This window comes from Lytechinus pictus, chromosome 5 (assembly GCF_037042905.1).
Source record: "Lytechinus pictus isolate F3 Inbred chromosome 5, Lp3.0, whole genome shotgun sequence".
NCBI classification, from domain to species: Eukaryota; Metazoa; Echinodermata; class Echinoidea; order Temnopleuroida; family Toxopneustidae; genus Lytechinus; species Lytechinus pictus.
The window spans coordinates 45,000,513-45,060,136 of NC_087249.1; the positions used below are offsets into that span (position 1 = coordinate 45,000,513).

The following is a 59,624-nucleotide window of genomic DNA, read 5'->3' on the forward strand; positions in this document are numbered from 1 at the left end:
CTTCTGATATGCAGAAATAAATGAGAAATAAAGAAATGATAATAAAATAATAATCAGGGTTGGTACGTTTTAAACGGTGTGTTTAAACATGTTTTAAAACGCGTTTTAAAACACTCGTTTTTTTTTTTTAAGTGTTTTAAAACTCCTCATAGACTTGTGTGTTATAAATATGCATGGTCATGGATGTGATTTTAGATGAATATTTTTTTTAATTCTTTTATTTCTTAAGTGGTATATTATTTTCTTCTAACTAAATCTCTTTTTCAACACCACTATTTCCTTCTTAATCCCCCTTTCTCCATCACTTTGTCATGTTCCTTGAAATCCTCTTGTTCAATTGTGCACATCTATAGAATATTCTCATTATAACAAACATCTGAGTGTTGTGCTCACTTTTTAGACAGGGAAAGAAACACTATTTAAAATAAGCTCAAATGTGTAATAGTAGTACTTGAATGAATGGAGGAGTTGCACAAGCATAAAATACTTTACAAATAGACTGAAAAATTGGCATTGTATTCTTGAGGTACACACAAAAGCAGGTGAAACTTTGCGCTTCGTAAAGATGAAGAAAGATGAAGCAGGGAACGATGAAGATGAAGCAGGGAACCCATACTAACAAGCTTTGCTTTCCAGTGGGTTCCCTTTTTTCATTTCTGTATATTATATTTTTGTGTTTTGCTATACATTGTAACTTTTGTTAAATTTTGGAATGAACAAGAATAAATGCAATCAATCAATCAATCAGAAAAGTAGTTTAATTCAGTATTAGATTGTCAGCTAGCAAACCTTAAAGGACAAGTCCACCCCAAGAAAAATACATGTATATGCTGAAAATTTCTTCAAAATCGGATGTAAAATAATAAAGTTATGACATTTTAAAGTTTTGCTTAATTATGCAAAACAATTAGATATCTTGGTCGGTATGCAAATGAGGGGACTAATGACATCACTCACTCACTATTTATTTTGTATTTCGTTATTTTCTCATTGTCATGTGAAATAAAGTTTTATTCCTCCCTGAACATGTGGAACTACCATTGTTTTAACATTTTTTGGGGCAGTCAAGTAGGTCATTATTATCAAATCTGTAAAAATTGAAATTGTATTGTTCAAACAATAAAAAACAAGATAAATAGTGAGGGACATCATCGACTCTTTCATTTGCATATCACTGAGATGGTTGGTATTACTGTTTTGTGGAAAATAAGCGAAACTTTAAAGTGTCATACATGTAACTTATTTCATATTTGATTTCGATGAAATTTTCAGCATTATGCTTGTTTGAATTTTCTCTACTGATTGAAATCAACATTTTTCTGGGGTGGACTTGACCTTTTACCCTAACAATCCCAGGGGACCGTAATAGCCCCCTAAAAATTTTCTATGATGAATCCATGAGCACGACAGGGCCACGCCATATTGTTCAAGACTATTTTTGGGATGCATGCATGGGTATGCGATTATGATATTGCACACGTGCATGTCAGACCCCGAATTGCTCAATAACGTGATTTCATGTATAAAGCCAATGTGAATTTTTTGCCAACATTCGTACCTGTACCAATATTTGTACATGATTGGAAAATTATCGCCAATAATTTCCATTAAAAAACAAGTGGAATGCCTCTGGCCGTCTCACCTGCATCACGCGATTCAATATAGCAGCAGTGCTGATTTTGAAAACTACTATAACTCGCACAAGATGTTCAGTGATACTTGGTTACTCTTATTTCCACGTTTTATGAACTAGACCAATACACTTATAGAGATATGATGGCAATTCAACAAATACCCCCAATGTGGCCAAAGTTCTTTGACCTTACATGACCTTTGACCTTGATCATGTGACCTGAAACTCGCACAGGATGTTCAGTGATACTTGATTACTATTATGTCCAAGTTTTATGAACTAGACCAACACACTTTCAAATTTATGGCTGTAATTCAACAAATACCCCAATTTGGCCAAAGTTCATTGACCCTAAATGACCTTTGACCTTGATCATGTGACCTGAAACTTGCACAGGATGTTCAGTAATACTTGATTACTATTATGTCCAAGTTTCATGAATCAGATCCATAAACTTTCAAAGTTATGATGGTAATTCAACAGATACCCCCAATTCGGCCAAAGTTCATTGACCCTAAATGACCTTTGACCTTGGTCATGTGACGTGAAACTCATGCAGGATGTTCAGTGATACTTGATTAACCTTATGTATAAGTTTCATGAACTAGGTCCATATATTTTCTAAGTTATGATGACATTTCAAAAACTTAACCTTAGGTTAAGATTTTGATGTTGATTCCCCCAACATGGTCTAAGTTCATTGACCCTAAATGACCTTTGACCTTGGTCATGTGACATGAAACTCAGGCAGGATGTTCAGTAATACTTGATTAATCTTATGGCCAAGTTTCATGAACTAGGTCCATATATTTTCTAAGTTATGCTGTCATTTCAAAAACTTAACCTTAGGTTAAGATTTGGTGTTGACGCCGCCGTCGCCGTCGCCGCCGCCGTCGCCGCCGCCGCCACCGCCACCGCCGCCGTCGCCGTCGGAAAAGCGGCGCCTATAGTCTCACTCTGCTATGCAGGTGAGACAAAAAACCTAACCAAAAAAACTGTACATAAGAAATATATAAAAAAAAGTTTAAACAAACACTAAAAAATATTTTGATTAGAAATCTTCAATTAAAGAAATAAGTGCTTTATTTATAGATTTAAACTCAAACTTGTATTTCATGCACTAAAATTGGTTTAATTGATTGAAATGAAATAAAGCATATTGATTAAATGAAATCAAGCTTTGAAAGCCCATAGTCTTTAGATTATGTCATTTCCTTACATTGTGCAAATTCTTCTCACCCCCTAGATTGACAATACTCAAATGTATGTACATGTATGAGGAATAAACTTATAAAATGTCAACGTACTTTTTTGCATTCAATTTCAATGATTTAGTAATTTTTGGGAAAATATGAACTTTTCTTTTGGAAATTCAGTGAAAAAAATTGTAGTTATCTCTTACTTACTCCAAAAATGTATTTAAAACACCAAGAGCTTAAATAATACAGTATTAAATGTATAGTTTAATTGATTTACAGAAAATTTCATCGTTCGTTGGGGGAAAAAAACGTTTTAAAACGATTTAAAACGTTTTAAAACAATAAAAAACGTTTTATTTGTTTTTTTTTTTATAAAAAACGTTTTTTATTACAACCTATAATGCTAATAACAACAATAGTGTTATAATTGTTATTAATAATGATTCTCATCATATGCAAAGAGATCAGAATATCTAATAGGCATCTTTCCATGAACAATGTATAAGTAATTAAAGCATTTACAGTGTACATGTACTGCCATCACACATACCATTCAGCCACTATTACAATAAATAAACTTTTGAATGAAATTCTGCCCTGTCTGACTGTCTTAGCATAACATTTGGCTTGAAACTTGCTAACAAAGCACAATCAAGCTTCATCTGCCAGGGTACTCCTTTCAATTCCTGTATATAAATATAAGAAAATTGCTACTTTTTGAAAATTCCCAACATTTCTTGAAAATTGCCGAAAATTCCCAATAAGTTCCCGTTTATTCCCATGGAAAGTTTCCACCGCGAAAATTCTCGAGAATTTTGCAACCCTATGTCCATCACTCACTTTCTCTTTTGTATGTAATTGTTTGGATTATACAATATTTCTTCTTTTTTTACAGATTTGACAGTAGGGGCAAACTTGACTTTAACCGTACACATGTTCAGGGAGGAATTAATCTTTGTTTCACTTGACAATGAGGAGAAAATTAGAATTTTTCATAAAATAATATACAAAAGAAATAGTGAGTGGATGTCGTTATCAGTCTGCTCATTTGCATACCGACCAGGATGTGCATATAACTGTTTTGTCATAACTTTCTTATTTTACATCCGATTCTGATGAAATTTTCAGTGTTATGCTCGTTGGATTTTTCTCTTTTTATCAATTTGATTTTTTCACTGGGGTGGACTTGTCCTTTTAAGAAATGCGATTGAATGCAGAAATGGGATTAAAACTGCAGTATGTCGGCACCCGAGATCTATATCTATGGTTGACATACGTTGGATTAATTAACGTACGGGTGTAACGGCTTCATTACATCATGGAGCTATAATAGCTCTATGATTACATAATGTATTTTGTACTATTCACGTCTCTGCTTCAAAAAAAACTTCTTATCAATAACATCGGTATATTTAGTTTTATTATTTGCTTTGGTGGAAAGGTAAAATTTGATTTGTGTCAAAGTAAAGCATGACTGCAATGAATGAACCCCAGATGCCATTTAATAGTAATAACAATAGCTGGATTTATGAAGCGCTTTTTGCCTGAGGATACAAAGCGCTGCTATTTTTACCCTGGCTTTAGCTCGAGCTATCATCACCGGCGCTCAGTGCATTCAAGGAAATGATCCTGCCGCGTACACATTCACCTCACCTGGGTCGAGTGCATCACAGTGTGGATTAATTTCTTGCTGAAGGAAAACACGCCATGGCTAGGATTCGAACCCACGATCTTTGTTTGAAAGGCGAGAGTCAGAACTACTAGACCACGACGCGCCCACACTTAAATCATAAGTTGTAGTGAACTGAACTACAAAATGCCTTTTTAATGAAACTAAACTGGGTTCCAAAAGAAACTTTTTTAGAAGAGTACTGCGCAAATTCCACTCGGTCAAAATGAACGATATTTTTACACAGGCTCGTTTCAGTAATATGTAGTAATCACATGTCAATAATTAAAAGATTGGTTCAATCAATAACCCCTCGTGTCAATTGGTTTTTTAATCCAAAGTCACAAAATGGCAAAAGAAAACCAATGAAAATGAGATGGGATTAAACAAGCTTCCAAGTTTTATTACACATGTCCTTCACGGACATGTTTAAGAGATTTGCTCAATCACAAAAAAGAAGCTACACGAAGTAAACATCAAAATTTTAAATGACTGGAACAATCATACGGCCATACGCAGATCCCCCAGGGAATGTACACTGTACATGTAAGCGGGGGATGATCTGAACAGTGCGCATCTGTGTGTATTTCACACACATTTCTGTGCGATCTTGCATGTTTGTATTAAATTTGATCAGATCGGTGGCGTCTTCTAAGTCATTACTAGGGGAGTTCATGCCCCCTCAACGCACGACTGAGTCAAGAACATAGAAAATGAAATTGTCAAATGCCCGGCCTTCATGACAAAGAGTAACCGAGAAGTCTTTGTTGAAAATTGGTGAATCAAAACAGAAGTCTCGCCCCGGACTGACGACATGATTGCAATTTTTCATCAGCTCCGAAACTTAGGACGAAACTGCTGTTCCGATTCACAAATTTTCGACAAAGGCCTCCCAACTGTTCATTGTCATGAAATTTTAATGGGTATTTTCAATACTTACTGTGTTCTTGAATTCGTCTTGCGTCGTGGAAGCGAAATCTTCTTAGTGAGTTTTGATCGGTACGGAACTTAGATGTCAGATTGAATGAACAAGTCTTGTTGCTCGACGTTGAACTTCCTCTAATTTTACAATGTCCTGATACTACACAGGTGAACAATATGCTAATGATGGTCTGACTATTCTTCACAACCTCCAAAGATTATCGTTGCGCAGAACTGGTTTTATATATCAGCTAAAACGTGTAATTGCTCTTTTCAGTCAAAAAATGACCGCATATATACCTAAAGTCATCATAGTTTGTTAGTTTCAGATGACATCCCTGACTCGCTTCTTGAATATTCGGAATGTCTTCTTGTGGCCTCTGATTTGAGTATCAAGCATTACCAACTGTTCACAAGGAATGTCAGTCAGATTTTTTATTGGTGGAAATTTGTGAGAAATTCATGGTCGTCAAAGATGACCCATCACGGTACTTCGGACGAAATGCTTAAAGGACAAGTCCACCCCAACAAAAGTTGATTTGAAAAAAGGAGTAAAATCCAACAAGCAAAACACTGAAAATTTCATCAAAATCGGTTGTAAAATAAGAAAGTTATGACATTTAAAGTTTCACTTAATTTCACAAAACAGTTATATATGCACATCCTGGTCGGTATGCAAATTGGCAGACTGATGACGTCACCCACTCACTATTTCTTTTGTTTTTTATTATATGAAATATTCTAATTTTCTCCTCCTCGTCAAGTGAAACAAAGTTTTATTTCTCCCTGAACATGTGGAATTACCATTGTTTTAGCAGTTTATGGTTAAGTTAAGTTGGTCCTTATTGTCAAATCTGTAAAATTGAAATATTGTGTTATTCAAACAATAAAAAACAAAAGAAATAGTGAGTGATGGATATCATCGACTCTCTCATTTGCATATCACTGAGTTGTGCATTGAACTGTTCTGTGAAAAATAAGCGAAACTTAAAAATGTCATAACTTTTCTTATTTTACATCCGATTTCGATGAAATTTACAGCGTTATGTTTGTTTGATTTTTCTCGATCGATTCATATGGACTTGACCTTTAACAATCTTATTACAGCATGATGGTCAAATATATTGGGCAGTAGTAGGATGGTAGGCTCTAGTCTTCTTTCTTACAGCTTCAGTGTCGCCAATACTTTCTGCTAGTTTTTTCTTTCCCTTTTTGGTTGTGGTCATGCTCTACATATTGTATCCTTTACTTGAAAACCACACTATTCGTGTACGAGGATGCCGTCGGGCGAGGGGGTGTCAATCTCTACCTGACATGCAACGCATCCGCGTCCAGAAAAAGCGCCGCGGAGGCTCCCGGCTACAGGTATGCACCTAGGTTCCTGGCCTGCCACTAGTCACTTCTTAAGTTCTAGAGAGTCTGATGATAAATAAATCTCTCATTAATCATATCTCTTTGTTGGTGCTATTTGCCAATCGCTTCCTGGTGACTAGGAGTATGATGATGATGCCGACAGTAATCGCTTGTAAGACACCGAGAATATAAAAGACTATCTCATTCGATTGAGTTATATCGTACAGCAAACCTGTAAAGTAGAACCAAATTCGAAAACTATACCATTAACAATGATAAATAGAATGACAGATCGTTAACAGCGTTTAAAGGACAAGTCCACCTCCACCAAAAGTTGATTTGAATAACAAGAGAAAAATCCAACAAGCATAACGTTGAAAGTTTTATCAAAATCGGCGGTAAAATAAGAAAGTTATGACATTTTAAAGTTTCACTTAATTTCACAAAATAGTTAAATGCACAGCCTGGTAGGTATGCAAATGAGCAGACTGATGGCATCATCCACTATTTCTTTTGTATTTTATTATATGAAATATGAAATATTCTAATTTTCTCTTTCTCGAAGTACCGTGATGGGCCATCTTGACGTCCATGAATTTGTAACAGCCCATCCAAACTGGGATGACCCACAAGTGAAACAACGATTAATTCCTCCCTGAACATGTGAAACTAGTATAGTTTAATACTATATGGTTCAGTAAAGTTGGTCCTTATTGTCAAATAAAAAACAAAAGAAATAGTGATGGACATCATCGACTGACTCATTTGCATATCACTGTTTTGTGAAAAATAAGCGAAATTTTAAAATTCCATAACTTTCTTATTTTACATCCGATTTTGATGAAATTTTTAGCGTTATGCTAGTTTAATTTTTCTCCATTTATTAAAATCAACACTTTTCTGGGGTGGACTTGACCTTTAATATTGATTCATAAGACAGCTTTATTTGATCCAAAAGTCTTATTCTAGACGCGTCAGTCTCTTCCAACGGCAAATCAATGTCATTTTCTAACGCATTACACTCAATGATAGATTTTCAATAATCTTAGTGACTGGCCGATGGATATATTTTAAAATTTCAAATGATTCAAATTGAAATCCACAAAGTTTAGATTCTTGAAAAATATCTTAGTCTATCTTTCTATCTCATGTGTTCTGGCCCACAAATCAGAGAAGTGGCAGCAAACCCCCTTCTCAACATTCAGATGTAGTTAGTTTAAGCTCGCCTGATACTTAAGTATTATCCAGTATGACCACCTCACCCCGTTCCCATTGTATCTCTTCCCGACCCAGGACAGTTTTAATTGGTATACCACACATGGAACACTCACTATATTATCATCGAATGGTAATCCATTCCATGAGATGACGTACCTGAACTATAAGCAGCCAGGACAGAACCGACGCCTTTGAAAAGATACGAGATAGAAATCGTTGTGGGAAAGACTTCTGGCTTGACGACGATGGACACCAGTGCTTCAATGAGGCAAACGCCACCATAAAGACCAAAGCCCAAGAAGAAGGAACAGACAAGGAGGTAGGTGTACGACGCCCTCAAGGGTTGAAGAAACAGCATCAGCGATGTCAGAGAGCTGAGTGCTACGTATTGACCTAACACCATGGGCGGAAATCCCAGGGGGGACGTGTCCCCCCTACCAAAAATAGTAGGGGGACACAATATCAAATGTCCCCCTACTATTTTTGGTCTTTTATGATGGAGAAAAATGAATCATTCACATTCGAAATAATACATGTATTTTGGACTAAATGACCTTACATTTTGGGTGAAAACCTTTGTTTATTTTGCTTGTCAAATTTTCAAGAGTGAATAAAATAAGATGAGGGTAAAACTTGGAAAGAATCTTTGATGTAAAATTTTCGCTCGCGCTTCGCGCTCGCATTGCCTGTTAGGTGATTTGTCAATATGTAGCTCAAATATCATGTTTGGAAGTCAATATACATTATACATTTTACCTCGGAAATCGAACTTTCATTATTTTGTGTGATTTACAAACGGATTTTTAAAAAAGTGATCTATAAAAGTTACAGCTTTATGGTCTGAATATTGACATTTTCTACTCGCACTGAGCGCTCGCAAAATTCGATTTATTCAGTACCTATTATTTTGTGTATTCCATTTAGATTGAAAATATCCCTTTTCAAGTCTGATTGTCAAAACGTAGCAGATAGTGCTACTTGTATTTTGATTGACGATTTATGTATGTCTCAATATTGATTTTCATGACAGTTTATCAAAGATTTTGGCTCGCGATTTGCGCTCGCATTGATGGTTAAAAATATTTTAACTGATGCATTCTATTCCTAATTACAAAAGTGCTTGAAATGTCCAGTTTTCAGGCCATAATATCATCAGATTTCTCGCCCGCAAAATGCGTTAATAAATAAGATATCAATTTAATGATTAAATTGTCCCTTTTGTTTCATCTCGCGCTTAGTAAGAGGAATAGGAAGATAGTCATCATTTTCATATGACTTGTCCTAAGGATGTCCCGGTCCTAAGTCAAAACTCAAATAATAATGAAATATTAAGTGTGATCCATATCCACCTCACAATTTTCCTACAAAGTGCATGAAATATATAGCTGAAATTGACTCTTTTTTTCAGATCAGAATATCAAAAAGTTTAAGCTCGCGCTTCGCGCTCGCTGGTAGATGTGTAAAATGCCGAGATTCTAGGTCTAAATCTGAAACACGCTTATGTTTATTCAGATATTCAATTTGTTCTCTATTTAAATCATTATCCAGTTTCAGATTACAATATCAAAAATTTTGTGCTCGCATTATTAATGTAGATAGATCCCCTATTACTCATCCTTTTCATGATTTACAAAACATGAGTGTCCCGTTTTTAGGTCTAAATCTCGAATTTTTCTGCTCACGCTTCGCTTACAACAATTGTTTAGTTATAAAGCTACCCTGTTCACGATTACAAAAATTGATTAAAATTTTCGATTCTTTTTGAAAAAATGTCCAAAATTTTCAGCTCGCGATTCGCGCTGACATTGATTGTTGAAATATGTAACGTCTTCATGGCTAGGTGCAAGCAGTCCGTAAAGGTCAAGTCCACCTCAGAAAAATGTTGATTTGAATCAATAGAGAAAAATCAGACAAGCACATTGCTGAAAATTTCATCAAAATCGGATGTAAAATAAGAAAGTTATGACATTCATATTATATATATACTTTTCAAAGTTTCGCTTATTTTTAACAAAATAGTTATATGAACGAGCCAGTTACATCCAAATGAGAGAGTCGATGATGTCACTCACTCACTATTTCTTTTGTTTTTTATTGTTTGAATTATACAATATTTTAATTTTTGCGAATTTCACGATTAGGACCTCCTTGCCTGAAGCACAAAATGTTAAAATAATGGAATTTCACATGACAATGATGAGAAAATCAAAATATTTCATATTTCATATAATAAAATACAAAAGAAATAGTGAGTGAGTGATGTCATCAGTTCCCTCATTTGCATACCGACCAGGATGTGCATATAACTATTTTGTGAAATTAAGCGAAATTTTAAAATGTCATAACTTTCTTATTTTACATCCGATTTTGATGAAATTTTCAGTGTTATACTTGTTGGATTTTTCTCTTTTTATTCCAATCAACTTTTTGTTGGAGTGGACTTGTCCTTTAACAAGTACCTTTTCGATCAATTCAAATTAAACGTATATGAACATTTTCTGGCTGCATTTTGCACTCGCTTTATTTATGTAAGGACCGGGTGTAAGAAAGACCCCCAATTACTCATCCTTTTCATGATTTACAAAACATGAATAGAGTGTCTCGTTCTTAGGTCTAAATCTCAAAACTTTCCGCTCGCGCTTTGCGTTCGCATCAATAATTTAGTTATATACCTATTATATGTTTAAGTTACACAAAGTGCTTAGAATTTCCAGTCTTTAGGTAAAAAATTCAAAAAATTTCAGCTCGCGCTTTGCGCTCGCATTATTTGATTGTTGAAATATGTAACGTCTTCATGGCTAATTGCAAGCAGTCTTTAACAGGTACCTTTCCATCAGTTAACCTCTGCTCGCACTTCGCGGTCGTGGTAAATATTTAGTTTCATATACATCTTTTTCAGGATAACAAACATTGCCCAAAATGTTCAAATTTTAGGGGGAAAAATACATAAATTTTCCCAAAAATTTTTGCTCGCGCTTCGCGCTGGCATTATATAAATAAGGACAATGATATCATATATTTATGTTGATTTATAAGAATAAAGCTAAAACGTGACCATGAGGACTACTCCTTCAATGAAACAGACAAAAATTAACAATTACCTTCGAGCGGCCGATCGGGGATTAACATATGGCTGAAAATGTTTTTGCCCCCCCCCCCAAGGCTGGATCAGCCCGTTGTCCCCCCTACCTTTCGGGACAGATTTCCGCCCATGCCTAACACCCAGGTTGGATGAAAGTGTAAGATAACAGTGCCTGACACCCTGGCAAACAGGCCTCCGACACCTCCCATAGTTCCAACAAAGACCGCATTGGTTTCAGGGATTCCGACAGAGATGGCAAAATGTACAATGAATATGCTGAAGCTGGTTAAAGTGAAGGTACCAAAGATGTCACATGGCAAGGGGAGAGTTGTCCAGTTTTGGACACTGAAAATATACCCCAAAACATCTCTTTTTGCTCATTCTAATCATATGACAAACGATTCATCAATGATATAATGTTGTGAAACCTCTGTACTTGTCCTCTCATAAAGAGAACACCTCACCTTGTGATAGACTCTATAAAAGTGAGAATATAAGGGAAATAAGTACTAAAGTAATGAGGGAGTTGTACGTGTGTGACATCACAGATCTTGGTCGCATTGCCAATGGGAGGATCTACATGGCATTAGTGATCTCAATATTCAAATTGTCATAACTTTCTTATTATTCATTCAATCTTCCTCAAACTTTCAACAATATGTTTCTTTGATTTTTCTCTTTTATATGGATTCAGCTGGTTTCAAGGGTTTCATTCTCCTTTAATGAACGTCTTCAAATCGGACAGAATTTCAATGAGTCGTTTTCGTGTGACAGTGAGATAGATACCCATGGGCTTCAGTATTTGGATCTGTGTGTCTCTTTTTCGAGGTGGGGAAATATTCAGTGTTTTCAGGTATTTTCCTTCTATCGCATCTTTCAGTATCCGCAACCTCCAAGAGATGCTCACAAGCCGGCGCAGGTCGTCTCTTTTGAATTTCCTCTGGCAATTTGAAGACCAGACCAAATGGTAACATGTTAAGGCAAAGACCGCCTAAAACGAGAAGGGCGTTGTGTGGTCCGTAGGCTTCGAGCAGGACATTCGTTATGATTGGCAAGATGAAAACCCCCATTAGGGAACCCACGAAGGCAAAGGAGCTGGCGAATGCGAAACCTGTTTTGTAGTGACGATGTAGACAGATGATTGCTGGAACTATTATCATACTATCACCAAGTCCTGCAGGAATTGAAAGGAAAGAGAAACGAAAATAATACATGTTTATTGTTCATTTCAGCACATCACTTAAACAAGTTGTCAATTTTTTTTTTCTTAAAACGTGGCTGTATTTAGTACAAGTCACGTAATCACCCTTGCTCAAACAGTGATGTAATCAGGCACATAAAAATAAGGGCTGGCAAGTTATTGTTGGGGGAGATGGATCATAATGCCATATGACGTGGCAGTCAGACCAAGCGATGCATGGTGACCAAATTATTAGTTCTTTGGAATCTAGATTGGAGTCGATGGAGGTCCGATGATTCTAAAGACGAATTGCAATCATTAATACAACGATGATGCAAGATTAACATGTGAAAAGGCCCTTCGCTATTTATAAACATGCCATTTTGGACATGGGTATGATTTTAATACTAATTTTAGAATCATTATTGTGATAACGCAATATTCCTGTAGTCGGGTAGATATGATCAAAATTATTGCATGACCGTCAAGTTGGGTATGACTGCGATTTTATTGCTGGAAGTTGTAGTATGGGGTGTCTACTTCAAGAATCCGATGGATGCCACCTGGGCAGCCTTGGGCATTTTTTTTTTATTGACGTCATAGGCCACGCCCACTTTTTCACATACCTCTTAAATATGAATTTCAAATTTCAAGAAATAAACATGTCATGTTTGGTATCAATGGACATTTAAATCACGCATAGGTCAGTTGAAGGTCATTTAAGGTCATTAAGCCTTACAAATATAAGTAATACATATAATGCGGAACATATCATGTTTTAAATACAAACAAGTTGGTTATATGTAAATTTATTGGCAAATGTTAAGATGAGGGCGTGCATATTAAGAATCCGACCGGTGCGACTTTGGCATCTCGGGGAATTTTATTTTTGTGACGTCATAAACCGCACCAGCTTTCTAAATTCCTCAATATTTAGCGGAATAAACATTATCATGTTTGATATCAAAGTATATCAAATTCAAAATGAAAAATCCACATATATGAATCACTATAGGCATTTAAAACTTTTCCAGGGCAATTAAAGGTAATTTTAAGGTTATAAAAGTTCAAACTAAGCCACAAATGTAATTAATGCAACATATAATGTGGAATATCTCATGTTTGGTTGAGGGTGTGTATATTATGGATGTGACGGGTTCTACCTCCACACCCTTCGGCAATTTCCATTTTCTGACGTCACGAACCGCGCTCACTTTACACATAAGCCAGCCTACAAGTAATTATGACAGAATGTGACACCTTAAAAATGACTTCTACAACACAAATTCATACTTTTAGACAAGTATCCAATTAGACAAATTCGACATTTTACATCACCTTTACTTCGCTACATTTTGTTCTCTCATTCTCTCATTCATCTTCCAGACTGATTTCCCCTCTTTCATGTCTTTAGTCTCAACTGCATGTTCAGTTTTCCTTGTATTTAGAATTACACAATGTTATTTACATACGATACACGATAAGTGGCAAATGCTTAGCCTAGAGCATGGTACGTGGCCCCGATTTAAATCCACATGGAACCAGTTCTGATAGTTCCTTGGGAGTACAGAGAGCCCTCCTAACTTATACTTCCCATTCATACATCATGTACATGAGAGGCAAGTTGCAGGGGAGTCATTCTGATCAGTTGTTTCTCCTGATAAAGCTCCTGAGGAAGAGCACCTTTGATAATTATGCTCTTTTGCTGACTTGTCAGTTGGGGGTAGGCTCATGATCTTTTAAGCATCTCGATCTCTTCTTGCTAAATAATGTGAAGTAGTGCTAAGTAATTTTAGAAAGACCATATTTTGTTATATTAGTTAAGATTAAAAGCATAAATATTACACCTTTAATTGATTCAGTCCACTTCTTCTGCGTCGGACTCTATAGATTAAAATCTTTTTCGAGCAGCAAGTTTAGAGTGGAAAACTCTCCCTTGCCAAATTGACACAATGTGGTATCACAACCTGATAGGGAATTATCTGTGCAAAGCTAACTTTTTTTTCTACAAACTTCAATGCCATACCTTTAATGTCAATTACTTTTCCATCAGTATGCAAAAGACTTGTAAACCCAAAATGAGAACACTGGTAGAACAGAAATGTCAGTGTCGTCAGAGAAAAATTATATATGCTTCTACTGCCATTATATCTTCAGAAGATAGCTGATAGTTCACGGAACAGGACATTGCATGGGCCTACCCGTACTTGTTCATGACACAGTGGTCAGGTGGTTGTTCCAAAGGAATTAAAAGAACTTCCTTGTCGATACAAGTCAGCGTCACCCTGTTCTATAATGCAGTTGCTGGTCGGCCGTCGAATCATATATTTCATACTGCAAGTGTGAATCGAAGTAACACAGCTCTGGCAGAGGTATGTAGTTGAGATTGTGGGTGAAGGGGAATCCCATGAGCATCTGGTCGAAGATGTATGGTACAGAGGGTAGTTGTGGGAGGAATATAATAGGGAACAGAACATGGTGTAAAATATTAAATTGGTGTAGTTTATTTGGAATCACATGAAGTGATTTGATACCAAATGATAGATTAAACGTTTTGTTTAAAGTCCTGTTAAATTCGTGCGATCATCAACCTTTCATGCGTGCATGTAAATGACCTAAAGGTCACCTTTACATGTGCTTCATTTTTTTCTAACCTTTAAATGTATATTCCATTTTCCATAAGCTTTAATTTGATATTAAACATGATTTGTTTATTTTGTACACTAAATAAGTCATAATTAAGAGGTTTACCTATGTGAAAACTGAAAAGGGTGGTGTGGTTATAACGTCAAAAAATGATGTTGCCCAAGGCTGCCAAAGTAGCCTTCGTCAGATTCTTAATCTGCACATCCTCAACATAACTTTCAGCAAAACAAAAAACTCTACATAAATAGTGCCCTACTTGTTTGTATTCCAAACACAATATATTCTACATTGTTGCATTACATACATTTGTGACCCAATTTGACCTTTTATGACCTTAAATGACCTTTAATAGCCATGTACACGTTTTAAATGCGTAGCGATTCATATTAGGATCCTATGTGGACTTTATTTTGCATCTTATTTATTGTGATTTCAAACATGTTTATTCCGCTAAATGGAAAAGTCATATTTACGAGGAATGTAACTGAAAGTTGGTGTGGTTTATGACGTCAGAAAAATACAATTCCTCAAGATGCCAAGGTAGCATCCATCGGATTCTTAATGTACACACTCTTAAACTTACCCTTTCAAAAAAAATGCATATAATACCTAACGTGTTTGTATTTAAAGCATGGTATGTTCCGCATTATATGTCTTGCTTATTTTGTTAGCCAATTTGACCTTTTATGACTTCAATGACATTTAATTGACATATGCCTGATTTAAATGCCCAGTAATCCATTTATTTGCATTTGATTTTCATTAGCTTTATTGATACCAAACATGACGTGTTAATTCCATAAAATATGAAAATCATATTTAAGAGGTATGTGAAAAAGTGGGCGTGGCATATGACGTCAATAAAAAAAAATGCCCAAGGGTGCCAGGGTGGCACCCGTCGGATTCTTGGAGTAGACACCCTATACTGCAACTTCCAGCAAAAAATTGCAGTCATACCCAGCTTGACGGTTATGTTGGGGTTCTACTTGACTACTGAGTGACGCTATGATTCCGAGCGTAGATCGGAAACATCTGAATAGACGTCATATCAATAAAAGCATACCTAGGCTATTGACAAATGTTTATTTGTCAAACGATAACAGTGCTCAACCATGCAAATATAATGCAGGTGAAATGGATTTCAATAACATATGAAAAAAATAAATCATATTGGTCATGCCCCAGGGAAGTACAAATATGAATTTGAATCACTGTACTGACACGCTGTAGTCCTTTTTTCATAGGTAGGCCGATTAATGGAGGCAACTTCAGATACGATTCGGGTGCATGTTGAGGCAGGACTAACAATATTTATTTTTATTTATATATTATTTATTTATTTCACATCTTTATACAGGGTAACCAATTCAGCTATACACGATAAAACATTAACAAAGATAAAAAGCTGGTTTGCAATCGGGCCCTGTTAATCAAAATACATACAAATTATAATGGTAAATATATACAGTACATAATATGCAAAAATAGACAAGAAATAAAATCCCAACCCTCTGTGCCGTCATCAGATTCATCAGAAACACATAAACACATGGAAGCACCCAAACCCACACACACACTCCCTCACATACTATGGCACATTCTACAGACTCGTTACTTACTTGTAACATATAATAATTAATTTAACATTATGATTACATATTGACATGGGCGAAAACAAATTATGCAATTATATGATATGCAAATATCTTTAGGAATTCAGAAGTCGTTTGAATATAGGATGACTCGGGATTGAAGATATGGCAGTGTACATAGTTCAAGAAACTTTGTCTACAATTTCAACAACATTTTTCACAAGAGTGTCATATAGGAGAATCTGTTATTGTTATTCCCCATTTTGTGGATAATCATCTTCTGAAATATATTGATCAACCAGAATCAATTTAATTTGAATAAACTTGGTTAAGGAGACGTTAGTAAGGATTCAAATAGGCCAAATGCATAGAGATGATTGAGAGTAAAATATGTCACATTATTTATTTAGAATTTTTTTTTCTCCAATACCTCTTTAATGAAAATTGAATATTGCAGGACTCTGGGAACGATTTCTGAATAGAATAGGATAGAACATTATATAAATTATTTCACCGTGGTTTTGATAGTAGAAAATAATTGCAACTGGACAATGCGAGTGATAGCTTAAAAACATTTAGAGTTTATGCCAGAATTTGCATGATTTCGCTTAAAATATCGCAAATTAACAGTTTTTTCTTAGTATGATAGCTTTAATGATTTTTCAACGGTAGCATTCGACTTGAAATATGTTAATAACGACAATAATACATCGATACTGCGGAAAAATAAACGACAGAAGCAGGTAAACATTTTTACAGACAGGGCCCAAGAGAGGGGTTTAATGATAGGGAAGATGTTAATATCATGTATCAAAGATGCCAAATTGTTGTCTTTTTTATATTTATATAATATTTATATTTATATAATAACCTAAGGAAACATGGTATAGGACTATGATCTTGCTGCTACCGCCGCTGATTTTAGAATTAACCCTTGTCACGGCAATTAAAAAGTTCCCTCTTCATGTTTTCAATGAGTATTGTATTTACCAAATAAAAAGAAGAAAATTCCTAGAGCCGAGGTTGTACGAGCGAAAGATGACGTTGTTAAGGAAACACCAGCAATCAATCCCCCAACAGTTGATATCTTGTGTAGATCAATGTGGCTGGTCAGAGGCTTCACAATAACCGCTGTAAAGGAAAAAAAATGTACATAATTTTTTCAGAATCAATGCCATTTAGAGTGTGTACACAGCAACACCTTTGGTGTTAACCGGTGTACATACAGGACCACGACAGTCATTTTACTTCGGTGTTAAATTTACAGTGTTAGTTCATTACTCTAGGGTGTTATTACAACACCTTGTTACTGTTACACTCTGTGGGACTCTTTGGTGTTATGTCGAACCTCTACACCTTTGATTTATGGCCCTATTAGAAGCGGGGGTGCTATACACCATAGCTGGATATCAGATTGGAAGACGCTAAAAATTAAAAATTTTACCAACACGACCCTCATATTTTTTTTTTTGGGGGGGGAGGGCTTGATTTTTGTTCCCAAAACCAACTCCAACACTCCTATTGAAAATTCGTTCCCAGAGCCCTGCTTTGATTGTTACTTTTTCCAATAATCCATGAAATTAAGAAAACCAACTTTCATAATGTAGCTCTTTTGTCTTTATAAAAAGTGAATGTCTGGAGATCTCGACCTAAGAACAGAACATTTTTTTTAATCTTGGTAAGGATGAGTATCTTACTAAGTTCAGAAGCACACTACTTTGTTTATTAAAGAAGTTCGAACTGAAATTTTTCATAATATTAACCAGAACATATGATATTTAACCACTATGAAGAGGATACAGCACATCTCACTGTCAAATGGTGTGAACACGGAGCGCGAGCTGGAAATGTTTCTGACCTGAAAACGAGACATTTTATGCATTCTTTGAAACCATGAAAAGAATGCATATCTTAGGCCTACAGCACGAATAATGTAAGCTTCTTTTATAACCGAAAAGGAAATTCAACGTTTGGCGTGAACAAAATTAATAATGAGCGGATAGTGCGGCATTCTGAGTAGTTTTTTTTGTATTATGAACAGGATACGTATAAACAAGAAGTATAAATTAGGGAAGACCGAAGCAGATCGAAATGGGGACCTCTTCCCCTCCACTTCACTTCTCTTACTCATCTTAATTATTAATTCTTATCTTATTTCCTTCCGTTTTTCTCTTGATTTATGCTTAGAGATCGACGTATCCCGTTTAGTAAATACATAGCCTACAAAGTGGTTCTGAATCTCGCCTTTCAATATCAGCAGTAGATTCATCATGTTTTCGAATTCCAACGCGGCCTAGCATCCTTTGGCAAGGCGTCAATCCACATTTTGTCACTCTCCACCAGTGGCGTACCTAGGATTTTCCACAGGGGGAGCAAAACCGTCCGCCAAAAAATTTGACAAGCAAAAAAAAAAAAAAAAAAAAAAAAAAAAAAAGGTCTTCGATCACAAATAAGGGATTTCGTACCAGAAAAAAATTGACAAGCAAAAAAAAAAAAAAAAAAAAAAAAAAAAAAAAAAAAGGTCTTCAAGCTCGTCAGGGGGGCATTGAAGGTCTTAAAGCTCGTCAGGGGGGGCAAAAAAGGTTTTTCGAGCCCGTCAGGGGGGGCAAAGATACGTTTTTTAGCTCTTCGAGAAGCAGATCAGGGAAAAATGTAGATAATTTATTCACCCCCCTCCCATCACCAGCCCCTAACCAGTGCTTGGTTCTCGGAGAGTGACCCAGATTTATACAATATTGAGTAAAATAATTATGTAACTTAACCGCATATATATTCCACAGTCCATGGTAAAGAAGATATCACACCGACGGTTGCAAAGTTGCTGTCAAGCTGGAAAACCATGGGTGAGAGAAGAACTCCAAATGATTTGATAACACCAGCTTCGAGAAATAGGAAGAAAAATGTTGCCAGCAAAACTAGATAACGCTGGGGATCTGATGGAGTGTCACCGGGCATCTCGTCACCATCAGCCCGTCCTTGACCGACATGATTGGGGCCCGTTCTTGACACCATTTTTGTCTCACCTGCATAGCAGAGTGAGACTATAGGCGCCGCTTTTCCGACGGCGACGGCGACGGCGGCGGCGGCGGCGGCGACGGCGACGGCGGCGTCAACACCAAATCTTAACCTGAGGTTAAGTTTTTGAAATGACAGCATAACTTAGAAAGTATATGGACCTAGTTCATGAAACTTGGCCATAAGGTTAATCAAGTATTACTGAACATCCTGCCTGAGTTTCATGTCACATGACCAAGGTCAAAGGTCATTTAGGGTCAATGAACTTAGACCATGTTGGGGGAATCAACATCAAAATCTTAACCTAAGGTTAAGTTTTTGAAATGTCATCATAACTTAGAAAATATATGGACCTAGTTCGTGAAACTTATACATAAGGTTAATCAAGTATCACTGAACATCCTGCATGAGTTTCACATCACATGACCAAGGTCAAAGGTCATTTAGGGTCAATGAACTTTGGCCGAATTGGGGGTATCTGTTGAATTACCATCATAACTTTGAAAGTTTATGGATCTGATTCATGAAACTTTGACATAATAGTAATCAAGTATTACTGAACATCCTGTGCAAGTTTCAGGTCACATGATCAAGGTCAAAGGTCATTTAGGGTCAATGAACTTTGGCCAAATTGGGGTATTTGTTGAATTACAGCCATAAATTTGAAAGTGTGTTGGTCTAGTTCATAAAACTTGGACATAATAGTAATCAAGTATCACTGAACATCCTGTGCGAGTTTCAGGTCACATGATCAAGGTCAAGGGTCATGTAAGGTCAAAGAACTTTGGCCACGTTGGGGGTATTTGTTGAATTGCCATCATATCTCTATAAGTGTATTGGTCTAGTTCATAAAACGTGGAAATAAGAGTAACCAAGTATCACTGAACATCTTGTGCGAGTTATAGTAGTTTTCAAAATCAGCACTGCTGCTATATTGAATCGCGTGATGCAGGTGAGACGGCCAGAGGCATTCCACTTGTCAGTTATTGAAATCCGCCCATGATTGTTTTCCACCTTCAAAATTGAAAAAAGGTTTGCTAGTTAACCAGCCAAATCTTTGTGTGTACACCGTATACCAGGAAGGGCATGAAGGGCCTAATTATGTGTGCTTACAATAAGAATGGACTAATCGTTTCAGCACACAGTTCGGGATTGCAGTATGAAACTGACACTCCATGCAGTGACCTCTAATTGAAATGCCATAGTATTTGCACAAATTGATCTTTGTTTGTATACATCAAAAAGAAATTTCGTATGCTTTCGATAACAATAAACATCATATCGATTGCGCAAAGCAAGTTTGAGTTGATTTCGCTACATTCGGCCAGGCCCGGTGATACAGGGGAGGGCCGTGGGACGACCTCCCTCCTGTGATTTTTCGAATATTGAAAAATGAGCGGGAAAGGGGATAAGGAGAAAGAAGACTACCGTGTCAAATAGAGCAGTCTATGTAATAGACTACACTGTAAAAAAAAATTAGTAGAAATTACTTAATAAAATTGTGGCAAAAAATTGCCTTAATTTTTTCAAGTATTTATGACTTTGGCAGTTTTAAGTAAAATTTACTTATTTTCTTTGCTTCCATTTTACTCAAGAAAATTAAGTTACAATAACTTAATTCAATTAAGTAAAACAATCAACAAAATATTTGAAAATATCAAATGGGGGAGTGGACTTTCGTGATTCGAAAGTCCGCTCCCCCATCGTCCCACTTTTGGTGGCATCATTTTCATTTTAGACATGTTTTATCCAAATATTAGACTTTGTGAATTGTCACTTACCTGTACATGTATAGGTACTGACATTTATATTTATACGCGATCGTTTCATTCTTACAAATAAAACAGTGAGAATAATTTTCTGCTAAATGACTATTTAATATTGCCTTTTCATTGATTCAACAAAAGAATACAATAGTTAGCACACCCTTATCCAAAACAATTTCAAACACAAATAGATATGACAGTTATTTAAAAAAAAAAAACATTTACTTGCTCTAATGAATATTCATGCATTATTTAAATATGGCGTTAATTGAAAAATATAAGTACATTCAACATGATTTTATAAGTAACAATCATCTTTGCCTAATTGAGTTAGATTTACTCAATCAAAGCAAGCTATCAATACGTGAATTTTCTTAAATGTATATTGAACCCAAATAAATCAAGTAAATCAAGTAAATTAAAAGACAAGTTGAAACTACTTAAAAACAACGAAAAATAATTACAAATTGTAAATTCTACTTAAATACATTAAGTGTTAACTACTGATTCAAAGATTTTTTTTTTACAGTGTAGTAATATGCATTCTATGTCGTATAACTGCCATAAAATAGGGAGTTTTCACAACGCGACGGAGACAGATTCTAAAACAAACAAAATAAAAATCTATTGTAAAAAGACCTAAATCATGACCAGGGGGCGCGGAACCGGGGGGGCTTTTTTCCAAAACCGTGTACAAAAACGTAAAAATTACCATATGATTGTGATTTTTAGCATGGTCAGCCCCCCCCCACTTTTGGCTCAGCCCCCCCACTTTGAAAACCGTTCCGCGGCCCCTGATGACAAGCAGTCTTTGTCGAAAAGCTGTGAATCAAAACAGCAGTTTTCGTCCTGGACTCTGAACAAAATTATTTGCAATTTTTGGTCAGCTCAGAATCTTACGGCTGTCAGCTGTCCCGGTTCACCAGTTTTCGACAAAGACCTCTCAGCTGTTCATCGTGATTCGTTGTAGAATCCGCCCCCGTCGCGATTGTGAGAACTCGCTATAATATCCCGATTATTATGATTAGGGTACTTTATTTTAGCAATCACTTCGCAGACGGTTTCTATAACGCTGATAATCTTTATAACTGCAATTCATAAGAAAGCAGCCTTTGTCGAAAATCGCGTAATCAAAACAGCAGTTTCGTCCTGGACTCTGGACAAACGACATATTTTGCTTTCATAAATAATTCTGTTATCAGTTACATTTACATCCAATTTACCTTGTCTTTCATTTAAATAATTACTTTTAATCTGTTATTTTTTCTTTTACATTTTAAATACTTTGATCAAATTATCTTATTGACCCTATAGGCCTATTTAAGATCAGTAAACTCGTCCCTGGCATACGATACAAGGTCATTTGAAAAGCATTTACAAAAACTGTCTTAGAAAACACTATAGAATCTATCAGTATTAACAAATGTTCAATAAACCTAATTTTGACAGTATTTCATCAAAGAATATGATACACAGTTACTGCAAGCATATGGTAAGCTTTCAGGTTGTCAAGGGAAACCTGTGTTACAAAACAATAATATTAGTAATAATATGCAACATTTATGTAGCGCTTAATACAAATGTTTCTAAGCGCTGCATACTATTACCCCGGCTTTAGCACGGCTACTCTTATCAGGCGCTCGAGCATTCAAGGAATTTCTTCCCACAGGGAACCCATTTACAACACATGGGTGGAGAGTGGCAAATGCAGATAAACGCCCTGCCAAAGGACGTCAGTGCTGCGGTGAGATTCGAAACCTGGATCTTGTTATAATATTTAAAGTCCAGAGACTTATATACTGTGTTGTTAGATGTCGCTGTGGATGTGTACATCTATATGCATATCAGCATGTGATGGTGAGTGTGGTGCGATGGCCGATGTGTGCGACTGGTGCGTGTTTGATTTTTGATTTTTGATTTGAATTTATTTTTCTTCTACATAACAATATAATATAACATAGATGTAACAAACATATATTGACAATAAATCAGGTATAAATCATTTAGCATAAAATTAATAGTAGAAGATGGATTGCCATTGTAAGCAAAAAAATGCTTGAAAAATATGACAAACCGAAACATATTTTAACCATATAATCATATTATGAGCAGAATGGACAATAACAAATTATTAAAGTATCAATTAAGTATAATATAAAAAAGAGAAGAACAAAATCTAACAAGCCAAAACTTGCTATAATATATATAATCAAGTAAAAAAAAAAAAAAAAAAAAAAATGTTTCGTGGGTATGTGCGTGTGTCTATTAAGTGTGGGAATATGAGTCGATGTGGATATATGCATAATGTGTGTGGGTGTGTGTGTGCGTGTGTATTTTTGGGGTGTTTTGGGATGGGTGTTGTATGGGGGTGTGCGGTTGGTATGTGTCTGTGTTAGGTATATAGGTGCATTTTGTCCTATCGAAAGGTTGTGTGGATTGTGTGTGAAGGTGTTTGTGAGAGTGTGCGGGATCATGATTATCCAGGGTTTATTATATACACTCCGTATTTCCCTGGATTAAAAACACATGAAATACATTCAATTGATTTATCAATCCTGTGTTTATATTTGAAGAAAAAAAATCAGTAAAGGATGGCTTATCAACATTATCGTCTCTATCTTGAGTTCCAAAAAAATGTAGGCAAGCGATTCCGGCACATATGGCCTGTAGACTTATACCCAAATTTATCGATTTATAAACTTTAATGTTATGATTTCTGATAGGTATACATTGTGCACTCATTCAATGAACAAGGTTATGATATAACCTTGATCGCTGTTACTATTCACTATGAGGGGAAAATGTTGGCAGTGCTTGGCTTATTCTCGCTTGTTCTTCGGACAAATGCTTGATTTTTTTTACACTGTCAGTTTCCATTTCAACTATTCATCATATAACTTGGCTCTTAAGTCAATTGAATTTTTCTAATTATTTTTTTTCTAAATTAAAAATAGAGATTGTTGAATAACAATTTTCTTGCAATTTTACTTTCCACCAGTAGAGGAACTACACAAAAATATACTTCATATAATCCATGTTTTTGAGCGCTATGGTGAATACATAAATGATCCCCAAGTTAGTAATGAAAAATAAATTGTAACTGTATGTAAATGAGTAGTTTTGGTTACAGAAGGGATATTTGGATGATTTTAGAATGTGTGTTGTATACTGCATATATCTAGATATACATTTCCCACAAGCAGTGTGGTTGCAGTGAACAAGTGAGATCGTATCAAAGCCATGAGACACCTTTGCATGTTCGACATCAGAATAAGGGTTAGCTGTTCATCTAATGGTAATGTTAACGACTTAAGAGTTATTCAAGGGAAGTAGTCAATAGCCTGTTAATGTATCATGAAAAAGTCATATATCCTAAGAGTATCATTACGTATAGGAAGGAATGCATGCGATAACATGTTAATGCCTCATGTGATAATGTAAAATGAGGTTCATTAATACCACTGACATACTGTGATTGCTTGGGGACAGTGTATCCTTACCCAAGAAAGTGAATGGTTCATTTTATTTGCCGATTATACCACTCTGTAGTGATAGAGTACTCCCTAAAAACCTTGTGCTCACTTTATCTCTCTTTAAAACGAACTAGGAGGCGCGGTGGGGGGGGGGGGGGGCTGACAATATCCCATGTTCTATTCCTGGACATTGGCTAATGTTGTTTCTTTAACCCCTTAAAATGATTTTATGAAAACTGCTCCAAATCCAATATCATCAGCAAGTACGTACATGTACTGTATAGCCTTCACCATATATGCTAGTATTGGGAAGCATTCAGGAAATTCGTGTTTTTTTTCTTTTAATGAAAATCGTATTATTTATCTAAGATTAATCATGGGGTTACCCTTTGCCAGTGTGGTAAAAAGTGATGATTCTTTTTTTAATTCGCTTTGCTAGATTTGGGGAAGAAAAAGGTTATGACTTTTAAAGGACAAGTCCACCCCATCAAAAAAGGTGATTTCATCAAAAATAGACAAATCCAACAAGCATAACACTGAAAATTTCATCAAAATCGAATGTAAAATAAGAAAGTTATGGCATTCTTAAGTTTCGCTTAATTTCGCAAAACTGTTGTATGCACATCCTGGTCGGTATGCAAATGAGGAGAGTGATGATGATATCCACTCCCTATTTCTTTTTTGTTTTATTATATGAAATATGAATTATTATAATTTTCCCCTCATTGTCAAGTGAAACAACGATTATTTTCTTTCTGAACATGTGGAATGAGCATTGTTTAATTCTATATGGTTCAATCAAATTGGTCCTTATTGTCAAATCTGTAAGAAATGAAATATTGTATCATTCAAACAATAAAACACAAAAGAAATAGTGAGTGAGGGACATCATCGACTGTCTCGTTGCATATGTCACCGAGTTGTGCATCACTGTTTTGTGAAAAATTAGCGAAAATTTAAATGTCATAACTTTTTTTAATTTTACTACCGATTTTGATGAAATTTTTAACGTTATGCTAGTTTGATTTTTCTTTATTTATTCAAATCAACATTTTTCTGTGGTGGACTTGATCTTTAGAATTTAATTAAGTGATTTATCCTATCGGTTCAAATTTCCTCCGATTAAATTTCTTTCATTATTATTTTTTCTTTGCTCAAATTAGAAAGTGAGGGGGAACGGGGAAAGAAAAGGAACATAATGGATATGGAGAGAGGGGGAAATAAAGGGAAAGAGAGAGAGAGAGAGACATAGAGAGAGAGAGGGGGAAGAAAAACAAGGGGAAGAAAAGAAGAAGGAAAATGGAGGGAGTAAAGAAGGGAAGGGAGTGAAAGAAAAAAAGGAAGAGAAGGGGAGATGGCCAAAAAAGGAAGGGGAAAGAGAAAAAAGAGAGGCGGAGTAGCAAAATAAGGGAAACAGAGAGAGGGAAGAAATGCAAATGAGGAAAGGGAATGCTATAGTATAAAAAAGATCGGCTTCTTGTAGGTTGATATACAAACAGAAGGATCGTTGAGCTTTTAATGTTTAAAGTTGTTTATTTTATGGTCCACGCTGAGGAAAAAGTTTTTACCAGCTTTTGGCATTTCTTGGCGACTTTACTAACGTTAGGCATCTCTTTCTTTTTCTGATCGTGATAGTCCCATCATTCCGAAAAAGTACAGTGCGTGCACCATTGAATTTTATTTATTTTCCATTCGTAAAACCATGCAAAATACAAATAAAATACATCAGATATAATTGCAAAATAAATATAAAATGAATACATATGAATGGCTGGATTGCCCACTCAGAGTGGTAATTATTACCACTCTGTTCTGCCTAGGGGTCCAGAACGTAATGAAATAGATCAACTGTATTGTACACATCATTAACAAGCATAAAAGAAGGACATTAAACGAAATATAAAGAAATGAAAACTAGACAATAGACATAAAACAAAATTCAAATTTCAAGCGCCATGGCGGCGCTTGCACTAGTACTAGTGCGTATTAACATTGTCGATGGTATCTTCAAATCTTCAGTAGACAGCTATGCAATACACATGTCACACACACGCCACATTGCACAAACCACAACACGTATTTCAGATGGACTCGGCTCACTGTGGACGTAGGGGGTGGGGAGGGGCGGGCGTCTTGGAAACCGCTGAATTTTGTGTCCACCAGGCTAAAATGAATGACTTGCCTCCTTTTTTTCGTATCCATATATTAATTTTATTTGTTATCTTATATATTTATTTTTGCCGTTAGCGAGTGGCGGGGTTTCACGGACCCCCCCCCCCCCCCCCCCGGTTAAAGGGATGATCCGGGCTGAAGATTATCTATATCTCAATAAATAGAGTAAAAGCCACAGAGCAAAATGCTGAAAATTTGATTAAAATCGGATAACAAATAACAAATAATATCTGGCGCAGATAATCTACCAGATTGAAGAGCGCCAACTAAACTCCAACACCAACCAACCGAAGTCATTTAATTTAAATATTTGCATTATTCCGGTGAAACAGTTCTAGGCATGTGTCTTCATGAATATTTATTAGGTGGGGTGATGATATCATATCCCTACTTGTTCTTTTGTATTTTTATTATATGAAGTTAGGTTTATTCAAAATTTCTCTACCATGAACTAAAGCAATTGGATTAAGTGAATTACTTATTTCTTGTTGCAACTTATTTCATAATATTGGAGACACATCATTTACACATTTATGAAAAAATGAAACAATCAGGATTTCATGCAATAACATAAGAAAACGGAAAGTGGGACAGTGATATCATCAACCCACCAAATGAATATTCATAAAGATGTGCCTAGAACTGTTTCATCGGAATAATGCAAATCTTTGAAATTCAATAACTTTGTTATTTGTTATCCGATTTTGATGAAATTTTCAGCATTTTTTTCTCCTTGAATTTTACTTTATTTATTTAAATATAAATATTTTCAGCTTGGAGCATCCATTTAAAGGAGAATGAAACTCTTGGAGCAAGTTAGCTTTTGTGAAAGCAGAAAAATAAAAGAATAAGATCAACAAAAGTTTGAGTAAAATAGGACTAGCAATAGAAGAGTTATGAGCACTTGAATGTCGGGATCACTAATGCTATGGAGATCCTCAAATTGGCAATGCGACCAAGATCTATTATGTCACAGATGAACAACTCTCCCCTTTTGGACACTGAAAATATACCCCAAAACATCTCTTTTTGCTCATTCTAATCATATGACAAACGATTCGTCAATGATATAATGTTGTGAAACCTCTGTACTTGTCCTCTCATAAAGAGAACACCTCACCTTGGGATAGACTCTATAAAAGTGATAATATAAGTGAAATAAGTACCTGCCATCGCATAGGGAGAAAATCAGAAGGGAAGGTGAGGCAGATTCTGGTTCGCCTTGTGTCAAGGAGCAAGAGAGATGCCATCCATGCTGGCCGTTTCAAACTGAAAGGGGATAGCAGCATGGATGGTGTATACATCAATGAGGATATTACCCCCATGAGATTTGCTGTCCTAAAGACAGCAGTCACAGCAAAAGCAAGTCCTCTTGTGAAGAGAGTGAGTACGCATAACGGGAACATTGTATGTAAGCTCACGGATGACAGTTACAAGACGATCGCTTCTCCGGACGATCTCTTCGATGTTGGCTTGGACACTATCAACTACCAAAACTTCAAGCTACATTATATGGAGTAATAACTTGACTAGCCTGCATATGTCTGATAAATATGCCTGATAAATATGAATAATGGATGATACAAATATTTCTTACGAGTTATTACCATGTAATATTGACAAAGTCCTAAATTTTGAGACATCCCTATCTTTGAAATTAACCCACATAAATATACGCTCTTTAGTGAAAAATATTGATAACCTTAGACTGTTGTATGAAGATAGTATGAATACTAAATTTGATATAATTGGCTTATCAGAAGTCTGGAATGCGTCTAATACCTCTGTTTTAAATTTACAAGGGTATACTCTTGACATGCTTGAAGTAGATGGTCGCAAGGATGATTTGAGAGGAGGAGGAGTCGGAGCCTATATTAAATCAAATTTGAAATATACTCGCTTAAGTTATGACATTGCCCATGCAGAATCTCTGTGGTTACAAGTTAATATTACTGATGAGCTAAAGATAATCATAGCCGTGATATATAGAAAACCAAATACAAATGTAAAATAATTCCAAGATAGTCTGTTAGATATACTACAAACAATTAAGGTAGATAAACGTAAGTGTGTACTGTTAGGTGATTTTAATGTGAATATTTTAAGTATAGAAGACATAGCTGATGACTTCACTTCTTCTCTACAATGTGTGAGTTTAGAACAATTAATAAAATCACCGACAAGAGTAACCAAGGACTCTTCAACTTTAATAGATCACATTTATTCAAATGTTGATACTGTTGAAACTCATTCAGGGGTCATACATACTGATATCTCTGACCATTTTCCAGTGTTTGTAGTATTCAAGAACATGGCCAAGTTATGTTCAAATCAAAAGAAAATTACCTATCGATGCTACAGAAAATTCAATATTGAACACTTTAAAGAAGACCTTTCTGTCTTCAACTGGGAAGAGGTATTAAACTGCCATGATGTAAATATTGCATACTCTACGTTTTGCAAGTCTTTCTCATATATATGTAACAAACATGCACCTATGAAAACTAAACAAATTGGAAAAAAGAAAGATATTAAAAAGAAGGTCTGGATAACTACAGGAATAATTAAATCAATACGTGTTAAACAGAAGTTATATGCAAAAGTCCTAAAGACAAACTACAATGAAGATATTGTGAAGAAATATAAAAAATATAGAAACTTGCTCACTACGATTTTAAAGAATGCAAAACGTACTTATTACACCAATTTACTATATGAAAACCGATGTAACACGAGTAAGACATGGGAAATCATTAATGAATTATTGGTTGGAAAGAAAAAAAATTCAAGGGTTGTTGAAGTAGACAGGCTTATCAAAAAGGTCAATGGAGACAATAACCTCATTACATCTATAAATGATATTGTCAATGAATTCAATAACTACTTTGTAAATATTGGTCCGAATCTAGCAGATACTTTGCCAAATGAAAATGTGTCACATAGACGTTACTTAGGGGCAAGAGTAAACAATTCTTTATTTTGGAAACTTGTGACTGAGGATGAGGTTTTTAATCATCTTGTAACTCTAGATGAAAAGAAAGCTTGTGGTCATGATAATTTACCAGCACGATTGTTAAGAGATAGTGCTGTTTACATTTCAGGTGTCCTGGCATATATCTTTAATTTATCTTTAGAATGTGGGAGGGTACCAGATGAAATGAAAATAGCAAAAGTTACGCCTATCCACAAAAAGGGACCAAAAGATGAACCTGGAAACTATAGACCAATATCTGTTTTGCCAGTGCTCGGAAAGGTTTTCGAAAAAGTAGCAAACGGGCGATTAGTACAGTTTTTAGAAACAAACAATGCTTTTTACCACCACCAGTATGGTTTTCGTAAGAAGTACAGTACTAAGTTGTCATTAATAAATTTGTCCAACACTCTCTTAAAAGCAATTGATGAGAGTAAAGCTACACTTGGGATATTCATTGACTTCAAAAAAGCATTTGATACGATCAATCATAATGTCTTAATCAACAAACTCTCTCACTATGGAATACGCGGTCTCCCGCTTAAATGGTTCGAAGACTATCTTAGAGGAAGATATCAGTTTGTTCAATATGAAGAGACTGTCTCTAAGAAAATGGAAATCACATGCGGTGTTCCTCAAGGTTCGGTTCTAGGACCTACATTATTTTTACTGTATATAAATGATCTACCATCTGTTTCTAATTATTTCAATTTCAGATTATTTGCAGACGATTCTAATCTATTTCATACCTTCCCAGCTGGACAAGATGAAATTGATGTAAATGAAGTCAATATTAACATAAATAAAATACAAGAATGGTGTGTTGCAAACAAGCTTACTATCAACTCTATGAAAACGAAATTCATGTTGATTGGTAGCAGAAGGAAAAATATTAGACTAGCTGGTAAATTGGAAATAGCCGGAGAGGAGATTGAAGAGGTTAATGAAGCAACTTTTGTAGGTATAACAATAGATAAACATCTAACTTGGAAGAACCATATTAGAATAGTTAATTCATGTATACGTAAAAGAGTAGGAATTATATTTCGGTTGCGACATTTTGTACCAAAATATACATTAGTATTATTATACAAGGCATTCATAGAGCCACACATAACTTATGGAATCGAGGTGTGGGGGAGTACTTACAAGAGTAGCTTAAATTGTATATTTTACACCCAAAAAATGGCAGTACGTGCCATCACATTCAGTGAGTGGCGAGCTCATACACGTGTATTATTTCAGAATTTAAAGATCCTAAATGTATTTGAAATGCACAATTTATCTATATGTACCTTCATGTATGACCTGGGTAATAATAACTTACCTCACTCTTTAGTAGATTATTGCGATGTAATAGAGCATAGATACCCAACAAGACAAAAAGAAGGTCGACAAGTACATTTACCAAAATTACGGACTACTCAAGGACAATTCTCTCTATCTTTCTTAGGAAGTGATTACTGGAATAATGTACCATTAGCCATCAAACTAAAAGTATCCAGAAACGATTTCAGGAATTCATTACAAAATCATTTATTAAATCAATAACTTATCATATTGCTCTGTATATAACATAAAATGTTACACTCATAATTTTATTTTGTTTTTTTGTAGTTGTTGTTTTTGTTGTGTTTTAAAAAAAAACATACTTTAAAGTTCAATATTCGCCTATATTACTAATATGTGTAGGGGCCAGGCTCGACTAGCACTTGTGCTATTTTCTGGTCCCTTTTATCAGCTCTTAACATATACATGTATGTTTCATTTCTGTAATATTTATATGCATGACATAATAATGTAATATGTGAACATCTGTAAATATGTTGTTATCGTTGGTGAATAAAAAATCAAATCAAATCAAATAAAAAAAAAAAGTAATGAGGGAGTTGTACGTGTGTGACATCACAGATCTTGGTCGCATTGCCAATGGGAGGATCTACAAGGCATTAGTGATCTCAATATATTCAAATGCTCATAACTTTCTTATTATTCATTCAATCTTCCTCAAACTTTCAACAATATGTTTCTTTCATTTTTCTCTTTGATATGGATTTAGCTGGTTTCAAGGGTTTCATTCTCCTTTAAGGGTTTGTTAATCGCAGCTAAAAGTAGGTTAAGTTTAATATATTGTACATGTATATGATAAAAAAAAAATCGAACAAGACTGCAGCAGTATTCAAACTCACACGCGCGCGCGAACGCATACACTCACACACACACACACACACACACACACACGCACACATACATATATATACGTATATTTATATGTATGCAGATAAACAAATGAAATAAATTTAATATTGATTTATTGAAAATTAATAATAGATAACAATAATTAACGAGTGCATAAATGAATATATAGATATTATCAAATACAAAAAACGATAAATAAATATATATAAATAAATGTATGCATAGCAGTTCGTACCATTACGAAATTAGCTTATTCGATAAGTGAAAAATAATTGGTGTAATGTCCATGAGACCTACGCATCATCAGAGTAAATCACTTTTTTGAAAAGAAACCTAAAAGGAAATTGTTGAACTATAGTCGGAAATTCATACAACTAGTGTATTAAAACATTTTACCTGTAATTTTATAATCCGCTTAATCAAACCCTTACGAGAAAAAAAAACCCAGGTTGAAAGGCGACCTTTTTTTTCTTCTAGGTGCCGACGACGCGTCCCGACGTTTGGATGCTTGAAACAGGGCCATTTTCGTTGCCTTTCCTCGACAAAGAGAGTGACTTTCCCATCTTTTCAATGGCTTGCAAATATCACTAATTGATATTTATATTAAAAGCAAAAAAAAAATACCCTATTGAATCATTATAGTTCTCTGCTCTTGCTAGGTCCTGGTCGCTTCTTGATGGCCAGAAGTAAGATAAAGATGCCGACATTAGTCGCTTCCAATACGCCGAGGATATAGAAGTCTGTCTCAATGGATTGCGTCAAATCGTACAGCGATCCTGTGAAATAGAATCAATCCCAACAAAAGAGAACACCAACCTCAAATTAAATGAATAAAATAACAAATCATATGATTTATGTTTATAAAATTATTCATAATATTATGTTGTATGCAGATCTATACGAACAAAAATACTAATATCTCTCCTATAAATCAAACAGGCTATGTAGATGAAAGCTTTCTTGGATAGGCCTTCACCAGAGATGTGGGTTTTTTTTTCTCTTTGTCTCCTTTCATTCCCCCCCCCCTCATCTCACTTGTTAGACTATACAAATGATTTTTAATCAATCCAGAGCATGTTTAGTGGCGATCCGAAATTATATTATACTAATGATTTAGTCCTTGTGTATAAAACCTCTCTCTCCGTATCAGAAACCCTCCCTCCCTCCTTCATCAGCTCCTCATAATCTTTCTCTCATATTCGTAGCAATCACATAAATCCGTATGACCCCCCCCCCCCTCCCCTGCATTCTTTGTGGAATTGGTCATTTTGCTGCGCCTCATTTGAAGCCCTAACACCATGATCCCTAACGTATCACCCGATGGCACAGTGACAAGCCTTTCTTAAATTGACCTACCAGTAATGTAAACAGACAGGACTGCTATGGCGCCTTTGCAAAGATATGAGATAGAAATAGCTGTGGGAAACACATCTGGCTTGACGACGTTGGACACCAATGCTTCAATAAGCATGCTTCCGTAAATGCCGATACCCAGGAAGAAGGAGCATAACACGATGTAAGAGTAAGACGTCCTCAAGGGTAGAAGAAACAGCATCAGCGACGTTAAGGAGCAGAACGCGATGTATTGACCAGACACCCAAGTCGGATAAAAGTACGAGATGACAGTGCTGAACACCCTGGCAACTAATCCTCCGACCGCTGCCACAGTTCCCACGAAGACTGCTTTGGATTCAGGGATCCCGACGGAGATTGCAAAGGGTACGATGAAAATGGTCCAGCTGATGACAGTAAACGCAAGCAGGAGGTCACATGGCAAAATGAAAGCGATGAAAAACTTAGCTTCACTAATGAATGTCTTTAGATCTGACAGCATTTTCAAGATTCGTCTTCGTATGCCTGCATGATACCCATTGGCGTCAGTATTTGGATTAGTGCATCCCTCTTTCGAGTTTGGTAAATATTCAGTGTTTTCAGATATTTTCCTTTCATCGCATCTTTCTGTGCCCGCTACCTTCAAAAGGTGTTCACAAGCCGGAGCAGGTGGCCTCTTTTGAATTTCCTCTGGCAATTTGAAGACAAGACCGAATGGTAACTTGTTAAGGCAAAGACCGCCTAAAACGAGAAGGGCTTTATGTGGTCCGTAGGCTTCGAGCAGGACATTAGTTAGGATGGGTAATATAAGAATTCCTGTTAGGGAACCCACAAAGACAAAGGAGCTGGCGAATACAAAATCTTGTTTGTAGTAACGGTGTAGACATATGACTGCTGGAGTTAGTACCATACATTCACCAATACCTGTAGAAACGAAAGACACAAAAAGCGTTGGATATGATTATTGGATGGGAACATCTTAAGCATGTTAATTATTTAACTTGTCAACGCAATCGGCCATTTTTTCTGTTTGTTTTAAAGAGACCTTTATCGTTCTTACCGAAGAAAAAGAAGAGGGTTGCTAGGCCCGAGGTTGTACGAGCGAAGGATGACGTTGTAATGGCAACTCCAGCTATCAATCCCCCAGCTGTTGATATCTTGTTTAGACCAAACTGGTTAACCAGTGGCTGCACAATTACCGCTGCGAATAAAGAAGGAGAATTATGTCAGATTTCTGGTAGCCCTCTTGAATCATGTAAAGCAGCCAGCACTGTAATATGTAATATCGATGTGGCAGATATGGCAAGTTCCGACTCGGAGTCCTCGTATAATTCACAGAAGAAGCACGGATCTATTTAAACTATTTGAGCCACATGGCTGATTTGCTTGTTTGTTATGTTAAAACAGTAGTCCAGTACATTTTATTTAAGGCACTTGCCGGCTTAAAACGAATCACGAATTTCAATTTCATTTTATTTTCCCAGCGTGTTTGTCCCATTGGAGACACTGTTAGAAAAAAAATTGCATCGAAATCCAAAAAATCGCCAAAAATCCAAAACCCGAGTAATTACGCACGCGCACGCGACCCGACTGATTAGTATAAGAAGTTGGTAACGCATGATGATCGTTCGTAAATCGATAATAGTGATAGTAAATGTTGATCTTTAAACAATTACTAGTAGTCAAAGATAGAGGAGGCATAACCTTGTTTTTTCATATATACAATATTTTTTAATGGTTTTTGTCAATTCGAGGGTGCTGATTCAGAATCTGAATGACGTGTTACGATACTGCAAGAAATAACAATGAAAATTTAGTTTTAAATTTGATTTCCTTTTTTTATTACAGGAAATGGATCATACAATAAACAAAACGAAAATATGTATTTTCGTATGTATATGTATTGATCTTACATTTCTTGAAATGTCAGTTCTGATTATAATCCAAAGTTATTATAGTCCTGTATTGAATCCAGATAAAATCCGAGTTGGTTGGCGAAGATTCCTTAAATCAAAGTTCACAATGATGGCGATGATGAAATTGATGTTGAAGCACGATGAATAACAAGAGTCACTGTAACGAGTTGAAATGTCTGTGAAGACGATGCTGATGATGATTAACAGTCAATTTCAGCAATCCATGGGTTGAAAAGCGTTCATTAAAACAGTTTGATGATCTCGATGAGAACTGAGAATTCCTCTCTCAAAGTAACTGCAAGCAGTTCAATGATGGCGTGCAAATAATTCCACAGAAGATAAACGTTGTATTCCAGTTGGAAATAAACTATGCTCTGACATAAAGTATGGCGTGAAACTCTGAGTTCTGATCTGATATGATGATGTCCTTGAAGAAACTGCCAGCTTATATACATAAATTTTCACTATTCTGGAAGCTTCTAGTATTGTCTACAAAAAGAACATTCTGCCAATTTCTAGAGCAGTCTAATTTTAGAACATTCTTGAATGACCTCAGTGAAATTAACAATGTAAACAACATAGCTAATCCTATTGTTCTTTTCACTGCAGGCAGGCCCTAATGTCTACATTCCAGAAATAACAGATCACTCAGCCTATTAAAAGCATGCCTAACAAAGCTTAACTGAGACATTCTGGAATATTCTTAATCATTATACGCTATGAATATCCTTAAAGAGGAAATAACGAAATAAATGAATGTAATTGCTCTTTCAATTCTTATATATAACAGATGCCACTCGTGTAACCTTGAGCATTTTCTGTAAATTGGCAAAATTCAATGTGGCCGCCAAAATAGTCAAATTACCCTTGAAAATCATAAAATTGCCCGCACATTGGCTATAAAATACGGGTAATTGTGTTGCAGGAGTGACATACTCTCTGAAAAATGATTTTTCCTTTTTGAATATTTATTTTTTTGATATTCAAAATGGCCGCCATATAGACCCTTGTATATGGATGGGGAAAATTAATTTTCAAAAAAGTGAGCACTAAAATGCAAGTAATTGTGATCTATGAGTGAAGTAATGTCTGAAAACATGATTGCTACCGAAATATGAAGAGTTTAGTTGCAAAAGGGGTTAGGTCCACTTTGGACCATTCCGAGAAAAACCATGTTTTTTATTCTCATTTATTGCAATAGTCTTATGAGAAACTAAATTGTCATGATGTACTACCCTATCATGTGAACATAAAATTGGGTATAAAAGAAATCTACCTGTCTTCAATTTTTTTCATATATATCTTTAAAAAAATTATCATTGTGGACCTAACCCCTTTTGCAACTAAACTGAAATGAATCCAATCTCTTTTGATTAAAAAAGTGATTTTTCTTTGCCACTTTCATTCACGTTTTCATTTGAATTTCAAATTTTCTTTCGTATCATCAGAGTGACTAAAAATTTAGAGGTTTAGAGACAGAAAACAATAAAATTTATGAAAAATTGACCTAACCCATTTTGACAAATGAGTTCCTCAGAAGAGTTTTGTTCCAAAAGGGGTTAGGTCCACTCCAAGAAAATAATTTTTTTGATTTTCCCACATTGCAATATTCTTATGCGAAACTGAATTTTCATGATACCCTTCCATGAGAACATGAAATTGGGTATAAAAGAAATCTACCTGTCTTCATATATTTTATGATATACTTTTCCAAAAAAAATTGTGTTTGGACCTAACCCCTTTTGCAACTAAACTGAAATGGACCTAAACCCCTTTTGAAAAAAAGTGGCTTTTCTTTGCCATTTTAGTTCACTTTTTAATAGGAATTTCAACTTTTATTTGGTATCATCTCATAGAGCTACTAAAAATCTATACATTGAGACATAAAAATCAAATTTGATGAAAAATGGACCTAACCCCTTTTGCAAGTGAGCTCTTCATATGTAATCTGTTGTCGTGACTGTAATAAATGATGCATTTTTATATTCAAAATGACCTTCAAAAGCCATAACACTGGTTATGTAAAATGTGAATGGGTCAAATAAAATCACAAGAGTGAGCATCAAAGTGCATTTTATTAAGATAAACGAATGGAATACTGACTAAAAACATATTGCTAACGAAATTCATTATTTTAATATGCCTGTAAAAGGTCCTGCATTTTTATATTGGGAATGGCCGCCAAAGACCCTAACAGTACTATGTACAATATGTGAGAGAGGACAAAAACAATCACAATAGAGTGAGCACTAAAATGCATGTATCTGTGGTAAATAAGTGGAATACTGTTTAAAGATAACATTTTAACAAAATATATAATTCAGGTTTCATGTTTATGTTAAATACTGTGTTTTTACTTTAAAAATGACCGCATTGGACGTTGACTGTATTATCGTACAATCGAACTGGGAAATCGATTTTCACTATAAAATGCATGTAATTGTGATCTATGAGTAAAATATTGGCTGACAACATAATTCCTAACAGGATATATCATTTCTTTTGCCAGGTACTGTATTTTGAAAGTCAAAATGGCCGCTATAGGCCCTATCGGAATTATGTACAATGTGAATGGGGACAAATAATGTTAACAGAATTTGGCTTTGCTTGACTAAATGGTATTGTATGAGTGAAATATTGTCTAAAAACATGATTTCTAACGAAGTATATCATATCTTATGTCATTTAGGGGATATATTTTAAAAATTCAAAATGGCTGCAATATGCCCTATAGTGAAAATTATTTCTCCACATTCAAATTTTACATAATACGATAAGGGCCGATGGCAGCCATTTTCAATTTCAAAATGCAGCATTATCACTTTAGTGACACAAGATAATGATATATTTCGTTAGATACCATGGTTTAAGATAATATTTCAGCCTTACGTCACAATTATATGCAATATTTATTGTTAAACAAATGAAAGCCAAATTCTGTCAAAGTTATATATTTCCATTAACAATGTACATAAAACTCTTAGGGCCTATGGCAGCCATTTTGAATTTCAAAGTACACCTTCATGACCAATATGTGATGTATTTTGTTAGAAATCATGTTTAAGGCACTATTAGTAGGATCCATGGTTACGCTGTAAAAATATTGGGTAAAATTATAACCGGCACGACGGTAATTATGTGTCCAACCAAGTTGGGGCAGTATTTTACCCAATGCGAGAAGCATATTGGCCAGTAAGGTTAAAAAGATAAGCAGCAATTACTTTAGAATGAGCAAAAATGCCCAAGAGAAATGCCGAAAGTTTGTTGGACACATAAAGACCCTCACGGAGCATTTTTACCCAATATTTTTCGAGTGTAGGGCTTGTTATAGCGGCCATTTTTAAATGTCAAAATACAGTATTTATTACCTACATGGCAGAATGAATGCTATATTTCATGAAAATCATGTTTTCAAACAATATCTTACTCATACAACGGAATCACATGGATTTCATAGTCAAGCAAATCAAAATTCTTTGAAGAAAATGTATATCCATTTACATTGTAGATAATACTGTCAATACCATTTTGAATTTCACAATACAGCATTTATCACATGCATGACAAAAGAAATGATATGTTTCGCTAGAAAACATGATTTCGGACAATGTTTTACTCGTAAATCACTATTACATGCATTTTATGATTCTTGCTCTTGTGAAAATGGTTTCTCCATTAGCATTGAACATAAGACAGATAGGGTCTATATATGGTGGCCATTTTTAATTTCAAAACACAGCATTAATAAATAGAAAAGGAAATTATATGTCTCGTCAAAATTCATGTTGTCAGACATTCCTTCACCCATACTTTGCAATTATTGGCATTTTATAGTCAAGCAAATCCAAAATGTTTCAAAGTTACGTGTTCCTTTTTATATATTGTACACAATATAAAGGGTCTATGACAGCAACTTTGAATATCATAATACAGTATTTTTTACATATATAGTATAAGAATTACATATTTTTGTAAATAATCATGTTTTCAGACAGTAGTCCACTCATAGATCACAATCACATGAATTACTAGTGCTCTTGTTTTAAAATTATTTTTCCCCATTCATATTCTACGTAATAGAGTATACAGGGGACTATGGCGGCCATATATATCAAGGAAATAGATATTTTGTCAAAATCTTTTTTTTTCACTCCTGCAACACAACTACATACATTTTATGGTCCATTTGCGGGTAATTTAATGATTTCCATGGGAAATTTGCATATTTTTGGCGGCCATACTGGATTTTGCCAATTTGCAGAAAATGCTCAAGGTTACACGAGTGGAATCATTCAGATTCGGAATTAGCACCCTCAAATTGACAAGAAACCATAAAAAATATTGTATATATATTAAAAACAAGGTTTAGCCCAATTGCTATGGGGCCTATGATATCTTTATACTAATAGAAATAATATGAGATTTCCAAGAGAGATGTTCGTTTAAAGTTACACCAAGGAATTATATATTGTCAACCCGTGTGATAAGATTACCACCAATGTGAACATCAGGAAGATTAGATGGGACATTCCTTCCTTTTGTTCGAAAGATCATGTATTTGGTATTCTCAAGATTTAGAAATAATTTGTTGCAAGCAATCCATTTGTTTAATTTATCCAATTCAATATTTGCTGACGATACACAAGATGATGTATGTTTTTATGTAATATTGACACAGTGGTATCATCAGCAAATAGAGAAAAGTTAGGACTCAGAGAACAATAATATCATTTATGCAAACAAGAAAAAAGAAGAAGAAGAAGTGGGCCTGATATAGCCTAGACTAAATTATTTTAGAACTAAAAATATCTATTTGCTGCCCTTGTTGGGAGCTGTCACATGGGGTAGTTTAATATGTAGGCATATAAGATTGAGTACAATGCTATAAGTTTGAGCAAGATGTAAAACTTTACCACCAATATGTGACACCGTCCATGGCAGAGAAAATATCACACCAACAGTTGCAAAATTGCTGTTTAGCTGGAAAACCATTGGTGTGAGAAGAACTCCAAACGCTTTGATAATACCAGCTTCAAGAAAAAAGAAGAAAAATGCTGCCAGCAACACGAGATGACGATATGGATCTGATGATTTGTCGTCATCATCAATCCGTTCTCGATCAGATCGCCTCTCCGACGACATTTTAAATATCGTTATAAGATGACAACACCATGATGACGTTTATTGTACCGCTCTATAGGAAGAAAAATATGGACTTCTGGAATTGTCCTAACGAAATGCTAACGGTTTATATGCTTTATAAAGTTGTGAAATAGTATACGTGTTTATTATTACTTTCTGTTGAATCATCCATTATAGTGGATTTGCTTCAATGAAAATGGTATTTGTTGACGTTCAAAACGCTTTATAAAGTTTGGTAGATAGAAAAACAACCGCAATTGAAATGTTATGTTTACAACATTATATATAGCTCACTTGCGTAAATCCAAGCAGTGAACCTTTTGTTCAGGAGAGGGTGATCTATATTGTGTCACCCCCTCCACTCGAATAATCCTTTAATCCTCCTTAAAGGAGAATGAAACTCTTGGAGCAAGTTAGCTTTTGTGAAAGCAGAAAAATCAAAGAATAAGATCAACAAAAGTTTGAGTAAAATAGGACTAGCAATAGAAGAGTTATGAGCATTTGAATGTCGAGATCACTAATGCTATGGAGATCCTGCCATTGGCAATGCGAACAAGATCTATGATGTCACAGATGAACAACTCTCCCCTTTTGAACACTGAAAATATACCTCAAAACATCTCTTTTTGCTCATTCTAATCATATGACAAACGATTCATCAATGATATAATGTTGTGAAACCTCTGTACTTGTCCTCTCATAAAGAGAAAACCTCACCTTGTGATAGACTCTATAAAAGTGAGAATATAAGTGAAATAAGTACTAAAGTAATGAGGGAGTTGTACGTGTGTGACATCACAGATCTTGGTCGCATTGCCAATGAGAGGATCTACATGGCATTAGTGATCTCAATATTCAAATGCTCATAACTTTCTTATTATTCATTCAATCTTCCTCAAACTTTCAACAATGTGTTTCTTTGATTTTTCTCTTTGATATGGATTCAGCTGGTTTCAAGGGTTTCATTCTCCTTTAATAATAATAGAGGGTAGCCTCCATACGATCCCTCGCATCACTGCAACCTTATTATTACGCATAGTACTTCATACATTCACTCTGGGTCATGACCCATCATGGTCGTTTGGTTCTCGCTTTCCAAATAATTTGGATATTGAGAACTAGTCGACCCTGTTGGGTCGTTACCTATAGTGTATTGTTCCATCAAATCTACTAATTCCTTCTCAATGAAGTCTTCAACGATTATACAAATCGCTCATCCAGTTGGAAGTATTGCGGCCTCCGCTCACACCCGACTATGTATTCACAGTACCCATCAAAACAGCATCTTAACAGTGTGGGTAAGCTTTTTCACACATGATTCCATACTCTGTATAAGTAATGCTAGAACCAAAATATACACAAATATTTGATTTCAAGGAGATACTTTTTGATTATTTAAATGCAAAGCTTTTTTCCACTTTATCCATTTACATCTGACCTTATAGTCCGGGTTATAATTGAGCAAGGTGCCACACAGAAAAGGAGAAATTTTCATACAGTGCTTCTAGACCATTTTTTTAAGCTGAATATGAATATATGAGGTAACCAGGCTGTATCCTGAAAATTAAGCCGTGAGGGCGCTTTTTTCAAAATGGCCGCCAAAATTTCAGAACATTTGAATTTTCGTACATAGATTTTGACATACACTTTCCATCGCCACAAAACTAGTGTCATATGAAAGACAAATAAATTCCCCACAATTTGGTACTATTTATAGGTGATAAGTTGGTCATTTGGCTGAGATTTTTAGTAGAAAACTACATTTTTTGTCATTTTTTCCCAAAAATTGAAAATTTTGCAAATACATGATTTTACATAATTCTAAAAAAAATTAATCAATTACCTTGAAATGTTCCAGAAAACTTTTTTGATATACTATTATCATGTGGATGAAATTCCAACTCTGTATCATTCTTCTTAGCAAATTTATAAGGTATCAAACTTGAATACTTCAATTTCAGAAATGTCGCTTTTTGTATGCATTTCCATAGACGTATAACATATACATGTATAATATGTATAATGTATAGTTTAATAAAATTTAAATGCAATTATCTCCGCTTTTTAAGAGAGTTAAGAGTATAGGCTTTTCTCTATAGCTACATAAAACAAAATGTTGGCACAAATGAGGCCTAACACTATCATGGGGTGGGGGTGTCGAAGCTCCCCCCACCCCTTTTGGCTATATCATATTGTTGTATATTGCCTATTTGTTGGAAAATCACTGTTTTTTTTGGAGCACCCATTGAAGCAAACACAGGCATTTTTACTAAACAGTACAGCCACTTTGATTGCTTTGAAACCACCTGGAGAGGAAAGAGTAGGCTTAGTTCTACCAGCTACATCCAAAGAAGTGGCACATCGAAGCCTACCCTTCTCGGGGGGGGGTGGGGGAGGGCTTTTGCTTAATATTGCCAATTTATTCGAAAATTCACAATTTTGGACCCAACATTGAGGCCAAAAAGCGTTTGTGCTTTGTTGTACACCCCATTTTATTGATTTGAAACCACTTAGAGAGGAAAGAGTAGTTTGTTCTACCAGCTACATATAAATAAGCGCTGGCACATCGAACCCTAGCCCTCTCAGGGGCTGTCTAAGTCACCCCCCCCCCTATATCATGTATATCGCCGATTTATTGGATATTTTCACCATTTTAGATCACCCATTGAGGCAAAAACGCGTTCCTTCTATATAGTACAGCCAATTTTATTTTCTTGCAATGACTTGGAGAAGAAAGAGTAGGCTTTGCTCTATAAGCTACATATCAAGAAGTGTTGGCAAATCGAAGCCTATCCCCTTCAGAATGTTCAGGGGGCTGTAAAATTTACCCCACCAATTTTCGGTAATTGACTATCTATTGGACAGTCACAATTTGCATCACCCATTACGGCAAAGGGCGTTTCTACTATATAGTACAGCGAATTTCTTTTCTAGCAGTGACTTGGAGGGGAAAGAATAGGCTTTGCTCTATCAGCTACATAATTTTGTGCTGGCAAATAAAAGTCTACCCCCTTCTGGGGGCTGTCGAAATCACCCCCCTCACCCTTTGCGTTATTGCCTATTTATTGGAAATTCACCATTTTTGAGCCCCCATTGAGGTAAAAAGGCATCTCTGATATATAGTTCTACCACTTTTACTGCCTTGAAACCAATTAAGGAGGAAAGAATATGTTTTGCTCCATAAAGAAGTGCTGGCACATTGAAGCTTACCCACCTGGGCGGCTGTCAAATCACCCCACCCCTCTTGCATTATTGCCTAATTATTTAAAAATTCACAATTTTTGAGCCCCCTTTGAGGCGATATGCACTTCTGCTGTATATATAAAACACCCAAATTTCATTTTCTTGAAACCACTTGGAGAGGAAAGAGTAGGTTCCCTCTTTCAGCTATATATAACGAATTGCTGCCATATCGAAGCCTGACCCACTTCAGGGGACTATAGATGTTACCCCACCTTTTTACGATTTTTGCCAATTCATTGGAAAACTCGCCATTTTGGAGCCCCCATTGAGGCAAAAAAGTGTTTCTGGTATATAGTAGAGCCACTTCTTTATATGTAGCTGATAGAGGAAAGCCTACTCTTTCCTCTCCAAGTAGTTTCAAGGCGGTAATAGTGGCAGAACTATATATCAGAACCACCTTTTTGCCTCAATGGGGGCTCCAAAATTGTGAATTTTCCAATAAATAAGCAATAATGAAAAAGGGGTGGGGTGATTTCAACAGCCCTCTGATGGGGATAAACTTTTATTTGCGAGCATGTCTTTATAATTATGTAGCTGTTAAAGCAAAGCCTATTCTTTTTCTCTCCAAGTGTTTTCAAGGGTGAAAAAAGGCAGAAACATAATCAGAAATTACTTTCTGCCTCAATGGGGGCTCCAAAGTGGTGATTTTTTTCAATAAATAGGCAATAATGCAAAGGGATTGGTGATTTCAACAGCATACTGGAGGGGGTAGGCTTTTCTTTGCCAGTACTTGTTTATATGCAGCTGATAGAGCAAAGCTTACTCTTTCTTCTCCAAGTCCTTGCAAGAAAATGAAATTGGCTTTACAAACGCACTTTTGCCTCAATGGGTGATTCAAAATGGTGTAATTTCCAGTAAATAGGCAATATACATGATATAGAGGGGGAGGGGTTGACTTAGACAGCCCCTGAGAGGGATAGGTTTCGATGTGCCAGCGCTTCTTAATAATATGTAGCTGATAGAGCAAAGCCTACGCTTTTCTCTCCAAGTAATTGCAAGAAAATAAAATTGGCTGCATGATATAGAAACGCCCTTACACCTCAATGGGTGATCCAAAATGGTGAAATATCCAATAAATAGGCAATATACATGATATAGAGGAGGGAGTGACTTAGACAGCCCCTGAGAGGGCTAGGGTTCGATGTGCCAGCGCTTATTTATATGTAGCTGGTAGAACAAACTACTCTCTCAAATCAATAAAATACTATAAAGCACAAACACTTTTTTGCCTCAATGTTGGGTCCAAAATGGTGAATTTCCAAATAAATTGGCAATAAGCAAAAGGGGGAGAGGTGACTTCCCCAGCGCCCCCCCCCCCCGAGAGGGGTTGGCTTCGATGTACGTGCTACTTCTTTTGATGTAGCTGGTAGAACAAACATGACAAAGCTTACTCTTTTCCTCTCCAAGTGGTTTCAAAGTAATTAAAGTGGCTGTACTGTATAGCATAAATGCCTTTTGCCTCAATGGGTGCTTCATAAAATAGTGATTTTCCAATAAATAGGCAATATACAACAATATGATATAGCCAAAAGGGGTGGGGGGAGCTTCGACACCCCCACCCCATGATAGTGTTAGGCCTCATTTGTGCCAACATTTTGTTTTATGTAGCTATAGAGAAAAGCCTATACTCTAAACTCTCTTAAAAAGCGGAGATAATTGCATTTAAATTTTATTAAACTATACATTATACATATTATACATGTATATGTTATACGTCTATGGAAATGCATACAAAAAGCGACATTTCTGAAATTGAAGTATTCAAGTTTGATACCTTATAAATTTGCTAAGAAGAATGATACAGAGTTGGAATTTCATCCACATGATAATAGTATATCAATAAAGTTTTCTGGAACATTTCAAGGTAATTGATTAATTTTTCTTAGAATTATGTAAAATCATGTATTTGCAAAATTTTCAATTTTTGGGAAAAAATGACAAAAAATGCAGTTTTCTACTAAAAATCTCAGCCAAATGACCTACTTATCACTTATAAATAGTACCAAATTGTAGGGAATTTATTTGTCTCATTCATGCACGTGACTGTTGTTTATCTGTTTCTGACCGGGACTTGTATTTCAGATTTCACTGTTCCTGCTATAGACATTTTAATGTCATCTAAAAAAAAATGCGTTTTCTGATTTTTCTTTAATATGGCAAATTCGGTAGATACACCATTCAATACAATTAACGATGATGACTTTATTGACTTGTTTAGACCACCGTTAGTAGAAAGTGAATCAAACATAAATCCCTATGTTACTTCCTTTGAAAATCATGTTACAGACAAATTTAATTCATCATCACAAGAGTTGAATTATGATTTTGACACTGATAACCAATTTCCAGGTCCATGTTCTGAATACGTCACCCATAACCAGTTTAATAATGTTGTTAAGGAATTTGATAACTCCTCTTTTTCTCTTATACACCTTAATATTAGGAGCATTAACAAACACTTTGATGAATTACGGTTACTTTTAGATAATCCCCCCATGCAAACATTTTCAGTAGTAGGTTTAACCGAAACATGGCTTTCTCATGATTCAAGCCTTCCATTCGCTCTCGATGGTTATGATCTTTTAGTTAACAACAGACAAAATAGGGTGGGTGGGGGCGTTGCGTTATATGTTTCACAATCTTCTGATTATGTAGTTCGAGACGAGCTTAACAGCATGTCTGATACAATTGAATCTCTTTTTATTGAAATTACTATCCCTAACAGCAAAAACATTATCATAGGTGTTATATACAGGCCTCCGAGTTCGAATATCAAATCATTTCTAGATCATATCTCAGACTTGGTTAAAAATCCAATTTTTGATAGTAAAAATTGCTTTATAATGGGCGATTTTAATATTGATTTATTAAAACAAAATAATGTTACACAAGATTTTTTGGAAATATTTTTATCCGCTTCTTACTTACCTTTAATATCTAAACCCACACGCGTAGTCAATGAATCCGCTTCGCTTATTGATAATATTTTCTGTAACGTTCTTCCCCCACCCGATTCCTTCATATTACTCTCTGATATCACTGATCACTTCCCTGTCTCGACTAATTTCTCTTTAAAAGACAGATTCAATAACATATATAGCCGTCCATTAAAACGTAGAATAACACACGAAAATATAGCTCGTCTGGGTGCTAGTTTAGACGACGTTGATTGGTCTTGTGTCTTTGATAATAATGACGTTAACTTGTCCTTTGAAAACTTTATGAACATTTTTAATTTACACTTTGACACCCATATTCCAAAACTTAGAGATAAGACATTTAACTACAAAAAATCACCGAAGCTCCCATGGATTTCTAAATCGCTCTTGCGTTCGATAAATAGAAAGAATAATTTATATTATAAATACAAAATGAAACGTTCTGAGCAATCCAAACTTAAATATACTTGTTACAAAAATACATTGACAAAAATTATACGTTTAGAAAGGAAAAGATACTTTACTAATCAGTTACAACTTTACAAGCGTGATATGCAAAATACATGGAAAGTTTTAAAACAAGCAATGAATATAACAAATAACAAATCTAATATTACAAAAATTAGATCTGGCGATGTTATTTTTGAAGATTCTCACCAAATTTGTAGTATCCTGAATAATCACTTTTCTTCAATTGGGGAAAATCTTGCAAGTAATGTTCCTCCCGCAACAAAACACTTTTCTGAATTTTTAGGCCCACCAAATTCTAGTTCAATGTTTCTCGCTCCAACTTATAATCAGGAGATAATTAATATTGTTTCTGATTTTAGTTCTAAAAAAAGTACAGGACATGATGACATCAATAATTTTCTTCTTAAGGGGGTAATATCGTCCATTGCGGATCCCCTAACTCATATATTCAATCTGTCACTTCTTAACGGCATTGTCCCCGAGAGCATGAAAATTGCAAAAGTCATTCCTTTGTTTAAAAAGGGTGACAAATTAGATGTTAATAATTACCGCCCAATTATTTTGTTATCTACTTTGTCGAAAATACTTGAAAAGATTATTTATAAAACAACTGTAAATTTTTTCAAATCAAATAATATTTTTTCAAATTCGCAATTTGGATTTAGGGAAAAGCATAGCACCACACATGCATTATTGAGTTTCATTGAAAAAGCGGCACATTTAATCGATAAATCTTCTCATTTAATTGGTTTGTTCCTGGACTTCTCCAAGGCCTTCGACACCATTAATCATGATATTTTACTTAACAAATTACATCATTATGGAGTGCGTGGGAAGGCCTTGGAGTGGTTCAGGAGCTACCTCATGAATAGGAAGCAATATGTCTTTTTAAACGGTTGCAATTCTCAAATGAAAAAAATTAATTGTGGAGTTCCCCAGGGTAGTATTTTAGGCCCGATTTTGTTTATAGTTTATATTAATGATTTTTGTAGATCATCAGATGTTCTTTCTTTCATTCTCTTTGCGGACGACTCCAACTTATTTTTTTCACATAAAAATCCTCTTCACCTTGCTAATATAATCAACTCTGAACTAGAAAATGTCACCGAATGGATAAGAGCAAATAAATTGTCACTAAATCTTCAAAAAACAAAATATATGTTGTTTAGCAACTCTATAAATACACTTCCTGTTGATATTATTTTTGATGGAACTCCCTTGGAAAATGTATCCCATATTAAGTTTCTTGGAATAATAGTCGATAATAAGCTCTCATGGAAATTTCACATAGATAACATATGTAAAACTATTTCACGCAACATTGGTATAATTAACAAGCTTAAATTTTGTTTACCATTATCGTCTCTGCTGACATTATATTCATCCCTTATATTGCCTTATTTAAATTATGGAATTTTAGCGTGGGGTAATACACAACAAACACTCTTAGACAAATTACTCCTATTACAAAAGAAATCTCTACGTATTATATGTCACACGGCATATTTGTCTCATACTGACCCATTATTTTTTGAAAATAAAATATTGAAAATTAAAGACTTATATTTGTTTAATCTCGGTCAGTTTATGTATAACTATAACAACAACAACCTCCCAAATGTATTTAATTCAATTTTTCAAAAAAATCAATCCATTCACAACTATCCAACAAGGCGATTGGGTGAATTTCATTTACCACTTTTAAGAACTTTGCGGGCTCAGAACACATTTATATATGATGGACCGAAGTTATGGAACTCACTTCATAATGATATAACAAATGCAACATCTTTGAACTCTTTTAAGACTAAATTCAAATTATCTCTATTAAAACCTTATAATATACTCCCAAATTAAGTTTAATTCATCATCTCTGTCAAGTCATCATTATTACTTTAAAGACTACAATTAAAACATAAAATAATTATTATCCTTTTTTTTTATAAAAAAAAATCTGACACAAGTCCTTCTCCGATGTGCTCATTATTGAACCTCATACATTATTGTGTCTATCCTCTCCTCTATTTTCTCCTCTCCTGTCCGCTTATCCGCCTTCCTACCGGTTATTTGTTTACGGCATCAATCACATTTTTCGTGCATTATATTCTTTCCAGGTTATTTTATATACTTTTTCTCCTTTTATACACATCATTGAATCCAGTTTGCTTGAGTCCACGACGGCATGTGTTCTATCTACATACAACAACACCCATCCATCTTCTCAGGGCATTCTCCCCTTTTTTTTTTTTTTTTTTTTTTTTTTTTTCCTTCTCTTTTTATGGGGGGGGGGGGTGTGGTGGGGAAGGGTGGATATTTTTAGAAACGGGTTGTTTTGTCCTTTATCTAACTGTATATTTTTGATAACTTTGTATTTATTTTGTGAGTATTTCCCTCTCAGTTATTGATTTTTTTCTCATTTGATTATCTGTATTTATACCTTGCTATTTTGTTATTTGTTGTGTGATCTATTTTTTGAGGGGCCCACATTGTACAAGCATTGCTTTTTAGTGGGTCCCTCCATTTCCATCTTAATTTAATTTTTATTGAAAAATAGTATACTTATTTAAAACCTACAATGTGTTGCCCAAATTGTCTAAGTGTTTTTTTTTTTTTTTTTTTTTTCACAACATATGTATCATTATTTTCTTTTTTGCAACGTATACAAATATTTATGTTTATATATGGTATACAATTCATGTATGTACAATTGATGGAAGTGAAATAAATAAATTTGAAATAAATTTGAAAAAATTTGAAATAGTATGACTTCAAGGATTTACGCCAATGATTTGGTGCAATATAATTATGCATAACATAGAGATTGTACATGAAGTAAGACAACGTTTCTTACGGTATGGCAAGTTATGGTGGATTTCGACACGAGCAAAATACATGAATGCCATGAATGTTGACACGTGTATATAAAAATGATTTTAAAAAATGCAGGCGTATAGATGGGGGCATCTCTCCCTCAAAAAAATATGAATAACTAAAAAATCATAGAATAAAAAATTAACAACCAAGAAAAAAGGAAAAAGAGAACGTTGAAATGTGATATCATTTTCTGAATATTAAGTCAAAATCTATCACAAAATTAGATTTTTTAAATAAAAAAGTCGAAACGCTCGCTTCGCTCGCTCGCTGGTTTATATCTACACCCCCTAAATTTTTGCTAATTACACCACTGTTAAAAAGGATACATTTAACAAAGCAGACTTGGAAGAGGAGACTAGTACCCTGTTATAGTTATCAAACGTAAAACAAGTAATGTTATTTTATTTTGTTTAGTGTATAGGGTTTCTATATAGTGCACATATCCACCTCGCATGTGATATGTGCTCAAGGCGCTCTTATATTTTTAAGGAAGCACTTCCTGTCGATACCCCTTCATCTCACCTGGGATGAGTTTCAGCACAATGTGGGTAAATGTCTTGCTGAAGGAAAACACGCCATGACTGGAAATCGAAACCACGTCCTCAGATTAAAAGACGAGTGTCTTGACCACTAGACCACGACGCCCCCACATACTGATGAATATTTCCTCAAAGATTATGATCGAGGTTTATATGCATACACGTCAATTTTTTATGCTCTTCCGAGAAAGATAATCTTACTGTACACTCTTAAAATGTTCCAACATTTTTAAGAGTGCAACGTACTGTCAACACAACAATTGTCTACAACTTTATCCAATTCTGGGTAGTTTTAAACTAATATGTGCTTTGGGTGAAAACTACTCAGTATTGTTTGAAAACTACCCAGAGTTGGATAATTTTTAAACCAATTATTGTGTGGACAGTATGTTGCCCAATTACATTTTAAGAGTGTAATCAGGTCGTAGTTTTCACTTATTTGCACGATCATGCCTGATCAGCAACATACCCTCCAAAACATTGAATATTTGAATGCAATGTGTGTTAATATCTCGGTCACATTTGCTCTACGGCGGCCGTACAGCGAGTCGAAAACAGCCGTTTTAACATTTTTTGTACCAGCTAAATATAGGTGGTTTGAATAAAAATTGGTCATCATCCAACGCATGGAGGTGCAAGAAAGGTGCAACTGTGCACCTTTCACTCGCCACCGCGCCTGCGTAGGCCTGAAGCGGGTGGTTGGGGTGCAAGTTTGAACCAGTCTAGGTTCATGTCATATATACTTCACCCTTATCAAAATGCTCGCAAAGTTGAACCTGCTTTGCAATGAATGAATAAATACTTTTTCTTGTTTGTTTGTGTTAGAGTGTGCGTCTTGTAAACGTGTAATGACAATAAAACTACATTTTTACTTGCGCAATTGCTCTTAAATGATAATAACGATAATAATAATAATAATGATAATAATGATAATAATGATAATAATAATATAGGCATATTTACACTGTTCTCCAAGCAGGCCCTGCTATTACTATTACCCCGGCTTTAGCTGATATAACGAATATCTTTGGCTAGGGTTATTTTTTTCCTGATTGCGACCATTATTGCATTAAAATTTAGCAAGCTTAATGTTATATGCAGTCAATGCTTTTTTCCCGTTCCTTATTTTCAATCCTCGGCAGCCCGGTCGTGTTATTAAGTTCTTCTCTTCTTTTTTCTTGTCCCTTTTCTTCGTTATCCAAATAAGCTCTTGGCTCATTCCATTCTACCTCAATTTCCCGCTTTTGTTTGCTATTTTGTCATCTTTTAATTTATTCCCCTTTCTTACTAATCATGCTAATGTATTTAATATATAAGTAGGCCTAGGCCTATTTCGGAATGATTTGTTCTTTTTCACATCTTCTTCTTTCGTTCCTTTTCCCGCTTCCCTTCAGTGTTCCATTTTATTTTTTTTTCTTAATAATTCTTTTCACTTTTCCTCCTTTCTTCTTTTCCCCTTTCCGTCCCCTTTCCCTTTCTTTCCCCCCCCCCCCTTTCCTCCTCTTCCCGTTTTTTTTTTATTTTCCCGGTGAAATCCACCAGGGGGCGGCCTGCCCCCCGCCTGTTTCACCACTGGTCATGTATAGATTCATATTATATTTAAAATTCAAACTATACTGCTCATGCTAACAAAGGGCACGATACTCTGTGTAATATGTTTTGCATATCCAAGAAACATGTTCAAAATCGTATTCATTAGTTTCTGCATCGGATGTAATGTAATTAGATGTAATAAACCGATAACAGAGGGGGAAAATTTGATAATAGATTATCATTTTGGTATCTGTTCAGAACCATTGTCATTATCACTTTATTCGAAATATATAGATTACGAGGCCGTCTTCATCATAAAGCCTAAACGCTCTCGATGGCGGTTGCCTGAAATTCTGATACTAAATGTGAATGCAGAAATGAAATAAAATTAAATAAAAATTTATAGATTCCTCCTATGTTGGATTTGCACCAGTGGTTGTAAAATTTGCCATAATGTGTTTCTTCTATTATCAGCTTTCCAGGACGTAATGAATTAGCAGACCTCGTGTAAACGCGGCGACATGCATTCCAAGTGGCGAGTCATATGCATGTGTCTGCAAAGATGGATTTGAGGGAGCCAACTGTGACAAGAGTAAGTAATATTGGACTGTCTTTTTGCCCTTTTGATCCTAAATATCAATTTCTCCTGAAATCAAGTTATGATGATTCAAATTTTTAATCAATTGTCGTCATCTTATTCAATAATTCATCTCCAGTCTTAGACAGCTCTGCTGAAATCACTTTCAGAAGTGAAACGAATTGATACCTAACTTTCAATAAAAATGTGGGATTTATATTTTTAATAAATCACATGTAGAAAAGTCCTGGAACACTTGATAAAAGATATTGTAATCTTACTGAGGTATTAATGGTCGCTTTACATTATCAATTATTCAATCTATATTCCATTAAAATTGATTCGGGTTAGTTTTACGCCACTATTATGTTATGTTTATGGTCGGCTATGTTCAGACTTCCTACCTGATAAAGATTGACGAAACCACTGAGGCTAGACCAGGATCATAATTATAACGCCTTTAATTTTCCTGTTTACATTGACATTTAAGATAGATGTGGATGACTGTTTCTTGAACCCCTGCCACAATGGAGGAAAGTGTGTGGATGGGATCAACTGGTTTCTCTGCCAGTGTGCGGAAGGATTCGCGGGACCTAGCTGCAGAATAAGTTAGATACTGATCTTAAATGTAGTTATAGATTACACTGGTTGAAATGCTCCCCTGTGAGTAGAGGAAGTACATACATTGTATGCTGGCAAGTTAGCATCCGATTATCAGTGTAATACTATAAACTTGAATAAATGATACGTCTAAAGCACTTTTTAAGAGAGACATTCTGTATACAAATACTTTGGGAAGCCGCTATGTCCATTTATCACTTTAGGATTGGCGTCTATAATGTATTTTCTAATCAACCCACCACTTGGTTGATAAATGGTTGATCACATATTCTTTGATATATCTTGTTAAATTTTCAACCAAGTAACCTACCTACTGTGGCCTGTAGTCCGCAGACACAAACCCTCATTGAAACGTTGATCAACAAATGCGTCTCCACGCAAAGACTAGCACATACAATATTTGCTGTTTCTCAGTACACAAGGCATGAGTAGGCTGCAATTCAGACCCTTAACTCAAGTGAAGGGATTGCACAGCAGACTATGTGTTCCGTGGGTTTAAAGAATCCCCGTTTGTTTTTAATGCAAACTTAACCAACGGCTTGAAACCATCCGCTATTGTTTCCTTTTACCACTCTAGTATAAATAGTATTGTATCTACTGAATATACATGTATATTTGTATATGTACGTCCATCACATCTATACCATAATGGTGGTGTGTTCATTAAATATACGTGCAATACAGGAATAAAGCTGATGAGCTTTTCACTTTTCAATAGATGCGTTCAACAAAGGAAGAAATAAAGATTTAGAAATTAAAGCATAAAAGAAAAACGAGAAAAGAGAAAGGAAAGGGAATTAAGAGAGAAAGGAAAACGAGAGGAAGAAAAATGGAACAGAAGAGAGTGCATGAAACGGAAGGAATATCAGCTGTGATTTTTTTTCTCTCTCTCGCAAAATTGTGAATCTGGTCTCTTAAACATGTTAAAAGCCCTTGCTTATATCGGAAGTGGAAAGACTTATAGGCAGATCCAGAGGGGACCGAAGCGCTGCAGCCCTCTATTTTTTATAGATATAAAGTTGTAAACATAACATTTCAATTGCGGCTGTTTTTCTATCTACCGAACTTTATGAAGCGTTTTGAACGTCAACAAATACCATTTTCGTTGAAGCAAATCCATATTTCTATATAGATTTTATTCAGCTCCATGGACCCTTTACGTGACGATAATGGATGATTGAACCGAAAGCAAAAATAAACACGTTTAAAAAAAACACATAAAGGGTTAACATTTCGTTAGAACAATTCCAGAAGTCCATATAAAAGGGAGAAACCAAAACAGGGGACAGAAAATGAAAATAAAAAGAAAGATAGAAAAAAGAAAAGAACCAAATACACAAAGGGAGGAAGAAAAGTGCAAAAAATGACAGGGTTCGGGAGTTTGCCATAGAGTCAATTTCAAGTTCACTAGTGGACAGTTGAGGTGATCGAGTTGGTGGTTGAGATGATGTTCAGGTGGTGATGATGGAGCCATGGAGGTAATGGATGTGGTGCTGATGGAAATTGAAGAATTGGTTGTAATGGAGGTGATGATGATGGTGATGATGTGCTGGTGGTTGTGGTGGAGGAGGAGGTGATGGTGGTTATGGAGTGGAAATGGTGATAGAGATGGATAAGGGAGAGGTTATCGTGGTGGTGATTACGGATGTGGTGATGGAAGTGATAGTGATGACGGTTGTGGTGGTGGCGGTAGTATTGGCTTTGCTAGAGTTAGTGAAGTTCAAGACATTGACAGTTTTCATATATATACTCGAAACCATCCATTAAAAAAACATTCGGTTTCCCAATCGGAAAATTAATATAACATCTAATCTCTCTTCGAATTACTTCCGCCACCCCCCCTCTCTCTCTGTTATTCCAATTTGATTATTAAAATCACAATTGTCTAATCTTCTATCCAAGTTATTTTGTCAAGAATATCGGGAAATGAAAGGGTGGTTTTAGACAGCAACAAATTGACTGGAAACAAATTTATCAATATATGAAAACACGTTTATTCTATTTAAAAAAGGAGGCGGATAATTTGTGTTGGATGCGATCATAAACCATTGAAGAGGTTTGTTTTTTGTTTTTAGTTTGTTAGGTTAGCAATCAGCAGGTAGTGTTGGTTATTTTAGACCATGCAGTTCGGGTTGTTATATTTAAGTTGATGAAAGTCCGAAAACGATTAAGTACTTTGTAATGATTGCATCAAGGCAGTGAGCAACATCATGAAGCCCAGGGCGTCGAGAGGGCGCTGTACTACGGCAAATGCAACCAAGCTGATAGATCTCATTCATCTGGAACATTTGTCCAAGTTCTATGAAGACAGTTCCGACCTGGAAGACATCACTGGCGGTTGAAGCTGGTTGATGGCTCAGTGCAAGCTCTGGGGCGATATGTCCGTAACGCCCAATTAGCAGATATTCTTGCTTCTCTCTTTGAGAGAAGTTGTACCTAATGGGAGCCTGAATTGCACAGGCCTGTCCAAGATCGATCAAGACACCACGCCATTTGCCATATTCTTTCCTAATTAAGATGTTATCATTTTTTAGGTCATTGATAAGAACACCCCGGTCGTGCAAATAGTGTAGTCCTTCGATAATGTCGGAAGCAATTAGGAGCATGTCTTTTCTGGTGAGTGCTGGTTGACCATCATTTAGAGCCTTGTAAAGGGTTGTACTCTTTCCAGTTACTTCATCACCCACATACTCCATGGCCATTCCAACCCTATCCTCATCAAGCCTGAAGCATCCGAATAACTTTGGGAAATAAGGCGACTTGCTGACAAGTTCCTGGAAGTGGACTTCCTTCTTAAGCAGACAAAGTGTTTTGTAACGCTTGATGGAATCTTTCTGGAAAGAAAGAACTTTGAGTGCCACTGGCTCTCCGGTGTCTCTGCGTTTGTACAGATGAACTGATCCATGGACACCCCGTCCCAGTTCACACCCTTCATGGGAAGATGAGTTCCAAGCCGTCAGATCCTTGAGGGAGCGTACAGAAAAGGTGGTATTCGGCAGGGAGATGGAAGCTAGTGTCTGATCCACAAGATCAGGAGTCCTCTTGACTGGTGAAAAGATTGACGAAACAGAGGAACTCCATGATGTGGATTGATCCCAGGATCTGAAAAAAAAATATAGCAAGTTTCTTTTATTGATATCAAACCTATCCCTTCCGTATGTGAATGACACGTCACATCTGAATCTTTTTGTAAGGACATTTTCACAACTTCACTGACTTCAATTATTATTTTTTATTTACAAAGACGCTAAAATTACAATAATGTGTCTTATTTCCAAAGAAGGGAGGTGACATAATGTTTTCTATATTATGGTGAACAATTGTTATGCTACATTTGACCCTTTCGTTTGTCTGATAATATTGAAAATCAACCATTGCCGCCAGCTATTAATATTACTGTTGTGTTGAGATTCTATTTGAGGAAAACAAACGTCACAAATAATGATTTGATGGTCCATCTTAAAGACTTGAAGCTCACCCATAGGACATGCATGAGTAGCTTGCTGTACAATGCAAATATCCAATAGGTGCAGGAGAGAGGTTTCCAGAGAAACTCGACTCGTCTGTCTCTGGAGAAGTTATGACCTCAGAGAAGACGCTTTCATGAAAGCTGTCTGGTAGGTGAGTAGAAGTCGAGAAGTATGATGAAGATGAAGGTGCGAGCTTTGGTCGACTAGTCATGTAGGTCACCTTGTGAGAAGTGCTTGAAGATCCATTGATGTCACAGGGTCTGAGCAGACGAATATGTCGTGTCGCCGGGAGGACTTCCTTTGGAAGGACTACAGGAAGCCTAGACGATGCACTTCCGGTTCCAACGTTTGTGATGTCACATGGTCTGAGAAGAGACATCCTGTTGACCTTGATTGGGTAAGATGCTGAGAACCACTTTTGGCCAGAGGCTGAGTAACCTTGGCAGATGTCTCTTGGTCTGATAAGTTCGACTTGGTAGAGATGTGTCTCCTTTTCGAAAGTCGACTTTGAAGACGAAGAGATCAAAGTTCTGCTGAGGCTGAAGTCATTAGGGCGGAGAAGGAAAACCAGACTGCTTCTTCGGGAAAATTCGTCTCCTTCTGGGTTAGACTTCACTGAGGAATAACCGCTGGATCCCGTTGGCTGTAGGTCACATGGCTTCAGTAGGTATACTCGAGTGACATTGGGATCAATTGACCCATGGGAAGTAGAGGCGGAGAACCAGTCATCCTCAGAGCTGGAACCTAGTCTCAATTTAATGGTGAAGTCACTAGGCTTAAGAAGATTCAGAATCCTGGATCCTCCATTGTCAGTCCAAGAAGTGACTTTGCACCATTCTTCTTGCTGTTCAGTGATGTTTGTCTCGGCATTGCGTGTAGTCACGATGAAGTCATCGGGTTTGATCAGGAAATGGTCTGAGCTGCCTTCCTGTTCTTGTCGTGTGGACTTGATGTCTGAAGATCGGACACCCTTGACGAAGACAAAGGCATTATGTGCTAAGCACATTTTCCCCTGGGAAAGTAAACAGCACAACATGAATGGTAAGTCTTCATGAAAGAAAAAAAATATGTACATATGATTCTTACAAACATTTTGGAAGAAGATGTCGTTTGAGTCATTTTATGTAATGGAGCATTATGATGGAGTTATCCTACATTACGTCACGTTAACAAAATCTATATGCAGTCAATTTGAAATTCCCATACAACTTAAATTTGTTAAAACATCATAATTCAGCGCCTACACAATCCCTGTGGAATTGCACTTTAGAAATACGAAATATTAAACAAAAATAGATTTCTTATTTCTTTTTTTTTTTTACTTTCACTTATCTGCTTTTCAAATTTTCCCCTTAGAAGAGGGAGAGAAAGAGAAATATGGGATAGATAAAATGTCTTAATATTAAATATTCAAAAATATTAAAATAGAATTAGTGTTAAAATACACAGACAATCTACGCATTAGATAGATATGACTGAAATGGTTAAAATATATAATATAATATTCCTTACATTATCTCCATGAGATATGACTTCACGAAAAGCAGGTGTATAATCAACACACGGTCACGAATACTAGAGCGTCTGAAACAGAAATCATTATTATTATTATCATTATTCTCATCATCATCATCATTATTATTTTATTATTATTATTGTTATAATTATCATTATTATTATTATTATCTTATTATAATGGTACCGGTGGTAATAATCATAACAAAAATGATAACAAACAATAGCAACAACATACTTTGTTTTATATAGAGCATACAGATTTTTAACTAACAACATAATTTTTTTGAAATCAATGAAGAACGCTTTCGATATATTGTCAAATGGATATCATAACAAAAGAACAGAAACTACAAATGAAAATAATATAAATAAAAAGAAATATATAAAACTATAAACAATTCTAAATCTATTTAGAAACATTTTGATACATGTATAAAGAAAATGCGCACACTCTTAAAATAGTTGGGCAAAAAATGCCCAACTTTTAACTAACCCTGGGAAACGTACTGTCCACATAACTATTGGTTAAAATCTGCCCAAATTGGGGAAATAAAAACTAATAATTCGGTATAAATTTGATCAATTGGATAATAATTTCCCAGAATATATACATTACCACCATACATTACCCAACACAGTGGAAAGTATGTTGCCCAACATTTTAAATGTGGTGTGCACTTTCAAATATTTTTGTAGATCAAGAATACCTGACTAAAAATCATGTTTACAGTTAACAAAAGTTACACTGATGAAATAAATTATAATTGAAAATATGTTTTACTTGATATTCGAGCAATTCATGACGAAATTAGTCTGAAAAAATGAAGAGATTCTTGAAGATACAGACGATACTCTAGAGAATCATTTATATCACAGAATGACGATAATGCTGCGCTGAAATAATAATGGTTGCAATGGTTGCATCGCAACGGTCTTGTGATGTCATAATACTTTGGCCCAATAAGAAACACGCGCGCGCTGCGCATGCGTACGCGCATGCCCTGTTTTCATCGGGAAAATTACGTGATAAAGGTTGTTTGGGCAAAATTCTAATTTATCCAGCTCTATGGGCAAAATCCACATATTCCTTTTGACGTCACAATACTTCGGTCCAATGAGAGAACACTTAAGCGCTGCGCATGGGTATCCAGCACGTGATTTGTCTTCATAGGCTAAATGACGTAATAAAGGATGTTGGATAGCAGCAAATTTCTTGGTTGCGCAGTAAATTGTAAAATCCGTCTACAATCTACATACATATATATGTATATATATAGCAAAAATATATCAATATAAGAAAAATGACGAAAGTAGAAACATTAGGAGCGAAGCAGAAATACTCTTGCTATAGGAATATTTT

At 35.5% G+C, this 59,624-nt stretch overlaps 2 protein-coding genes across 2 annotated transcripts; both read right to left on the minus strand.

Moving 5' to 3' along the window:
- Positions 1-6,867: 6,867 nt before the first annotated feature.
- On the minus strand, positions 6,868-12,145 carry LOC129260177 (monocarboxylate transporter 14-like). The gene is made up of 4 exons (XM_064099522.1): positions 11,862-12,145; positions 11,209-11,420; positions 8,150-8,386; positions 6,868-7,007 (listed from the first exon to the last, which is right to left on the minus strand). Exons 1-4 carry the CDS (start codon positions 12,143-12,145, stop codon positions 6,868-6,870), a joined length of 873 nt encoding a protein of 290 aa, XP_063955592.1.
- A 20,040-nt stretch (positions 12,146-32,185) lies between these two features.
- LOC129261365 (monocarboxylate transporter 3-like) lies at positions 32,186-40,780 on the minus strand. Its single transcript, XM_064099082.1, has 4 exons — positions 40,251-40,780; positions 34,482-34,622; positions 33,446-34,345; positions 32,186-32,865 (listed from the first exon to the last, which is right to left on the minus strand). Exons 1-4 carry the CDS (start codon positions 40,477-40,479, stop codon positions 32,726-32,728), a joined length of 1,410 nt encoding a protein of 469 aa, XP_063955152.1. The 5' UTR covers positions 40,480-40,780; the 3' UTR covers positions 32,186-32,725.
- Positions 40,781-59,624: the final 18,844 nt, after the last annotated feature.

Excerpts from the sequence above, each read along its gene's own strand:
- LOC129260177 (XM_064099522.1), bottom strand. The coding sequence starts at position 12,145 with ATGGGGGTTTTCATCTTGCCAATCATAACGAATGTCCTGCTCGAAGCC. Across the intron at positions 11,421-11,861 it reads CCAAATACTGAAGCCCATGG|TGTCCAAAACTGGACAACTC; the intron begins GTATCTATCTCA and ends GTATATTTTCAG. Across the intron at positions 7,008-8,149 it reads CCTGGCTGCTTATAGTTCAG|GTTTGCTGTACGATATAACT; the intron begins GTACGTCATCTC and ends TCTACTTTACAG.
- LOC129261365 (XM_064099082.1), bottom strand. The coding sequence starts at position 40,479 with ATGTCGTCGGAGAGGCGATCTGATCGAGAACGGATTGATGATGACGAC. Across the intron at positions 34,623-40,250 it reads GACGGTGTCACATATTGGTG|CGGTAATTGTGCAGCCACTG; the intron begins GTAAAGTTTTAC and ends CTTTATTCGCAG. Across the intron at positions 32,866-33,445 it reads CCTGTCTGTTTACATTACTG|GATCGCTGTACGATTTGACG; the intron begins GTAGGTCAATTT and ends TCTATTTCACAG.